The following is a 72,089-nucleotide window of genomic DNA, read 5'->3' on the forward strand; positions in this document are numbered from 1 at the left end:
CTCTCCAACTGGACTGTGGTTCCCTTGAGGAGTAATTTCTAACAAAACTTTTTAATTTGTAGAACTCATACCCATGCCTGATACAAGGTAACACTCGGTATATGAAAAAAAGAAGAATGAATGGATGAATGAATGAGCCATTAACTTAGGCCACACAGAGAAGTATGAGACCAGTTGTTTCTCGGTACTTGGCCCTAAAAATACTTACTTCTTTCACGCTATCCACTCTTCTTAATCTGTTCAGTTTTGCTTGTGTTTGTGCTACTCCAGCCTTGCAAACCTGCTACTTAGCTACATCTTCCCTTACTTCCTATTGCAAGAGATCTTGATGCTGTATGCTACCTAAGCACCTAAGCAGTGTTTCCCAAACTTACTTAACCATAAATCTCAACCAGGATGCTTATTAAAGATACAAATTCTTGAGTATAACCTCAAACCTACTGAATATGAAACTGCAGGAAATGAGCTCAGTTATCTGTGTTTTTAAACATGCTCCTCAGATAATTCTGAAGAAGGTAAGTGAGAATAACATGAATGGAGAGTAAAACAGGGATGTCTCGCCTGTTTGGTATAACTGCTTCCTCTAGTGCCCACTTGTCTTTAGCTTGGGACCTTATTAAGCAATAGTCCAGCTTCCTCAAATCTAGAAAGAACCCTCTCACTTGAATGTTTTTCCTAACGTTGGTTCTTTGGGCTTTTAGGGAAATTAAAAATCCCTCCAATGCACCTCCAGCAACCCCATACTACTTTCCCCACGCACAAGCCACTGCAGAAGCTTTATCCTGCTGACTCTACTCCTAGATGCTCTCTGAATTTCTGTTTCACAGGTACTGTAACAATGGCTGCTGCTAAATCCTAGACCAACTCTTGGTATTGGCGGTCTGCAAACCAATTCTTATGAGATGTGACAGTTCTTGCTCTGTGGGTTTATCCTCAATCAGACTAGACTCTGAGGATGTATGGATTCTCCATAGAAAGTACAGATTGGGTGTCACTCAGAGTTAAAAATGAGAATGAAGACTAAGAACTTAACATAGATTCTGGCACAGAGAAAGCACTCAATAAATATTATGAATTAGTGATATATCTATTGTTGGATGGATGACATATACTATTCTTCTTCCTTTGATTCTAGCCCAAGGAAACCCATACTATATAGATTTTTAAACTAAATTCTTAGAAATGTGAAAATAACCTAATTGTATATACTAGTTATACACTAAAATTAACTTTGATTAATTACAAATTATAGATGTATATAAAATATATATACATCTATAATTTGTAATTAATCAAAGCTAATTTTAGTATTATAACTAAAGCTCCAGGTGTTTATCTAACCGTATTAGACTTACAGGGGCCATAAACTCATTTTGATGATCCAATAGGCATATAGATGCTTTAAGAACACTTTTATGAATATGTATTAATTAGCTATTACTGTATAACAAACAATCCCAAAACTGTGTGGCTTAAAACATCTACCATTTATTATTTTTCATGAATCCGTGAATTGGCTGGGTGATCTGACTTAGGCTGAAGTTGGATGAGTTAGGCTGGGCTCACTCATATATTTGTGGCCAGCTTGGGGGTTGCTAGGGATAGTCTAGTTATTCTAGTATTATCTCAACTGAGATTGCTTATCTTATCCTATAGAAGAGTATCCCAGGTTTGTTCAAATGGTGGTCACAGGAGTCCAAGGGAGAAAAGATGCATGCAAGGTCTCTTGTTCTAGGTTTGGCCCTGATACAATGTCATTTTTTATGATATTTCATGGGTCAGAACAAGTTACAAGTTTATCCCAGACTTAAGGGGTGAGAAAGACTTCATCTTTTGATGGGAGTTGCTGAAAAGTTATTGAAAAGAATACAGTGAAACTATTATTTAAAGTTGTTAATGCAATCAATCTGCAATGTTAGTCATTGTGGCAAAATGTCTCACTGGGTTCTGGAATTATTTATATAAAAAAATTAGGTTCTGAACCCACATGTCCAACAACGATAGACTGGATTAAGAAAATGTGGCACATATACACCATGGAATACTATGCAGCCATAAAAAATGATGAGTTCATGTCCTTTGTAGGGACATGGATGAAGCTGGAAACCATCATTCTCAGCAAACTATAGCAAGGACAAAAAACCAAACACCGCATGTTCTCACTCATAGGTGGGAATTGAACAATGAGAATATGTGGACACAGGAAGGGGAACATCACACACCAGGCCTGTTGTGGGGTGGGGGGAGGGGGGAGGGATAGCATTTGAAGATATACCTAATGTTAAATGACGAGTTACTGGGTGCAGCACACCAACATGGCACATGTATACGTATGTAACTAACGTGCACGTTGTGCACATGTACCCTAAAACTTAAAGTATAATAAAAGAAAAAAAATTAGATTCTGAGCTAAGATCAAAATAATGTTTTTTGACTCTGTTATCACTCAAATATAAGAAAGCCATCAAAACCTTCAGACAATCATTGACTTATGTTTAAAATCATAATATAAATCTCATGATTTATGGGTTATCAATATTAATATAGTTATTAGTAATATTATATAAGATAAATCAGGATCAGCGGGATGGCTCACAACTATAATCCCAGCACTTTGGGAGGCCAAGGCCGGTAAATCACTTGAGTCCAGGAGTTCGAGGCCAGCCTAAGCAACATGACAAACCCTCATCTCTACAAAAAATACAAAAATTATCCCTGCTTGGTGGCACACGCCTGTCATCCCAGCTACCAGGGAGGCTGAAAAAACTGGTCCAAGGGAGAAAAGATGCATGCAAGGTCTTTTGCACGCATAAGAAGGTCATGCATTGTGGGAAGTTGGGGCTACAGTGAGCAGTGATTATGTCACTGCACTCCAGCCTGGAAGACAGAGGTACACCCTGTCTCAAAAATGAATAAATAAAAATTATATAAGATAAATCAGTGAGCAACTACCATCGTGCCTGGAAAAAGACACATCTACAGATAAATATGAGATCTGATGGAAGTGAAAATAACAGATTGTGGCTTTTATTTGGTTTCTTTATAAAATGTATTAACTAGACTCACAATTGTCTTTTCTCTAGTTTCCTCCATGTATTACCATTATACTGGTTTTTCATGATATTAAAATTATTTGGTAATCTTCAATATCATTCATCCTTCTGAAACATAAATTTTCCAACTAATTGTTTCATCTCGACTGATGAGTAAGCATCTTTGTTCTTTTTATCAATGGGGCTTTGCATTTTTAAGAAACAAAAATGGTATCTGGCTAATTTAAACAGAAAGGAAATGTGTTCAAAGAATAGTGAAACACTCATAGAATTGACAAGAGTGTTGGGAAACCAAAGTCAGAAAACGAAGGCAGAAATGTCCAGGAAAATCACATCAGAAACAGTTTTCAATAACACTGGTTAAACTCAAATGCTCTTGACTACACTGTGGGTGCTTATGGATAATTTTTGAGCCTCACGTCAAACCCTCAAGATTTAAAGCTCTTTGCAGGAATATCTGATTGACTGAGGCTGGGTCACACAGCCCCACTACGGCTATCAGAGAACTGAAAGAGGGACTGTTTGTCCGCTTCTGCTTTTCACTGTAGAAAGCCAGGCCCTGCGGTTAAGCTTTCCTAGGATCCCAATCAATAAAAACAATGTTTGGATGCTGGACAGACTTAAAATAAATGCCCACTGTAATCTACTCCTTTACATGCTCAATATCAATTCATCACATTATAGTTCAAAAAAGAATTCTATGCTCTAGCATAAAGTAAATGTATCTTATATACATTTATACTGCTCCCAAAGAGAGGCACCTGATGGTTCGTCCTGTTTAATATCCATCCCTGTCCTACACCTGCTGTGATTCCCACCTCAATATTCTGAAACCTGAGTATGGAGGGGAACTGAAACATTAACCATCCCAATGTTCTCTAGCGGTAAAGAGGAAGAGAAAAGTAAAATATCTGTATAAAAGTAAATATGCAGATTTTAGTGAGAAAGTATGAACAGAAGCTGTAGTTTTATATTATGTAAATTATTTATGTCATAGTGCAACTGACTATAAATTATAGTATTTATAATTTTCTTTTTATATTATGAATTCCATATTCACATCATCCTAGGCAAAACAACCTTCTTTTTATCTGTTTGTCCCAAGTCATATGAAACTCAAAATGGTATTTAATAAGCATTGCAATGTGCCTTCATGAAAGCATCTCTTTTGAATACTATTAATTATTTATTGATACATAAAAATTACCCTAAAACTTAGCAAATTCAAACAATAGCACTTGTTATCTCCTACCTCATAGGAATTCAGGTACAACTTAGCTGGGTCGGCTTACTAGTGTGCCTCACAAAGCTGCACTCAAGATGTTGGCTATGTTGTAGTCTCATCTGAAGGCTCTAGTAGGGGAAGACCCATTTCGAGTTAACTTATGTGATTGTGGGCAGAATTCAGTTCTTCATGGGCTGCTGGACTCAGTCCCTTTCCACATGGGCCTGTTGAGAGATGAGGAGCTTACAACATGACATCTGCCTTCCCTTAGAAGCAAGTGAGGGAACAAGAGTGGCAAGCAAGATTAAAGCCAGAGTCATTTTGTAACCTAAGCTTTAAATGGCATCCAATCACTTTTGCTGTATTCTATTCATTTGAAGTAAGTCATTAGGTCCAGAACACACTCACGGGGAAGTAATTATGCTAGGTTGTTCAATGCCAAGAGGCATAGATCACTGGAAGCAATTTTAGAGACTGACTACCACTAGTACTTAAATCTATAACCAGCAGATCACAGTCCTGGGAATAGAAAGCAAAATTTGCCCAAGTAGGTCATTAGTTATAATTATGACAAGCATCATTCCTACTTACATGCTCTGGTTCCGGATGCAGGTATTATGGCTTTGGAAGAAACAACATTTATTACTTCCTGATTAAGAACATATATCTTACTTGTCAAGACAGTAATTCAAACAGGAGTCTCAAAGCTAGTGACAGAACTGCAATAAGCTGTTCTATCATTCTGTAAGTTTAGGAAATATGATATAAGAGAAATCTAAAAAAATATGATATAAGAAAACACCAGTGGCTTCCATGAGCACCAAAACAATGCTTTATTTATTTCGTTGTTAAAATTTATTTCTCAGAAGAAATATTTTTCTATATATTGGATGATGTATAAAGACATTCAATCAGTCCACATATTGCAAGGCTGGCAGAAACCTGATGGGCAGGGAAAGTAAATCTAAATTCAGTACCTATTTCAGTGAAGAAAAAATGGTTTCCTGTGCCAAGAATCTGGTAGAACAAATGATCACATTACCATCACCAGGCTGGTCCCCATGGAAAGTGGCACTTCCCTAGAGAATCAGAATTGTTACCTGCTGCTGCCAATGAGCACTTCTTGATTGTAGCAACAATGTCATCTCTGAACTTGGCCTCAGTGTCTCTGGCCATTTGCTCATGTGCCTATTGAGTGAAGACAGGGGTTAAGCTGGAGACTGTGGAAGAAAGCCTATTGACATCCACAAACAATCGATCATTTTACTCTGACTATGAACAAGCTTTTCTGAAGTTTAGGTGTTTTGCAGTAGAATATTTTCATGGGAGCCAACTATTCTTACATTCTGGGTCTGTTCTGAAGGGTAAAGCCTTGTACCTATCTTCATACTTTTTTTGTCAATAATTTATCTATCTTACTTCTTCCAAATCCCTTGACTTTGGCTGAACCATCAGCCATTGCTTTCAAACTGTTAAGAAGCTTCAATTCAGGCAACACCTCTTTCTAGGAAAAAGCAGGTAAAAAGCCAAACCAAACAAAAAACACAAACTGGACACTTAAAAAAAAAATACTGTGAGGATTCACCTTATCCCTTCTCTTTCAGAATTACACCAAAGTGTTGTAGCACTATTCCTGGGAAGACCTATACTGAAGTGTCTAAGAAAAATACAAAATAGAGCCTAATATACAGATGGCTTTGCAAGATATATTAACACAAGTTAGGTATTTATCCTCATGCATTCAAAGCTGGGGCCTCAGTTAAAATACTACGATATCATTTCTTCTTAAAAAAAAGGTGAAAGAGATACAAAGTACATGAATTGGTCCTTCTGTTTTGAGGGAATACTCAGTCCCTGAATTTCTCCCATCTCTTCACTCTTTTGGGTGAAAGTTGTGTTTTCATCTATGAAGGCAGACGAAATATAAGTCATACAGGTCATATAAAGTCATCCAGGATGCTACTTTCATGCTTTACTGTTTCTATCAGAATTAGGACATTAATGTAGGGATCTGCATATTCTACTAGAAAATTATTAGATGATTAGGTTTTCTCCAGAGCTGGAAATTTGAAATAACATTGATGCAAGATGGTAAAGGTATAGCAAACCTCCTTTCCAGACAAAAGCACAATGGAATAGAAAACAAATTCAAATTAAAAGCTGGGCAACATTTATCTGGGGTCATATTAATTAGGAGAAAAAAACCTACAACAGCACATATAATCAGATTCATTTGCTGATTAAGTAACTATAATCAATCATGTGTTATTTTCCATGATACTCCTCCAACTTTTGTACTCAGCCCAAAGTTTAAGTGGAGTTGTGATAGAAATCACTATTTTGTATCTTCAAGTTATTAATGATGGTATTAATTACTAAAGTAATTAATGTAATGTAATGTAACCCATAGAGATGTACAAATGCTTTTGATTTACTATTTTTTGTAGAAAAGGGGCCTCCACTTGATATTTTCTGGGAAATATTCCCACATCATATTTTCTACCAAATTAACTCACTTATCACACAACTCAGGGAACCAAAGTGGGGATTTTTCTAATTCCCTAAAGTATCTCCTAAAGATATAATCTATTTTGACTAGCTATTTTGGGAAAATATGAAAAAGAATTGTTCAGGATCCCACTGAGCCACATTCCCTTCTTCATTTAATTTCTTGGGCCCCCAATATGCTGGATAATCACAGTGGAATTCTACAACTCCAGGAAACTTCTGTAATTTCACACCCAGTGATCAATAAATCCCAAAATGTTTGGATATTTTCTGTTCTCCAGTACAGAGTTTTCCTTATAGATGATTCCAGATCTTAAAGGAAAGATAAGAGAAAGATTAAGCAAGCACATATTTGATGTGATTTCAGAATATTTCCCAAATTGTTCTGGCTTCTTCGTAGCATAAAGGACTTTGGTTTGAGTACTCATTCAGATAGCGGAATTGGGATGAATGTCAGCAACAATCTAATTTTGTGACTCAAGTCAGCCTTCGCTAACTAAATCTCTCTCTTTTCCAAAAAACTGCTAGCTACTCACCAAAACAGATTTCCTTTTCTCCCTTGGCCCACAGCAAGGTGACAGTTCCAGCTTTTTCTGAAATTGCATGTGGCTACGTGACTGAATTCTAGTCAACTGAATAGTATCATAACTGATGTTTGCCACTTACTGGTTTAACCCACAAAATCCTCTTCCATGGACTCCTTCAAAGTCTTTTACCTTCCAGAGTAACCCAGGGTGCCCTGTGGAAGCTACTCATTGAAGTTGGCAGAGGCATCATCAGCCTGGGTCAGTGAATGGCTTTTGGGCACCCTCACCTTTAACTTGAAGAAATCATTTCTTTCTCTAACCTGAAGAAATCATTTCTTAAAAAAAAAAAAAAAAGAAGAAGAAAATTGTCATTCTTTCCTACCATTTACATTTTATTATCCAGATTTTTAATTTGTATCTATTTAATTTGTAAACATAATAGGGTATACGTATTCTGGAATAATTGTGCACATTCTAATTGTGCATATTTTATGTCCAGGTTGAAGGGTTCCCTGAGCCTACAGCCAGGACCACCTTGGAGTCTTATTTGGGCAAGAACTAAATTTTGTGGTGTTAAGCCATTATCTATATTTACATTATACATATTCATATATATATATATATGGTATATTTTTAGTATGTTTACAGGGTGCGTGTGTGTATTTGGCATCTACCTACATGACTAATATAAGTTTTAGTGTATTTCTCACATGTAGGGATTCTAAGAATCTCCATGACCAATTAGGAACCACCGAAGATCTCAGACCATTCCAATTATCACAGATATTTTCCTCCTCTCATGGTAACCATGACCACTTTGTCTTTGAATCATATCAGGGAGCTCATTTCAGCTGCATTTTCTCCCACTAATATATGGTGATTATTAAACAAAAAAAAATTTTTTAAAGCACTTTTCAAAAATTCTTATATGCACCTCATTGTCTTTTCTGGGTCATTTGGGAAACACAATAAAAGAGCAGGTCACAAATGATAAATGTTTTCTAGCATTTCTGACCACTAAATCTTTGAATTCCGTGATACCAAGAAAAATATCTCATTTCAACTTCATTTATTATGTATTCTTACTGAGTTCAGGTTTTGGTAAGCTGTATAATTAAAATATGTCCAGGTGTTAGAATGTGCACAATATATCCTATTATGTCTACAAATTAAATAGATATGAATTAAAAATCTGAATAATGAAATGTAAGAGGTAGGAAATAAAGGCAATTTTCTTTCTTTTATTTAAAGAAATTATTTCTTCAGGTTAGAGGAAAAACAGCTGCACCAGGCATGGGAGGGAAGAAGAACTGCTTCAAATAGCAAGGATCGTTGTGTGGAGTTTGGGATTCGGGTTATACAACATACTCTACAACGTTGCATATAGGCCCAACGCCAGTTCTCGGACTCATACTACATTCTAATCAAAGCTCTAACTTTCCCAGAAAAGAACTGGTGATTAATTGAATTCAACTAGTATTATAATTTGGCAGACTATAGATTCAACTGTTGCATCTGATTCTTGGTTCCTGTAGTCCTACAAATATAGCTATAGCATGATCACAGAAAATTTGTGTACTTTCATGCTGTGAATTGAGAATTTAGGATTTTGAGCTTGTCATTCTCATTTTTAAGCTGTCCATTGTCCTAAAAAAATAGCCAACGAACTCCATTGTTCCAGAAGTCCTCTTTTCTTTCTCATTATTTTAAAGTAGAGGCAACTCAGTTTTATAAAGCCTTGCTTTCAAAGGACATTTGATTCCAGAGGAACACCATTGATAATTCAATTAGAAAATTTATTGTTGCAAGTTCCAGGCCAGTAGAATCATATTCCTGAACACCAGCAGGATTTTCTTTAGCTTCAGGCCCAAAGAGGCAAGATAACTGTTTCAGTTTGTGTGTGTTGCTATAAAAGAATATCTGAGGCTGGGTATTTTATAAAGAAAATAGGTTTATTTGGCTTGTACTTATTTAGGCTGTGCAAGAAGCATGGCACCATCTTCTTCTGGTGAAGAACTCAGGCCACTTCCATGCACAGAAGGAAAGTGAAAAGGAGCTGGCATGTGCAGATTACATAGAAAGAAAGGAAGAGGAGAGAAAGAGGAGGAGATACCAGGCTCTTTTCAACAACCAGATCCCATGGGACTAAGAGTGAGAACTCACTCACTCCCAGGAGAATGGCATGGAAAACATTTATGAGTAACCTGCCCCTGTAATCCAAACACCTCCCACCATGTCCCACCTCCAACATTGAAGATCAAAATTCAACATGAGACTTGGTGGGGCCAAATAAACCATATTCACATGATAGCAATAATCAATTCCAGATCCTTTGACAGTTTATTACCTGTCATGTCAGTATTCTTGTCAGTATTCTTGATTATGAACAACAGAAAACCACTCTGGTAAACCTAAGTAAAAATTAAACACATTTAAAGACTATGGGATAGTAAAAATATCCTATAGTAGGAAGTATGGGCAGAGACAAAAGGAAACAAGCCCAGCAAAGATTATGTCTCAGGCATGTCTCTTTAGGACACCACCTGTCTCTGGCATCCCTGTCACTAAACATTTTCTGAGTTCCTGAACTGCTCCATCTCTGAATTCCTGCCACTGCACTGTTGTACTCTGCTTTATGGGGCAGATGCTTTAAGTATAGGGCAAGCAGGGATTAATCTCTGCATGCTATATAACTCCCAGATGACAAGACATTTGAATAAGGAAGATCCCAAAGTTACAAGTATCCACTACAGTTAATTGGGTAATGTATGAGCAAGTAGGCTTTAAATGTCTATTTTTCCATTATCCCTTTGAATAATTGATGCAAAATGCTCTGACTATAAGTAAAAATTCCAGCCAAATCATCCAAAATGTAATTGTTGGGAACCAAGCAACTTATATACACACACTCACTTAACCTAATTTCTAGCTGCTTCTTCGTGGAAAAGTGATTATTTAGATGAAAGAACCAGAGATTAGCTATGATTACCGAAAGCAGGATCACGGCTCATGTGGAGGTCATATGCACACAGCATTCTTCTCCATGCCTCCTCGCTTTAGGGGTTCATGCATCCATAGGTGTGTTCATCATTGCTTTGGGGATTACACAAAGTGACATAACCTCCAAATCCAATTTCAGGATTAAAGGAGACAGGTCTGATTTGGCCACTTGCTAATTCAAATACCCCTATTCCCAGATATACCTGAGCACTGAATTTGGACATAGCAAGCACTTTGCTTCTGGATAAAATGGTAACTTTGCCGTTTTGATATATGTGGTTAGTTCCTTTGGGGAATTTGTGGGAATGAAGAGTGATTGTCTAAATAGAATTTGAGTATTCCTGGGTCTTCTAATTAAATAACAAAACATATCATCAAAACATAACTCACCACTGAAAATCTGCTTTACTAAATTAACAAATGACTTTTATCTGAAATGTTGGCATTTTGCAGAGAGAACTTACTCATTCTACTTTGATGAATTACTCTTTTGATTCCTTTAATGTCTGTCACTGTTTGAAATAACGAACTCAGCATAGTTCCTCTTTAAATAACATGATAGGTTGAGATAATTATAAATTCACATGCAGTTACAGGAAATAACACAGACAGATCCCATCTACCTTTTACCCACTTTCCCCCAGTATTAACACTGCAAAACTCTAAAAAAAATCACACCCAGAATATTGACATTGAACCACCATGTTGAAGAGTATTCCATTACTACAAGGATCTCTCATGTTGCTTTCCTTATTTCTTTAATTTTGCCATTTAAAGAGTGTTATATAAATTGGCTCATGTAGTATTTAACATATTTGGATTAATATTTTACACTTAGTCTATTGCTATGGAGATTCATTCAAGTCATTACATGTTTCAATAGTTAATTTCCTTCTATTTCTCAGTATTCTATGATATGGATGTACCACAATCTGTATAACTGTTCACCAATTGCAGTACATCTGTGTTTTTCTAACTTGAAGCTATAACAAATAAGGCTGCTATAAATATGCATGTACAAATTTTTGTGTGAATATAAATTTTCATATACCTGGAGTAAATGTGCAGGAGAGAAATTACTGGGTTGTATGGTAGTTGAAAATTTAGGTTACCAAGAAATTTCCGAATTGTTTTCCAGAGTTTCTGTAATATTTTGCATTCCTACCAGCAGTGTATTAATGATCCAGTTTCTCTGTATCCTTGCTTTGGATTTCTTTTGCCTTTCTTCTAGATTTCTTTTTTGAGATGAGAAATTAGATTATTGATTTGGGAACTTTTCATTTTTTACTGGTATATGCACTTGATATTATAAATTTCCCTCTCACACTGCTTTGGCTTTATTGCACAGGTATTTATATGATCTATTTTATTTTAATTTAGTTCATTTTATTTAGAAATCAGTTGTTTAGTTTTCAGTGTTTGGAGATTTTCCTGTTATCTTTCTATTATTGATTTCTGCTATGATTTTATGATGGTGATGCACACTGTCTCTATGATTTCTTTTTTTCAATTTATTGAGGTTTGTTTTGTGGTTCAGGATACGTGCTATCTTGGTATATATTCCAAGCATACGTGAGAAGAATATATAGCCTGCTGTTGGGTGGAGTGTTCTAAAAATATCAATTGATCTTGGTTGATAGTGTTGAATTATTTTGAATCCTCGCATTTTTTTCTGTCTAATTTTTTGCCCCTTGTTGAAAAAGGGTGTTGAAATATTCAGCTAGAATCGATTTTGTTGCTTTATTTTTTAATTTTAAAAATTAAAAAAATAAAGATATTGGTCTCACTATTTTGACTAGGCTGGTTTGGAACTTTTGGCCTCAAACAACCCTCCCATCTAAGCCTCCCAAACTGCTGGGATTACAGGCATGAGCCATCATGCATGGTCTCAAATAGAATTGAAAATTTGTCTATTTCTCGTTTCATTTCTATTGATATTTTGCAGCTCTGTTGTTTGGTGAATACACATTTAGGATTTCTACATCTATTTGGTGAATTAACCTTTTTATCATTATATAATGTAGCTTTCTGTCTCTATTTTATTTGTTCTAAAATCTACCAAATCTAACATTAATACAACCATTCATGCTTTCTTTTGATTTAATATTTGTGTGGTATATCTTTTTTCTATCCTTTTAATTTAAAGTTGCCTCTACCATAGCTGAACTGAGTTTCTTGTAGATAGGATATAATTTGAGACTGAGTCTCTGAGTCTTGTTACCCAGGCTGGCAGGCAATGGTGTGATCTCAGTTCACTGCAACCTCCATCTCCTGGGTTCAAGTGATTCTCCTACCTCAGCCTCCCGAGTAGCTGGGACTATAGGCTAATTTTTATACTTTTAGTAGAGACAGGGTTTCACCATTTGTGTACTTTTAGTAGAGACAGGGTTTCACCACAGCTGGTCTTGAACTCCAGAACTCAAGTGATTCTCCAGCCTCGGCATCTCAAAATGCTGAGATTACCGGTGCGAGCCACTGTGCCTGGCGAAGTTGGATCATAGTTTTTAATTCACTTTGCCAATCTCTATCTTTAATTTAATAGGCCATATATATTTAATACATTTATTGATATGATAAAGCTTAAACCTGCCATTTTTTTTTAAATTTGTTCTTTCTGTTTTTTATTTTTCTATTGCCTTTCTCTGCTTTCAATTTTAATTCAACAGTAAAGCTACAGTAGTTTCAATGTATCTTTTCATATAGCTTTTTTAGTGTTGCCCTGGTTATTACATTATGTATACATGTTAACTATCAAATCCTACTGGTGTTGCCAGTTAGGAGAAGTGTAGACATCTTACCTCTCCTCATATTCCCTTATCCTACATTCATAATATATTTACCTTATAGACATTTAGAACCATGTTAGATTGTGTTATAATTTTGTCTTATGAACCAAATATAATTTAGAAATTCAAGGCAAGTAGAAAAATGTCTTTACCCATGTTTTTACTCGTTATATTGTTCTTTCTGCTTCCCTGATTTCCAAGATTCTTACTATTTTTCTAGTTTAGTGAATTCCCTTTAGCCCTTTTCCAGGGTCAGCTTTCTAGTGCCAAATAGTCTTTGTTTTTCCTTCAACTGAGAAGGCCTTGATTTTCTCTTCATTCTTCAGCATATTTTCACCGGATATAAGATTCTGAGTTTAAAGTTCGTTTCTTTTGGCACTTGAAAAATGTATGCCTTTCTTTCTGATCTTTATGGTTTCTGAAGAGAAACTGGCTGGCATCAATCTGTTTTCCCCCTATAGATAAGGTGTCATTCCTCTTTTATTACTTTCAAGATTTCACTTTGTTTGGTTTTTAGCTTTCAGAAATTTGGCTATGATGTGTCTTGGTATAGATTTCTTTTGGTTTATGCTGTCTGGGATTCACTCCACTTCATTAACTTTAAATCTGCAGGTTTATGTTTTTTGTCAACTTTGGAAAGTTTGTAATTTATTTCTTCAAGTATGTTTTTAGCTTTACCCTTTTTCTCCTGTTCTTCAAGACTGATGATACAAGTCTTAGAACTTTTCTTACAGTACTACAGGTCTGTGAGAATCTGTTTTTTTTAATTCCACAGTGTACATTTTCTCTGTTTTTCAGATTGTATACTTTTTATTCAAGCTCTAAGTTTATTGATGATTTCCTCTGTTGCTTTCTTTCTATTACTGATCCCATCCATTGAGTTTAAATTTATCTTTGTACCTTATAGTCCTAAAATTTCAGTTTGTTTCTTCATATCTTCTCCTTATTGACTGTGGCTTTATATTTTTTGCTGAGACTTTCTATATTTTCAGTTATTCATATAATGTTTATAATTGCTCATTCAAGCATTTTTACGATAGTTATTAAGATTTTTATAATTCTGACATTTTTGTCACCTTGCTCACTGTTGATGTCTATTTTTTTGTTTGGACATCTTCCTGATTTTAGGTATGATGAGTAATTTTTTATTAGAATATAGACTTTTAAAATTAAATTATGAGACCAAATGTTATTTAAAATTTCTGTTTTAGCTGGCTTCCTTTCACATTTCTCTGACGGGACAACAGGGTAGAGGTTTGTTATTCCCACTAGACATAGAAATCCACATTTCCCATTTGGTCTCCATTTACACTAATTTGGAAAATTATTACAGCTGAGAGGAGTGAAGGAGGGCATTCCGCCTCCCCACTACTAGGCATCCGCTGATAGCTCCCTGGATGAGAGAGTTAAGATTGCCTTGTTACTGCTCCTTATGTCGCCTCTGCTGATATTTCTGTGGTGCCGGGCAGGGTGACCTAGTTATCAGTGGGCAGGTGTGAAAGTACTGATTTTCCAAGAGGCTCCCTTTGATATCACCCAAGTGGGGACGAGGGAGAGTTCATTACCACCAAGTGGGAGTGGAAGCTCAGGCTTCCCATGTGGTCTCCTCTGACACCTCAGGGAAGAAGAGATTTATTACCACCTGATGGAAATTAAATCCCCAAATCCCCATTTAGTCTTATTTGACATCATTTCAGTGGGGGAGTTGGGTGTCTCTTTATGGCCAGGAAAGAGTGTAAGTGTGGACTCCCAACTAAACCCTTGCTGTTATAGATGTGGCGGGGGTCCCCATAGTTTCTACTGTGGTTTTCGGCCAGAGTAGAAAATTTGTTGTCTAAAGTTTTCCTTCTTGTTATGCTGGACCTTTCCAAATCTTTTGTCTACTGACAGCAGGACTTTGTTGGGGCTTATTTTTTTTTTTCCTCACTCCCAATGAGATGTCTAGATTGCCAGTTTCTTGGGTTCCAAGTCTGGTGTATATATAAGTCCAAAAGAAAACCTAAGCAGTGCACTCTGGTGTCATCTCTGGGTTCCTGTGGTCCCTAGCCTGTTTTCCCTCCATTTTTCAGGATTTTTGTTTGTTTGTTTGTCCAACGATTTTAATGGCTCTCTGTGGGAGACAGAGGGAAAAGTGTTCCAATTTCCTGGAAGCAGTTCAGTATGCTTTTTAAATAATAAATTCATATTTTAAATACACTTTAAATACATATTTTTTACAAAAAGTAACTATTCACTGCATTTTTTCCTTAAAAGGAATGATATCACAAAGTGCCTTTTAAGTCTCATTTTGTCTCTTTTTGGCTTCTGTCAGCACTTAGAAGAAAAACATATACTTAATAGTACTATTGCCTACAGCATTAGTATTACTGAAAATGCATACGCACATCATGTTTCATTTGACACTGAGATCTTCCATTTTCTTTCATTTTTAAAGAAAATCCAAATTTATCAGATCTTAAGAGTCTATCACTTCTTCTTTAGTAATAATATTTAAAACAACAATTTCGCAATGTGTCAATGCAGATACCTTTCATTGAATCACTCCCAAACTATCATTCCAAATGCCGGCATTTACAATGGTATAAATTTGAAAATACTTCTTATGTTACAGTCATGCTAACAGTCAATATGTATTGTTCCATTATACTAAATTTATCTGTAAATTCTTCTTTCAATATTTAAAGTGGACAATCACATAATCACTTATTAGTATTAACATAACGGCCTATCATCTGAGCTTGCAATATTTATAGAAAGTCTGAAGAATCAAGATTAATCACATCAAGTGTTGTATTAATATTAAGTAGCATTATTGCTACCTGATGGCAGTGTTTGTTTAAACAGAGGCTTCTGTCTGTCTACTTCAAAAGTTTTATTTTAAGGGACAAAAGGCTCAATATTCACTTAATTTTATTAAGGTCTTTTTTCACCTTTTAGAGTGGCAGTTGAGTTAGAGAGTAATGCATTGGCTTTGAAATTTGAAGGGTCAATATACAAATCCTTTTCTGTTACTAACATATGGCTTTGTACTTCTATTTATAAATTAAAAAATAATAAGATCCATGTTGTTGCATGAGTAGAGAAGCAAGTTACAAGGCACATAATAAGAATCAATCAATGATTTTTATATACTAGCACTGAAGAAATAATTTATTGAATCTATTTTGTGTCACTTCACAGAAATGTGAGTTCCAAAAGATAGAATCCCTGACCTTAAAAAAACTTTCTATTCAATAAGAAAGTTAAGAAATGTATAAAAACCTATGGTACATGATAGCAAATAATAGGTACCACAAGAAAGTTGAAAATAGTGTGTTTTAAAAGAAAAAAGAACAAAATTACATTTCTTCTTATTAAGTTCAAGAAGACTTCAGAAAAAATATGACACATGAGCTAGGTCTCAATGCAATCCCTATCAAAATACCAATGTCATTCTTCACAGAAATAGAAAAAAAATCCCTAAAATTTATATTGAACCATAAAAGATCCAGAAAAGCCAAAGCAATCTTGAGCAGGAAGAACAAACCTGGAGGCATCACATTACCTGACTTCCAATTATACTACAAAGCTATAGTAACCAAAATAGCATGTTACTAACATTAAAAGTAGACACATAAACCACTGGAACAGAGTAGAGAACCCAAAAATAAATCCACTCATTTACAGTCAATCATTTTTTGACAAGGTATTTGGGGACCGGGTAATCTCCTCAATCAATGGTGCTAAGAAAACTGGATATCCGTAAGCAAAAGAATGAAATTAGACCCCTATCTCTTGCTGTATTAAAAAAATCCAATAAGGCCGGGCGCGGTGGCTCACGCTTGTAATCCCAGCACTTTGGGAGGCCGAGGCGGGCGGATCACGAGGTCAGGAGATCGAGACCACGGTGAAACCCCGTCTCTACTAAAAATACAAAAAATTAGCCGGGCGTGGTGGCAGGCGCCTGTAATCCCAGCTACTTGGAGAGGCTGAGGCAGGAGAATGGCATGAACCCGGGAGGCAGAGCTTGCAGTGAACCACTGCACTCCAGCCTGGGTGACAGAGCGAGACTCCGTCTCAAAAAAAAAAAAAAATCCAATAAAAATAGGTTAAAGGTTTAAATGTAGAATCTTAGACTATGAAACTACTAGAAAAGAATATTGCAGAAATGCTCCAGGATATTGTCTGCACAAAGATTTCTTAAATGAGACCTCAAAAGGACAGGCAACCAAAGCAAAAATAGACAAATGAGATCATATCAAGCTAAAAAGCTTTCACACAACAAAGAAAACAATTAACAAAGTAAAGAGACAACTTACAGAGCGGGAAAAAATATTTGCAAATGATCCAACTGACAACGGATTAATAACCAGAACATATAAGGAGCTCAAACAACTCAATAGCAAAACCACAAATAATCCAACTTAAAAATGGGCAAAATATCTAAACAGACATTTCTCAAAAGAAGACATACACATGGCCAACGGGTATATGAGAAAATGCTCAACATTACTAATCATCAGAGATATGCAAATCAAAACCACAATGAGATATTATCTCACCTCAGTTAAAATGGCTTGTATCGAAAAGTAAAAAAACAATAATGAACACTGGCAAGAATGCAGAGGAAGGGGAATGCTTATACACTGTTGGTGGGAATGTAAATTCATACAGCCACCATGGAGAACAGTATGGAGGTTCCTTTCTAGACATTAACAATAGAACTATTATATGATCCAGCAATTCCACTGCTGGGTATATTCAAAAGGAAGGAAATCAATATATGAAAGATGTATCTGCACTTCCTTGTTTATTGCAGCACTATTTATGATAGCTAAGATATGGAATCAACCTGTGTCCATCAATGGATGAACGGATAAAGAAAATGTGGTGCATATTCCACACACAATGGAATATTATTCAGCCATAAAAATGAATAAAATCCTGCCATTTGCAACAACATGGATAGAATGAGAGGACATTAAGTGAAATAATCAAGGCACAGAAAAATAATATCACATATTCTTACTCATATGTGGGAGGTAAAAAAAAAAATGATTTTCATAGAGATAAATATTAGAATGATGTTTTCCAGAGGCTGGTAAGGGTAGTGGGAAGGAAGAGATAAAGAGGGGTTCATTAATGGGTGCAAAAATGCAGTTAGAAAAAATAAGATCTAGTGTTCAGAAGCATGATAGTGTGACTGTAGTTAACAATAATTGATTGTATACTGCATATTTCAAAATACCCAAAACAGTGGAACTGGAATGTTCTTAAAACAATGAAATGATGAAGGCTTGAGGTGATGGATGTCCAAATTACTGATTTGATCATTACACATTGTATGCTTGTATTACAATATCATATGTATCCCATAAATATGTACAACTACTATGTATTTATAAAAGTTAAATATTTTTTGAAAATTTAAAGTTCAGTGATGTGAAGTCATTTCCAGTTGAAGAATATATATTAAAGGATTATATACACAGGTATTTTTAGTGATGCTCAGTAAAGAGTGAAGGCACTGACGTGATGAGAACACAAGAAACGTGGATTGTTATGGTGATCTAAAACACAAAACGGAAGCACATTATTACATTCTTTATGTGTTAGTTAAAGGGCGGGCTTATGGTACTTTATGTCTTTTAAAGTGAGTTTATGTCCCGATGATTTATGATATTTCATCTATATTGACATGTATTATACATTAAAAGGATGAGAAAATGGAGACAGAGAGGAAAGTTAAAACAAAAAGATCCAATATAGAAATATGTATGATATTTCATAAACTCTAAAGAGGACTTGGGGTAAAAATGGTCAAAATTAATAATAATAAAAGCACTAGGTCGAGGTGCGGTGTCTCATGCTTGTACGCCTGTAATCTCAGCACTTTCAGAGGCCAAGGCGGGCAGATCACCTGAGGTCACGAGTTCGAGACCAGCCTGGCCAACATTGCAAAACCACGTTTCTGCTAAAAATACAAAAAATAGCTAGATGTGGCAGCCAGTGCCTGAAATCCCAGCTACTCAGGAGGCTGAGTCAGGAGAATCGTTTGAACCCAGAAAGTGGAGGTTGCAGTGAGCGCCACTAACCACACTCCAGCCTGGGCAACAGAGAAGATTCCATCTCAAAAAAAAAAAAAAAAGAAAAAGAAAAAGAAAATGAAATAAAAGCACTAGTATATAAAAATAAAACAAAACTGTCTTTATAGCTATATCTCAAATCTGTAACTTCTGCACTTACCTCTTTTTGGAACTCTATTCCTACATTTCTAAATGATGACTTAAAAATAGTACCTTATCTTTGCAAGCTTTTAAAAGTGTACTGTACATCAAATTATTCATTCATTAGTTAATTTATTATTTTATTCAATAAATAATTGGTAATTTACATTTTCTAGATATTTTATTTTGTGGTAAAAAGACAAAGATAAGTAAGACATGGAACCTGCTCCTAAGAATAGAGTCTAGGAGTGCATATATATATATATATATATATATATATGTATATGTGTGTATATATATACATATAATCAAACTAAAAAATATAAAACGGTGTAAGGGGATTTAAAAATCTTTATAGATTTATTGACATATTATACTACTTCTCTTACACTGTAATAAGTACGTAAATAATTTATAAATAGTAACTCCTCTTCTCTGATGATTATTTTACAATGGTATCTAAGATTTTCATGTTCAGATTCTTTAATCTAAGTACATACTAACTTAAAATAGTAAAATTCACCTTAAAGGCTATGATTTCTATTTTATTATTTCAAGAGGTATTTCTTTTAGTAAAGATGTGTAATCATATAGTTATTTAATATTACAATTGGACAAGACTTTGAAGAAAAAGTCCAGAGGACTAATCAGACCTGGCTTTTCTGAATCATAATACAATGTTCATCCCCTTAATAATGCATTAATCAAATGTTTAATTAGTCTATAGGCATACCAATTTTATTTTGAATAAGGTAGGCTACAATACATTTCTGGACATCATGCCTTTGAAGTACCTCTGGTTACACTGTTGTGTGTTTTGCAGCCACACGGGGGTAGGCAGAACTCTAAGATAAGGCTCAGGTTCCCTATCCCCTGATGAGCATGTCCTGTAAATTCCTGTCCTCTTTAGTGTGGGCAGAACAGTGGATATGACAAGATATCACCCCTCCTCCAGATTAAGTTGCTGATCAATTTACTTTTGAGTTCAACAGAAAGGAATTTATACTGCGTGGGCCTGACCTAATCAGAACAACGCTTTGAAAGAAGATGAAGGAGCAAACAATGATCTGCTAGTCTCAAAGATGAGCTAAACTTCCATGTTTTGAGAGGAAGAAGCCACATAGCTAGGACCCGAGGGAGGCCTCTGGGTGCTGAGAGCAATCCCTAGCTGATAGGCAGCAGGAAAACAGAAACCTCAGTCAGACAAGAGGAAAATGAATTCTGCCAGTAACTTGTGAGGTTGGAAGAAGGCCCTAAGCCTTAGATGAGATTGCAGTCCTGGCTGATACCTTAATTGCAGCCTGGTAAGATCCTGAACAGAGGAGTCAGCTAATGCATAATCTTGAAGTCACACATGATGACGGCAGGAGTGAGGTAAAAATAACTATTAAGATCTAGATGACAACGTCTTTGATAGAGGTAGGGGATGTAAGCAAAAGGTTTGTAGAGGTCTGTAAATAGGGAGTATATGGGCTAAACTGGGTCTCTCCTACCCTCCTGAAAATTCATATGTTGATGTCCTAACCTCCAGTACCTCCAAATGTGATTGCATTTGGAGATAGGGTCATTAAAGAGACAATTACATTCAAGCAAGGCAATTAGGGTGGGCCTTAACCCATATGACTAATGTCCTTATAAGAAGAGGACATTAGGACACAAACAGAGGACAGACCACAGAAAGACTCAAAGAGAAGATGGCTATCTGCAAGCCAAGGAGTGAGGACTCAGAAGAAACCAACGCTGCCAATACCTTAATCTGACTTCTAGCTTCCAAGATTGTGAGAAAATAAATTTCTGTAGTTTAAGCCACCCAGTTGGGTACTTGTCATGCCAGCCTTAAAAAACTAATACAGGGAGTAAGATACCTATTGATCAAATAAATATATTAGAATGCAAGTTTTGACCTTCAGTAGACCCTGGGTAAAATGTCAATTCTGTTTGCCCATGCTTGCCTGTAAGCAGAATCAGTTGAAGGGATACTCATGAAGTAAGAATAGTGGTTTGGTGGGTCCCAGTTTCCTCACTTCTCAATTGTTTTGGCTATTGCAGGTGAGTCTTATCTTTCTACTGACCTTCATGGGCCATTTATTCTAGTACATTGTTGAATATAGGAGACCTTGCCCTGCTCCCCAGAGAACATTATCATCCCATATCATCAAAATACTTAAGCAGAACTTAGATGATTGTATAGAGAAGACAGAATAATTCTTTTAAACTTAGATGTTTAAAATATACTGCACATATTGTTTTGGGCTAACAAATACAATGTAATGGCTTAAATTGGAGATACTATCATTTTAAAGTTTCTCATATGCTTACGAAAAATGCCTCCCAGTATCCAGTCTTCTAAATGCTGTTTCAGTCTGGCATCTGGGATCTGGGATACAAGGACTTGCATAACTCTAAAAGGAAAGATTAGTTCCTCCAAATATATCTTCTACGTAGGTCTTAGATATGTAAGCGTGGTTTCGTCCAAGATGGGAAGATGTTTTCCTGATTAATTTTGTTCTCTGTGGTTTGAAGCCAAAACAATGGCTCAATAAAAAAGAAACTAAAAGAAGGAAATTCATACAGGGAAAAAGTATTGAAAAATGAAAAAATCACAATAAGCCTTAAGAAAACATATGATAGGCCAGGTGCAGTGGCTCACGCCTGTAATCTCCGCACTTTGGGAGGCCGAGGCGGGCAGATCATGAGGTCAGGAGATCGAGACCATCCTGGCTAACACGGTGAAACCCCATCTCTACTAAAAAAAAAAAAATACAAAAAATTAGCCAGGCATGGTGGCAGGCACCTGTCGTCCCAGCTACTTGGGAGGCTGAGGCAGGAGAATGGCGTGAATCCAGGAGGCAGAGCTTGCAGTGAGCCAAGCCTGGGTGACAGAGCGAGACTCCATCTCAAAAAAAAAAAAAAAAAAAAAAAGAAAATATATGATAAGAATACATTCTGACAGGACTAGAAGATTTTAAAAGCCTTTGTGTGTGTGTGTGTGTGTGTGTTATTTCACACATATTTATGCTTATGTGTGCACTGGTCATAATGTTGAATAGTTCTTATATTCAATGCCATGAGACATTTAATGTTAAAGGCTCTTTCATGGTGCAAACGAAAGCAAATTTCTTCAATTAAAGGAAGTTCATTGTCAGGGTGTGCAATAGGACCTTAAATTGGAAAGTTTAGATTAAGGCATGTATAATCTATAATATACATATAACATATTATGTATAATCTATAATATAAAATATAATATATAATATATAGTTTATTCCAATGGTACACTCATAAAAATAGTAAAATTTTGACATAGATAACCAGAAACTAGTTATATGACCTTAAACCCTGTTACTGTTAGCAGCAATACAGAAAGGTTAACTGAGTAGGGAAGATTTTTTTGGTAGGAGCCACTACAATTTAACCCTCCCCTTCCCCCCAACATATCTGAAGACTTCCGTGATCACAGAGTAGAGAGTTGCATCTTAATTTATACCTGCACTTTGATGACAGTCAAAAGTATATGAATTCTGGAGAAGTAGTATGGAAGCTGTGGTAGAAATTGTAGTTTGAGTCACTTTTTCTATGGGGTGACTCCTGGAAGCAGAGGTTGAGAAGGTATTGGTAGTAGCCAGTTTAAGATGTCCTGTCCACATGAAGAGATTTTCAATTAAAGAGAGTCAGTCAGAAAATCATGAGCAGATCCACAAAAGCGCCCCCACGTGAAAGTCAACTGTGAATATTTGTGAGGCCCAGAGAAAATAAAATGCCCTGCCCTGACATCGAAATCTCTGTTGCAACAATGGAGGGATCAGAAAAAAATAAAAAAGGATTTACAAGCTAGGCAAGGAGAAACAATGACAGGTACGTAAAGAAAGAAAGACATGAACCTTTGCTGCACTGCAAGAAGCTAGTTCCAACCAGGTCTCAAATTGGGATGCAACTAAGGGAGTAGATTTAATTTCAAATCTAGTTGGAGTCCTGGTTATTACATGTAACTAGACTTTTTGTTTTTCAATACTTCATTGAGACTACATTTGCAGTTTAAAGTGATTATAAGAATTTTTCTTATTTAAAAAGAATGAGAAAATTTACAGGACAGCCTGAGTTTGTATGCAGGGGCAGAGGAGTAGTTGCTCCCACCAAGCAGGGATGGAAACACAGTGGGACACAAAATAAAGTGACTTTTATGATTGGCTCTCCTTGAGTTCTGCTTGTTATAGTTACATAAGAGAATAAAGGGGAGCAGGGCACAGTCTTAGTGGCGACACACTCAGGCTGCACTGAAAATGGATTGTCCTGGAGGGAACACAGCAGCTGATTTTCAGTGACTGGGAGGTCAGATCATCAGAAGGATGTGGCCACTGCTCACTGACACAGTGGCTGTTTCTGTACAGTTGCCGATTCTGAGCTTTCTCTCATATATAGCAGAATGCAATATATTCTGATAATTAAAGAATATATATTATATGTATTTATAAAAGACCCCAAAGCATATTATATTGATACAGTAATTATATATAATACATATAATTGCATGGAATTATAATATGTATCTATATACCTATATACATTTGTAAACTTAAAAAAATAGATTGATAAAATATGTTATATAAACTGTAGGCAACATTTCACTGTACACTAGATTGCTAGAATAGGAAACAGTTTTGGAAGGCTAAAGTGTAAAATTTGACTACAGGCAGGGCAGTCGCAGTGGACACTATCCTTAGGTCAGGAATTTAAGCTTGTTTCTTGCCCTGTCTCTACAAGTCTAGTTCTCAATTTCCTCATCAAAAAAAGAAAAAATATACAGGACTGGAGTCCACAGTCCCTCAGGCCCCCAACTGTTCTAACATTTAATCATTCTCATAGATCAAGTAAATGAAGCTTGTACCACACAAAACTGACAATCTGGTTTTAGGTTAATTTCACAGCTTTAAGTCTCCTTCCTCAGATTCCTACTCTAGTGATCCTGAATGATAATGGATTAACCCAATAAAGCTCTGAAGGTTAAGGCTTATATAATACATATAAACCTGTTAAGGTAATATCTCTGGAAAAACTAAAAGTCTTTTCAAGGTTAAGGTATTTTATGATTCTTAACTCTTCTAAAATTTCATCTTGTATGTTCTTTCCTAGTCTGGCCATAACACGGATCTTTTAAATCAGCATGACATGGGCTTATCTTGCCTGATGTGCAGGTAATTCCAGTTTGCAGGTGAAGACAGCTCACCTGCCTATAGCCGTGAGTCTTATTTTCAAGCAGTGATTTCTTGGTTCTATAAAATACTTCTTTGGGTTCTGTTTGTACTTGACAGCTTTGCTTCCTCGTGCCGTAGAACTATTAAAGTACTTTTTTTCTTTCCTGTCTTTAGCAAATGACCCAGGCAGCAGAGCTGCCAGTCCATGCTGAAAGTTTACGGCACTGAAGCCTGATCCTGTCTGGCCTCCGGGATCTTGCAGGTAACTGTGGTATTAAGTACCCTTCCCACTTTACTTTCAGAAACTGACAGCCAATAAGGAAAGGCTTGAGGAAGTATGCTGACATTTTGGAAATAACCAATTGAAGAGTCACGAAAGGGAGAATTTAAAAATAATTCCCAGCACAACCTTCTTTGACAGACAACTTTGGGGAACTTTTCTTACCAGATGCCAGGAGTGAAGTTTGAGTTTGGTGTCTTCCACATTCCTCATAGGATCCAGTACTGAGAAAAAAACCAGATGTCCTAGAAGAGAGAGAAAAAAGTGCTTGAAACAAGACATATGTAAATCAGTACTTGGAAAATAAACCCAGAATATGCTGCTCAGTGATACTCTTGGCAAACAGAGAGAAAAACAGAAGGACAAGTAGCAAACTAACTCTAAATCATTATACCAATGATGATTTAATTAGGTCAAGGGCATTTCTGCTTATTTCCAGCCTGGATTTTTTCTTATATAATTGGACTTCATAACTGATTTTCAGCTTAATGCATTTGCAAAAATGTACTTCATACTGCCTTCATTATTTTCTTGACACTCGAAAAATTAGAGGCATTGCATCATTTTAAATCAAAAGCACATTTGACTCTTAGACTATGCAGATTTCCCTTGTACATTCTGAACCTGTGTTATGTATAAGATTTTAGTTGACATGCATGAAAGATCCACACTCAGTATATGCAATATAGGTCAGCGTGGCTTATAAGCCCCTCAAGTTGCAGATCAGACAATTGTACTCCTTGGGAGTACATCTGAAATGAATTTTGAAAGGTCTAGAGGTTTTGTTTGGCAAAGAATTGAGCAAGAAATCTCTTGGGCTTCCTTAGAGAAGTTTTCTTGAAGGAAATCTTTTTCGTGTGTGTATATGACATTTAGAAATGAAAGTCCAACATTAAACCTTTGGTAAGGCCTACATTCTTCTTTTGCTGTATTAGTTCATATTGAGAACATCTGAAGAACAATGTGGGCATAAATATATTTTAGGAAAAGATGCAAACTAGGAGGATATTTTCATTTTTTTTTTTTGAGACGGAGTCTTGCTCTGTCGCCCAGGCTGGAGTGCAGGGGCGCAATCTCGGCTCACTGCAAGCTCCGCCTCCCGGGTTCACGCCGTTCTCCTGCCTCAGCCTCTCCGAGTAGCTGGGACTACAGGCGCCCGCCAGCACGCCCGGCTAATTTTTTGTATTTTTAGTAGAGACGGGGTTTCACCGTGGTCTTGATCTCCTGACCTCGGGATCCGCCCGCCTCGGCCTCCGAAAGTGCTGGGATTACAAGCGTGAGCCACCGCGCCCGGCCGATATTTTCTTAATATAATAAAATGATTTTTGGCAACATGATGGTCAAACTTTTTGTTTATTATTAACAAAAATAATAACTATCATTTATACTCCAAGAGTTCTTTAATCTCCATAACAAATCTGAGGTCCCTTTTTTACAGCTCTGAATCTGAGACATTAACAACAACATCAATATAAGTCCCTTTACTTTTATGGACAACCATATTAAATTGCTATTTTCATAAGTCAAAAATGACTAAGTATCACAATCTCATATGACTCAACCTAAATGATAAAGTGAGACTACCGACAATAAATACAATCATGGAATTTCCCTATATTTATTTTTTTAATAGACTAAATCTATCATCATTTAACTGTAGTCTCATTAAGGTCACATATCACATTGAAATAGCAATTTTAATAATTTTTATAAAGAAATAAATTACCTCTGTATTTCTATATTTCTTTCTTAGTTTAATTTTTCAATAATTTAAATACCCCTTAGGTGTGGTAGCCACCTTATATGAAGATCTTATTATCTGATTATCTGAATAAATTATGATGTAGTGAATAGAAGTATAAATAGAGACAAGATACATAATTTTATTATCTACTAATAGACAGTAACCAGCCCATCACTTTTGCATATGCTTATTAGTGATTGTTAATATACAGTTACATTAAGTATTTTTTGAGTTATAAGTAGAAATATATACTGCACATTTGCATCCAACAAATATTTATACAGTGTCCCAAATAAAGAGTACATGATTATGCAGACTTAACTTCATATTGGAGTCACAGTATGAATTTATTCATCAATTTAGGAAATATGTATTGAAATTCCAGCTACTATGGTTGGAGAAACAAAACAAAATAAGACTTAGTTTGCACCCTCAGGGAGCTAAAGATAAACTTCCTAGTAGAGATTTAATTTTGTGAATTATCACGACAGAAAATTTTGAACATTTAGAATTTTATAAACGTGAAATTAAATGCCTTTTGAGAGAGTGAGCTTTTTGCCTTTGATAATTTTCTTTCTTTCATTCATGTCATTCTTTCAACAAAATTCCAAATGAGTACCTGTAATTTGTTAAAGCACAATCCTAAATGCCAGTGAAATAACGAAAAATGCAAATTGAGCTGTATTTGTCCAGATGGGGCTCACTTTCTGGGAAAGGCAGTATAATGCTGTGGCAAGAATGACTTCGGAATCAAACAGATTTAAATTCGAATCCTGGTTCCTCCATATATTTCCCATGTGTACTTCTTGAGCCTTTATGTCCTTTCCAGCGAGATAGAAATACTACTTTATAGAGTTCGCAATTTTGAAAGAAAATTTGGATGCCTTGTTTCAACCAGTAAAACAAACAAACAAATAAGCAGAATCATATTGTGATGTCCAGAATATATTTTGTTGATAGGCTACCTACCCATAACAATACAAGTAACTAGGACTAGCTGCATGCACTCTCTCTTATCTTCAACTCCTCTCGCTGTATTCTGCTTAATCTCCTGTTTCTCATATGCACAAATTTGAATATATAATTTATTCAAAATATTATTTTAAATGATATAATACAATTGACTAAATTTTCCCTTTTGCATTTTACTTTTTACATTTTTTTAATCTTCCCTTTTGCATCAATATAGATATAACGTCTATGTGTTATATATCAGGCAACCTGTATTTGATGATATCCTTTTGATTTAATGTATTTTAGATTATACATACTTGATGTTTCTTATTCTGCTCTTTCTTGGATATAAACCCTTTGGTGAACTGAATACAGCAACTGACAACAATTATAAATTTCAAATTAAATTTGTATGGAATCTTGTAATTATAAGGAAAATTAGAGGTCACTTTTACTATCATGTCTGTAAACATGCTTTTCTGCTTATCTGCACAAAATCCATATTGTAAAATACAGGTGCTAAAAGCATGAAATAATGAGATGGTGCATATAAACTACATAGCTATTCAAACAATAATTTGTACATAGTAAGTACCTTTAAAAACTACCAATAACTAAAGAACAAGACCAATGAAGAATTTACCATGTGCTAGGCAACGCATCTCTCCTGCTTTACATGTACTATCTTATTAATCAGCTTTTATTCCTTTTTTTCGATCATTGCAGCAATTACATGAGACAAGCCTCATTAAAAAACCCATTATAGAGACTAGGAAGCTGAAGCTCACAAAGGTTAAGATAATAGAACTAGGAAGCATTTTATGTAGGATACAATTAAATGCAGAATCCATCTTAAAAATAGTGCAATTTTTCTGCTTGGATCAGCTGCTTCTAGGCCTTTTGAAAAGCTTGATATCAATCTTCTGGCTTCAATTATTGAAAAACGAGATGCAGTCCTGAAGTTCTAAAAAAGTCTTTTCTGAATAGACATGCATTGTGTTTGAGGGTGCTCATGAAGGCTCAGAAAGTTTTTCACAGCCCCTATTCCATCTAAAGTTAGGACATTGGGGAACTTATTCAAAAACCTGTTTCATATATGAAATCTACAGCCCAGTGAGAGCATTCCTGCCCCCCACACCACAGCAACTCTTTGTGTGTCTTTACAGTATCTGGTGAGAATGTAAAATATTCTTGTATGCAGCTTTATGATAAACCTCTCTGCAAGGCCTCTGAACTTACAAAATCTGGAAAAGCTTGTAGACAGTAGATCTTCATTATACATTTTGAAAGGGTAGGCTCTGTGGGAGAATGCTCTTCATAAAACAATAAAAGCTTTTCCAGGAAAATAAAAACACATTCAGAAATTAGATATTTCACTTCCTAGTATTTTTCATAATACCAAAACTCTCCATATAAAATCTTGCATACAATAGGACAATTATTAAAGCAGATTAAAGGAATTGGATCAAGTTGCAATCTATAACCATTATATTAATATCTTTCTAGTTCAAATGCTTTATAATGACAAAAATATATGTGTATGTGCATGTATGTCTGTGTATTTATATACATACAGGCATGCCTCATTTTATTGCACTTTGCTTTATTGTGCTTCACAGATATTTTACTGTTTTAGAAATTGAGGGTATGTGGCAATCCGCCATCAAGTAAATCTATCAATGCCATTTTTCCAATGGCATGTGCTCTCTTCATGGCTTGGCATTACATTTTAGTAATCCTCAAAAGATTTCCAGCTTTTTCATTATTATTATATCTGTTATACTGATTGGTGATCAGTAATCTTTGATGTTACTATTGGAACTGTTTTGGGGTGGCACAAACTGCACCCATACATGATGATGGACTTAATCAATAAATGTGTTTGTTCTACAGAGTGCTTCACCAACTGGCCATGCCTCGTCTCTCTTCCTCTCCTCAGGCTTCCCTATATCCTGGGACACAACAATATTTAAATTAGGCCCGGTTAGTAACCTTACAATGGCCTCTAAGTGAAGTGAAAGGAAGAGCTGCAAGTCTCGCTTTAAATGAAAAGCAAGAAATGACTAAGCTTAGAGAGGAAGGGACGTTGAAAGCTGAGAAAGGCCAAAAGCTAGAACTCTTTCACCATTTAGCCAAGTTGTAAATGCAAAGGAAAAACTCTTGAAGAAAATTAAATATGCCACTCCAGAAAACACATAATAATAAAGCAAAACAGCATTAATGTTGATATAGAGGAAATTATACTGGGCTGGATAGAAGAGCAAAGGAACCACAACATTCCACTAAGCCAAAGCCTAATCCAGAGCAAAGCCCAAAGTTTCTTCAATTTTACGAAGGCTGAGAGAGCTGAGGAAGTTGCAGCAGAAAAGACTGAAGTGAACAGAGGTTGGTTTATGAAGGTTAAGGAAAGAAACCATCTCCATAACAGAGAAGTGCAAGGTAAAGCTGTAAGTTCTAACTAGAAGCTACAGCAGGTTTTTCAGAAGATCTAGCTAAGATAATTTATGAACACTAAACAAAAGATTTTCAGTGTAGACAAAAGTCTTCTATTGGTAGAAGATACCATCTAGAAACTTCATAGTTAGAAAGAAGGCAATGCTGGCCGGGCGCGGTGGCTCACGCTTGTAATCCCAGCACTTTGGGAGGCCGAGGCGGGCGGATCACAAGGTCAGGAGATCGAGACCACGGTGAAACCCCGTCTCTACTAAAAATACAAAAAAATTAGCCAGGCGTGGTGGCGGGCGCCTGTAGTCCCAGCTACTCAGAGAGGCTGAGGCAGGAGAATGGCGTGAACCCGGGAGGCGGAGCTTGCAGTGAGCCGAGATTGCGCCACTGCACTCCAGCCTGGGCGACAGAGCGAGACTCCGTCTCAAAAAAAAAAAAAAAAAAAAAAAAAAGAAAGAAGGCAATGCCTTGCTTCAAACTTCAAAGGATAGACTTACTCTCTTACTAGAGGCTAATAAGAACTGCAGCTGGTGACTTGAACTTGAGGTCAATGCTCATTTACCATTCTTCAGGTGGTAGGGACCTTCAGAATTATGCTAAATCTACTCTGTACTCTATAAATGGAACTTAGCCTACATACACCTATATGTAGTATGGTTTACTGTATTTTTTTATTATGCTTTAAGTTCTGGGGTACATGTGCAGAATGTGCAGGCTTGTTACATAGGTATACATGTGCCATGGTGGTTTGTTGCACCCATCAACCCATCATCTACATTAGATATTTCTCCTAATGCTATCCTTCCCCTAGCCTCTCACCTCCAGACAGGCCCTGGTGTGTGATGTTCCCCTCCGTGTGTCCATGTGTTCTCATTGTTCAACTCCCACATATGAGTGAGAACATGCGGTGTTTGGTTTTCTGTTCTTGTGTTAGTTTGCTGAGAATGATAGTTTCCAGCTTCATTCATGTCCCTACAAAAGACATGAACTCATCCTTTTTTATGGCTCCATAGTATTCTACGATGTATTTGTGCCACATTTTCTTTATCCAGTCTATCACTGACGGGAATTTGGCTTGGTTCCAAGTCATTGCTATTGTGAACAGTGCCGCAATAAACATATGTGTGCATGTGTCTTTATAGTAGAATGATTTATAATCTTTTGGGTATGTACCCAGCAATGGGATTGCTGGGTCAAATGGTATTTCTGGTTCTAAATCCTTGAGGAATCGCCATGCTGCCTTCCAGAATGGTTGAACTAATTTACACTCTTATCAACAGTGTAAAAGCGTCCTTATTTCTCCACATCCTCTCCAGCATCTGTTGTTTCCTGACTTTTTAACGATCGCCATTCTAACTGGCATGAGATGGTATCTCATCGCGGTTTTGATTTGCATTTCTCTAATAACCAGTGATGATGAGCTTTTTTTCATATATTTGTTGGCTGCATAAATGTCTTCTTTTGAGAAGTGTCTGTTCATATCCTTCACCCACTTTTTGATGCAGTTGTTTGTTTTTTCTTCTACATTTGTTTAAGTTCTTTGTAGATTCTGGATATTAGCCCTTTGTCAGATGGATAGATTGCAAAAATGTTCTCCAATTCTTTAGGTTGCCTATTCACTCTGATGATAGTTTATTTTGCTGTGCGGAAGCTCTTTAGTTTAATTAGATCCCATTTGTCAATTTTGGCTTTTGTTGCCATTGCTTTTGGTGTTTTAGTCAGGAAGTCTTTGCCCATGCCTATGCCCTGAATGGTATTGCCTAGGTTTTCTTCTAGGGCTTTTATGGTTTTAGGTCTTATGTTTAAGTCTTTAATCCATCTTGAGTTACTTTTTCAATAAGGTGTAAGAAAGGGGTCCAGTTTCAGTTTTCTGCATATGACTAGCCAGTTTTCCTAACACAATTTATTAAATAGGGAATCATTTCCCCCTTGCTTGTTTTTGTCAGATTTGTCAAAGATCAGATGGTTGTAGATGTGTAGTGTTATTTCTGAGGCCTCTGTTCTGTTCCATTGGTCTATATCTCTGTTTTGGTACCAATACCATGCTGTTTTGGCTACTGTAACCTTGTGGTATAGTTTGAAGTCAGGTAGCATGATGCCTCCAGCTTTGTTCTTTTTGCTTAGGATTGTCTTGGCTATGCAGGTTCGTTTTTGGTTCCATATGAAATTTAAAGTAGTTTCTTTTAATTATCTGAAGAAAGTCAATGGTGGCTTGATGAGGATAGCATTGAATCTATAAATTACTTTGGGCATTATGGCAATTTTCACGATATTGGTTCTTCCTAACCATGAGCATGAAATGTTTTTCCATTTTTTGTGCCTTCTCATATTTCCTTGAGCAGTGGTTTGTAGTTCTCCTTGAAGAAGTCCTTCACATCCCTTGTAAGTTGGATTCCTAGGTATTTTATTCTCTTTGTAGCAATTGTGAATGGGAGTTCACTCATGATTTGGCTCTCTGTTTGTCTGTCATTGGTGAATAGGAATGCTTGTGTTTTTTGCACACTGATTTTGTATCCTGAGAATTTGCTGAAGTTGCTTATTAGCTTAAGGAGATTTTGGGCTGAGATGATGGGATTTTCTAAATATACAATCGTGTCATCTGCAAACATAGACAATTTGACTTTCTCTCTTCATATCTTTATTTCTTTCTCTTGCCTGGTTGCCCTGGCCAGAATTTCCAATACTATGCTGAATAGGAGTGGTGAAAGAGGGCATCTTTGTCTTGTGCCGGTTTTCAAAGGGAATGCTTCCAGTTTTTGCCCATTCAGTATGATATTGGCTGTGGGTTTGTCAAAAATAGCTCTTATTATTTTGAGATATGTTCCATCAATACCTAGTTTATTGAGAGTTTTTAGCATGAAGGGGTGTTGAATTTTGTCAAAGGCCTTTTCTGCATCTATCGAGATAATCATGTGGTGTTTGTCATTGGTTCTATTTATGTGATGGATTATGTTTATTGATTTGTGTATATTGAACCAGCGTTGTATCCCAGGGATGAAGCTGACTTGATCATGGTGGATAAGGTTTTTGATGTGCTGCTGGATTCGGATTTGCCAGCATTTTATTGAGGATTTTCACATTGATATTCATCAAGTATATTGGCCTGAAATTTTTTTTTGTTATGTCTCTGCCAGGTTTTGGTGTTTGGTATCAGGATGATGCTGGCCTCATAAAATGAGTTAGGGAGAAGTCGCTCTATTTCTATCATTTGGAACAGTTTCAGAAGGAATGGTACCAGCTCTTCTTTATACCTCTGGTAGAATTCAGCTGTGAATACACCTGGTCCTGGACTTTTTTTGGTTGGTAAGCTATTAATTACTGCCTCAATTTCAGAACTTGTTGTTGGTCTATTCAGGGATTCGACTTCTTCCTGGTTTAGACTTGGGGGGGTGTATGTGTCAAGGAATTTATCCATTTCTTCTAGATTTTCTAGTTTATTTGTGTAGAGGTGTTTATAGTATTCTCTGATGGTAGTTTGTATTTCTGTGAGATCAGTGGTGATATCCCCTTTATCATTTTTTATTGCTTCTATTTGATTCTTCTCTCTTTTCTTATTAGTCTGGCTAGTGGTCTATCAATTTCGTTGATCTTTTCAAAAAACCAGCTCCTGGATTCATTGATTTTTTGAAGGTTTTATTTGTGTCTCTATCTCCCTTAGTTCTGCTCTGATCTTAGTTATTTCTTGTCTTCTACTAGCTTTAAGCCCACTACTGAGACGTGATGCTCAGGAAAAAAAAAAAAATAAGATTTATTTTAAAGTATTATTTCTCATTGACAGCATACATGGTCACCCAAGAGCTCTCACGGAGATGTACGAGGAGATTAATGTTGTTTCCATGCCTGCCAACAGAGCATCCATTTTATAGCCCGTGTACCAAGGAGTAATTTCGGCTTTTAAGTCTTATTATTTAAGAAGTACATTTTGTAAGGTTATAGATGCCATAGATAGTGATTTCTTTGATGGGTTTGGGCAAATTAAATTGAAAAACTGGGGTAAGCGCCCTAGTTGGTAAGGTCTAAGTCTAGTATTGCTTTCAGGGAAGTCTTAAAACCTTACTTTATCTTGTACAGACCTTGGAGTAAACATTGAGAGCTCTGAACTCATAATTTATCATTTTCTTCTCCACATTCCTCTGAAAAAAAAAAAAAACAACCACACCCATTTTTTATATAAATACCTGTATCAATCAGGGAATTAGAGCCCCTGTATTACAGGAATCAGGTCCTTATTACAGAATTAAACCTTACAGAAATATAAGAGGAGCAGGGCAAATAATGGTCTGGAATAAGGATTAGAAGGAGAAGAGAAATAGTTGCTGATGCATCTTCCAGAAGCACTAGCATAGGTGGAAGATCAGAACTTTCAGGAGAAGCTAATAAGCCAAGAATAGCCTGTTACAACAGGTCATGAAGGATGAACACTGAAGAAGTCTATGGTAATCTGTTATCTCTGCATAGCCACCACCTCTGAGGGTCTGCGTCCAAGCATCTGGTAGCGTGCTTAGGGCTCCTATTAGCAGGGCTACCAGCTAAAAAACTAGCTGGACATAGTAGAAAGATGGGAATGACTGGATTCCCGTGAGGCTGTCCAGCATTGTATTTGACTACAGCGGACTTCTAAGAGTAAAGTTGTGGCTTCACCATTAACTTCCAAATGAAGTGGAAGTTCCTCTTTGACCAACTCTAACCAAAAAACATGTATTAAAAAATAATATCTTGGAAACTGTAGTGACGGTCTTAATGAAATTAACATAGCAGTATCCAACATACTTGCTTCAGGCCTAAAGCGATGCATTTATGATATATTTTCTCACTCCATTTCCTCTAAATCTAAATGTAACATTTTGCTGACTGTTTTTGTAAAACTTTTGATAACTTTAAATTTATAACTTATACTCCAATAAGAAATGAGAGAGTCGATCTCCTTCAAAATCTTCAAGAAAAATTTTTATCCTATCTTATTGTTTTGATTGGCTTGCAAGTATATGTCTAAACCAGTCACCATCTCTGGTGGAATGAAATGTTTTGTTTGGCTTAGGGTAGTTAGTACCCACTGTTAAAATTGATGATGAGATCAATCCTATTCAAATATCAGGACCACCTGTATGTTTATGCAGACAGCTGCATATTGTCAATGTAATGATGTCTTTCCAAAATTCGATAAGAACAGAAGAGAAATAGTACTGGCTCTCTTACACTAAATGAAAAAAATTCTCAATGCTGATGAAAGATATATCTTCACAATCAAAGAGTGAATTTAGTAGCATGCAATATTAATGTAAACAAGCAAAGTATACATGGATATATCTTCATGAAATTTTTGGATTCCAAGCATAGAATTAAAACATTAAAAACTTCCACACAGCATAAAATAAATTGTCTGGTCAGAGAAGAGGATTAGGTTGTCATCAGAAGTCCAAATGACTATATTAAATGTTAAAAAATAATAGAAAACAATCTTTAAAGTTTTAAGAATTTTAAACACACGCTCCCAACTATAGTTCAAATATATAGAGAATATAAAGATATATTTGGATGTCCAAGGGCTGACAAAAGTATCGTCCACCATTCCGTCCAAAATTGATTACTCCAGGATGTACTGCAGCAAAATAAAAAGGATTTAAACAAGAAGATATGGGATAAATAATAATGCTAAAAAATCAGTTAAAATAGGTAATTATGGATACAAAATGTAAAGAATTTTTAAAAATTACTATCTATGTCCAAAATCTCAGAGCCTGTGCTAGGCAAGATGCAAAGAAAGATGGTCTACTGTGGCAATCTTATTTGATTCAAAGTAAATGTGCTACTTCCAGTGTGGCTTGATAAAGCAGCATAGCAGGGACATCTAGAGTAGGCATTGGCTGTTTTTCAGCTGCAACTTTTACAGATCCATCTATTTTCCCTGACCACCCCCCCCTAAAAAAAAAATGACTAAAATGGAATCCTTTATTCTAGATGTATTATGTAGTGGCTAACCACTTTCTGGTTAAAAGATTTTGTCAAGTGTGAAGCCACAGAGTGGATATGTGTGAGACAGAGCTTTATTGTTTACTATTAATGCTTTATTCCTTCTTAATTCATTAGTAATTAGACAGCATTTTACCAGGTAGTGAATGCTCCTTTGATTTCTTATCATTTAATACTGCTAAGATTTAGAGTGGAAGTAATTTGGATTGTTTTGTTCCAATGAAAGATTGTCCTTTTCCCCCTTTTTCTTGTTATTATTATCCAGTAGAATGGGTTTATAATCAAGTGGGAAAATGTGGAATATGTACATAAAATAAGAAATAAAAATAAGCAAATAGGAATGGAAATGGTTAAGAGAATGTTATAGAACATGCTACAGAGATGAGCACTTCCTAGTTGTAGTTTCAGCTCTTCTTTTATTCTCAATATTAACATTCATAATTTGTGAGACTCAGCATGTGTTGACTTTAAATGTGCAATCAGAACTGGGATGGAATAGATATTATACACTTCACTATTCTCCTGCCTCCTGTGAATACTTAAGACACTTTTCTTGCATCTGAAATGGATAGCATTGACTTATTTCTGTATTGGTAGGTTTCACATCTCCTGTATCTTTTGTCTTCATTAAGTCACAATAACTTTCTAGTTGTCTCTAATAAAGCCTTTGCCTTAATACATTGTAGCTTCAATAAAAGTAGGAAAGTCTATGTCTAATTTAAAAACACATATTTTATGTTTGTAGTTAATGTTCCCTATGGCATATTTAATGAAACTAGCCAAGTAACCATATACTTGGAAAAAAAAGAAAATGCACACAAGCAAAAATCCATTCATTCATATGATTTCTTCTATAAAAATCTTTCACATGAAGGGAGAAAGAAGAATAACAATTAAATAGCAGAAATCTCTAAATATTTATAGTTAAATCTGTATCTTGGGGGATAGTATGTAGGTTATGTTCTTTATTCTGTTGAAAGATTAGTACTTTGCCAACTATTTTTAATAATTGTTTTTGAAATGTGTCATTATTTATAGCTGATTCACTCCACTTTGAGTAAAGTATATCTCATCTGTTCTTTAGCTTACGATGGCAGCATGTAGGTGGGATTTAAAAAAATTCTGTATACAGAAATATATGCAGTGCCATGGTCTCCCCACTGTTTTGTACTTTTGATTATTAAAATTATGTTAAAAGAAAATTGTGTTATATCACAAGTAACTTGGCATAAAAATGAAATAGTGAGTTTTATTATTTTATACATAGCACACTACACATAAACTAATTTTAGGCCAGGCACAGTGGCTCACGCCTGTAATCCCAGCACTTTGGGAGGCTGAGGCGGGTGGATCACGAGGTCAGGAGATAGAGACCATCCTGGCTAACACGGTGAAACCCCGTCTCTACTACAAATACAAAAAAAATTAGCCGGGCATGGTGGCGGGCGCCTGTAGTCCCAGCTACTCGGGAGGCTGAGGCAGAAGAATGGCGTGAACCTGGGAGGCGGAGCTTGCAGTGAGCTGAGATTGCGCCACTGCACTCCAGCATGGGTGACAGAGTGAGACTCCATCTCAAAAAAAAAAAAACTAATTTTCATAAACAATCATAGTTTCTACTTTATTTTTTATTTTTTGAGACGGAGTCTTGCTCTGTCGCCCAGGCTGGAGTGCAATGGCGTAATCTCGGCTCACTGCAAGCTCTGCCTCCCGGGTTCACGCCATTCTCCTGCCTCAGCCTCTCTGAGTAGCTGTGACTACAGGCGCCCGCCACCACGCCCGGCTAATTTTTTGTATTTTTAGTAGAGACGGGGTTTCACTGTGGTCTCGATCTCCTGACCTCGTGATCCGCTTGCCTCGGCCTCCCAAATTGCTGGGATTACAAGCTATAAACCAGAAATATTTTATGAAGTAGCATATTCAGGAATTTGGTGAACTCCTCAAAAAACAAATGCCAAACTTAAAATTGAGGAGAGAGAGAAATTGAAACCTGCATCTCCATGAGGAACAGCAAACACTAGTGGAGACCTGGAAAGGTATCCCTGGGAATCTCAGAAGCACAAAGCAGCTACCTAGTGCCTTTCACACTAAGACAATTTCCTAAAGAAATGTATTTATACAGTTTTGGTGTTTCTCTGTTTCAGTTATCTATCACTGTGAAACAACTCAAAACTTGGTGACTTCAGGCAATGATGATTTATTATTTCTCATAAGTCTGCGGGTTGGGTGGGTGCTCAGCTGGTTGGTTCTTCTGATGACCTCCTCTGGAGCATTTCTTCATCTAAAGACATTCAGAAGGTTGGCAAGGGCTGAAGCATCTGAGACAGCCTTATTCAGATATGCAGGGCCTTGCTGCTAATTGGCTAGCCCCTCTTTCTCTCTCTCCACATGGAATCTCATCATACCGGGGCCCAGTCCAGCCACTGCAAATGGAACATTCTTACAGGGCATGGGAAGAAACTGGGGAGCTTTTTGAAGCCTAGAATTTTGAATTCATACAACATCGCCTGCCGCATTTTCTTACTCAAAACAAGATGCGAGTTCAGTCCAGATTCAAGTATGGTAAAGTAAATTCCCTCTCTTGACGGAAGGAGCTACAAAATATCATGGCAATGTGTTTCAAGTCAATTCCTTTCTCTCTCCCTTTGTCTCTGTCTCTCTCTCTCTGTTTTACGTTTCTTTGCATGTTATCTTAAAGAAGGCTGACTTTTGTCTAATGCAAGAGTCAGGAAACATTGTGTACAAGTTTAGACAGTAAATATTTGACATTTTAAGAAATTTTAAGTTCTCTATCACAACTACTCACCTCTACAGTTGTAGCATGAAAGTGGCCATAGACAATTCATAATATAATTCATTGGCTATATTACAATAAAACTTTGTTTACAAAAATAGTGACTAGACTTGGTTCATGGGTCATTTGCTGAATGCTGGTGTTACAAGTTGAATTATATCCCTCTGCCAAAAAGAGGTTCTAAACTTGGGTACTTCACAGTGTGACCTTGTTTTGAAAATAAGGTGGTGGCAAATATAATTAGCTAAAATAAGATCATACTGAAATAGGGAAGGTTACTAATCTAGTATGACAGGTGTCATTATAAGGGCAGAAATTGGAATGATTGCAGCTGCAAGACAAAAAATGCCAAAGTTTGCCAGCAAACCAGCAGAAACTGAGAAGAATTAGGAAAAGACTTTCCTACAGATATTGGTGTGGTCTTGTTGACACTTTGACTTCAGATATCCAGCCTGCATAAGTGTGACACAACAAATTTCTGTTGTTTTAAGCCACTCAGTGTGTGGTACTTTGTTACCATTGGCCCAGGAAACCAATACACCTGATGTTATGTGTAATGCTGATAAATTTCATGTTATTCTTTTTTTATACTTTTCTCTATTTTATTTCCTGATGGCTTTTGAATCCTAGGCAATATCCACCTTCCTGAAAATAGAGTGAATGAAGAGCTTTGAACTTTACCTTCCCTGACATCAAAAATGACAATTTGCATCTGACCTTTGCTTGTTAATGGTAGCCAGTCTGATCAGATTATTTCTACTAAGGGATTCGTAAGTGGTGTTTAATAGGATATTTTGCCTTTCTTCCCTAACATTTGCATTTCAATAGAACCCTGAATGCATTTATTTAAAACAATATTTCTCAAGTTATTTGAAATTTAGCAGTAGTTTTCTGTTTTTCATCCAGAACAAAATTTTATCTGGAAATTCAACACATAAAAAGTTATCCCGGCATGGATGAAGCTGATATGGGAAGCCTGAAGCTTTTCCTCTTCATTTTCTTCCTGATTTGTGTCTCCTCATCTCTTAAGACTCACTGATGAATTCCAGCACCTTATAGAAAACAGATGAAAACTGGTACTGTAAAGGAGTACTATTGTTGAGATTTCTGGCAATGAAGACAGGAATTAGGGAGAATAAAGACAATTTCAGGTGGCTAGATCTCATTAGATGCATGGTTATCAAACTCAAGCATAAGATAACAAAGATAAGAAAGATAAGAAATTTTGACTAGTGTTTAACTGAATATCAGATTAAATAAGAAGAATAAATAGAGGTTTATTTCATAATTAACTAGATGTCATATATATCCATCCTTTTCTCTAATGAGAGATGCTAATTTCAACAATGGCTGTTAAAGTGCCAAGAGGCAGAATTGGGAAAGGTTCTCCGGGCAGTGGGCATGTTGCTGGAAGCAGTTGCATAGCAATGTACGTGGTTGAAAACACAATTCATTGTTTCAAAGGCTGGCAATATGATCCCTTGGAATGTGCTCACTTGATAATCTTTTAACGTGTGTGTGTGTGTGCGCGTTTGTGTGTCATGCTATTTTTAATCAAGATTCTAGACAACACCATACAGAGCCATTACTATTGTGCATTCAGAATAAATAAATTTATTCTGCTTAATTATATTAGAATAAGTTTAGCCAGATAAGCTAATATTAATTATATCACATATTGTTGTCTAAAAATAAAGAGAATTTTAAAGAAATACAAATGAATTTATATGATCACCATTATTATTTGCCCCAAGCAAGAAGAGAAGAAATGCAGGTAATTTCAAAACTGACTGATACTTTAAAAAAATTACTTCATGTTTACTTTTAGATTGAGATACTGGTTTACTTCACAGACAACATTGCTTTCACATAGTTGAGTTACTCTCTGACTACCAACCTCACTATGATTTCTTTTTTCTTACTTTGCTAGCTTATTTATATCTCACTTTCCAGGCTTTCTCCTTCTTCTGCAATGTTTTGTTTTGCACATTTATTTACCACTCTTTTATTGAGCAGGAACTTAAGAAACCATGAAAAGAGATGTTAGTAAGAGATGAGTTAGGGATGAACCATGCATGCAAACATACAAACACCTGCAACATGTCTTCTAAAGTATATTAATTAGCTGAAATCAACTCTATTTTAAGCAGGATAATCAAGGAGAAGGGTAAGTGAAGAAGGGGGTTGTAGATTAATCCAATCCTTCTTATAACAAAAGAAGTCAAATTCTATAAATTGAATAATATTAAAATCATTATACGAACATCAAATAAAAGCACAAAAATGCTTTTATAAATGCTTTTTGTTTAGGAATACAAAAGTAATGTAAGTTGATCTCTGCTATAATAGTCTGATTTTGCTATTTCTTTTTCTTTTCTTTTTTCTTTTTTTTTTTTTTTTTGAGACAGAGTTTCATTCTGTCACCCAGGCTGGAATGTAATGGTATGGTCTTGGCTCACTGCAAACTCCTCCTCCTGGGTTCAAGCGATTTTCCTGCCTCAGCTTCCTGAGTAGCTGGGATTACAGGCATGCGCCACCACGCCCGGCTAATTTTGTATTTTTAGTAGAGATAAGAGTTCACCATGTTGGTCCGGCTGGTCTCGAACTCCTGACCTCAGATGATCCACCCACCTCGACTTCCCAAAGTGCTGGGATTACAGGCATGAGCCAACATACCCAGCCACTATTTCTTAAGTGGGTTCTTTTCTCTTAGAAAAATTAGAAAAATCCCACAAAATTCTGTACTAGCTGCTAGCTCATTGCCCTCAAAGTTGTAAGCATTTCTGGCCCTCCACCTAGGAAGCCCACCATGCTCTTAAGATTCACTGTGCCTAATCAGAGTGTGAGAGGTAGTTGGGATAATGAATCATCTATAAATTTTATCACTCTACCCAAATTATAGTCTGCCCATTCCTCAGTGTACACTTAGCTCCCTACAAGGCAACCATTTGTATTGGTCTACAGCCAAAGATATTTTAGTGAGAGCTGACTGCTCCAGATTTAGTAGACTTTGACAGCAAGGCTTAATACTGAAGTGGTCTATCCATAGCCCTGTTTTTTCTCCTTTTCCTGTTTCTGCTAATAAAACAACTTGGAGCAGCTACAGCAAAGGATTCTCTTATTTTCTGACTGCCCTTGTAACATTTCCACTGTCCTCCTTCTGCATAGGGATAAGGTTACTACTATCCAGGACTCTGAGAAAATTAACATATAGATTTCTAGAAATCCAGGACTTGGGATAACTAAGGTATGATTTTTTTTCTATAGTAATTATCATAGCACAGTATTATTATTGAATATCGAGGTTCTGGAGTCCATATTCATTTTTTTCTGATATCTTTTAAAAGTCTTCTGATATGACTCTCCCTTCTAATAATATGATAAATGAAACCCCCTACTCTTTCCCTCTGTCAGTTCGGGCAATTGACAGATGGCTGTAAGTACTCAGTTTTATTTAGGACTGAAGAAAGAAATCCCATATTGATAGGTATAATCTGGCATCTTTTGTTCCTATACTTTCAACAACATTATAAATATTTAAAGTTAAACTTTTATAAAATCTTCATAATGTATATCATTAGTGTCATTATTCACAAATCTTATAGCATTCTCTATTATGTAATGCTCAATAAAATGGAAATATTATGCTTGCATTGTTAAATGGCAACTAAACATTCCTGAAAGGTTATAAACTATTTAACTTGTTTGTCTTCATTTATTCAAAGTATGAACATGTGTATTACTTTTTGAAATTAAGAATAGCTTATTCTCGGGAACACACAAAATCCAAATCAAGTTGAAATTGACTTTTCCTCCTTTTTTCGAATTAACAGCTGTAAAGAAGAACATTGTCGAAACTAATTTGCAGTAATGCAGCTCTTTGATGCCATAAATGCATGAAATACATTAAAGAAAGCTAATTGAATTTTTAAAGACTACTTGCAATGCTCAGATCAGGTATTTTTATATCAAATATACAGGAAGCATTTAATTAGGATGAGACATAACAATACAAATCTTACAGATTTAAAGGGCATACCTTCTTCTACAGATGACAGAAAATGATTTTAAACACAATTAGTTAATTAGAATGTATACAAATCCTATCAAAAGGAATACTAAAAACTTTCAGAGTTAAGGCACTCCTGGAACTCAAGGAAATAGGAGCACTAGAGAATAAATGCTTTATACAGATTATTGTAGCATGAGTATTATTCTCCAGTGTGTGCTGGCAGTACTCTTTTATCTTCTTAAACTTCCCTAAGTGACTTCCCTTTCTAGAAGTATTGCACACTTGATATCCTATATAGCTGTCCCATTGAACATAAACAGCAAAACTAAATTAAAAACAAACAAACAAACAAAAATCCTTGTACTAAGTCCTCTAAAATAAATACTCTGAAGCCATAAACTGAAGAAGTTGAACTTTAGATTTTCTAGTGTATGTGTATAGAGGTGTTTATAGTATTCTCTGATGGTTGTTTGTATTTCTGTGGGGTCAGTTGTGATATCCCCTTTATCATTTTTTGTTGTGTGTATTTGATTCTTCTCTCTTCTCTTCTTTATTAGTCTAGCTAGCAGTCTATCTATTTTATTAATGTTTTCAAAAAAGCAGCCCTGTATTCATTGATTTTTTTTGAAGGATTTTTTTCTCTCTCTCCTTCAGTTTTATCCTGAGCTTGGTTATTTCTTGTCTTCTGCTAGCTTTGAGGTTTGTTTGCTCTTGGTTCTCCAGTTCTTTTAGTTGTGATGTTAGGGTGTCGATTTGAGATCTTTGTAGCTTTTTGATGTGGGCATTTAGGGCTATAAATTTCCCTCTTAACACTGTTTTACCTGTGTCCCAGAGATTCTGGTATGTTATCTCTTTGTTCTCATTGGTTGTAAAAACTTCTTGATTTCTGCCTTAATTTAATTATTTACCCAGCAGTCATTCAGGAGATGGTTGTTCAATTTCCAAGTAGTTGTGTGGTTTTGAGTGAGTTTTTAAATCTTGAGTTCTAATTTGATTCCTCTGTGGTCTGAGACACTATTTGTTATGGCTTCAGTTCTTTTGCACTTGCTGAGAAGTGATTTACTTCCAATTATGTGATCAATTTTAGAGTAAATACCATGAGGCACCAAGAAGAATGTATATTCTGTTGTTTTGGGGTGGAGAGTTCTATAGCTATCTATCAGGTCTACTTGGTCCAGAACTGAGATCAAATCCTGAATATCTTTGTAATTTTCTGTCTTGATGATCTACCTAATATTGACAGTGGGGTGCTTCCTACTAATACTGTGTAGGAGTCTAAGTCTCTTTGGAGGTGTTGAATAACTCGTTTTATGAATATGGGTGCTCCTCTTCTTTGTCTTTTTTGATTTTTGTTGGTTTAAAGTCTGTTTTGTCAGCAACTGGGCTTGTAGCTCCTGCTTTTTTGTTTTCCATTTGCCTGGTAAATTTTCCTTCTTCGTTTTATTTTGAGTCTATGTGTGTCTTTGCATGTGAGATAGGTCTCTTGTATACAGCACACTGATGGATCTTGACTCTATCCAGCTTGCCATTCTGTGTCTTTTAATTTGCGCATTTAGCCCATTTACATTTAAGGTTAATCTTGTTATGTGTGAATTTGATACTGTCATCATGATGTTACCTGGTTATTTTGTAGACTGCTTTATGTAGTTGCTTCATAGTGTCATTAGTCTGTGTACTTCAGTGTGTTTTTGTAGTGGCTGGTAATGATTTTTCCTTTCCATATTTAGTGCTTCCTTCAGGAGTCTTGCAAGGCAGGCCTGGTAGTGATGAATTTCCTCAGCATTCTCTTGTCTGAATAAGAGTGTTTTTCTCCTTAGCTTATGAAACTTAGTTTGGCCACATATGAAATTCTAGGTTGGAAAATTTTTGCTTTGAGAATGTTGAATCTCCTATCTCTTCTGGCCTGTAGGATTTCTGCTGAGAGGTCTGCTGTTAGTCTGATGGGCTTCCCTTTATGGGTAATCTGGCCTTTCTTTCTGGCCACCCTTAACATTTTTTCCTTTATTTTGACCTTGGAGAATCTGATGTTTATGTGTCTTGAGGTTGATCATCTCATGGAGTATCTTACTGGGGTTTTCTGGATGTCCAAAATTTGACTGTTGGCCTGTCTTGCGAGGTTGGATAAGTTCTCCTGGATAATATCCTGAAGTGTGTTTTCCAGCTTGGTTTCATTCTCCCTGTCTCTTTCAGGTGCCCCAATCAGTCATAGGTTCAGTCTTTTTACATAATATCTAGTTCTCGGAGGTTTTGTTTGTTACTTTTCATTATTTTATCCCTAGTCTTGTCTGCCTGCCTTATTTCAGCAAGATAGTCTTGAGGCCCTGATATCCTTTCTTCTGCTTGGTCTATTCAGCTATTGATATATGTGTTTGCATCATGAAGTTCTCGTGTTGTGTTTTTCAACTCCATCAGGTCATTTATATTCATCTCTAAACTGGTTATCCTGGTTAACAGCTCCTGTAATGTTTTATCATGGTTCTTAGCTTCTTTGCAATGAGTTAGAAAATAATCCTTTAGCTCAGCAACATTCATTACTATCCATCTTCCGAAGCCTACCTCCCTCAATTCGTCCATCTCAGCCTCAGCCCAGTTCTGTGCCCTTGCTGGAGATGTGTTGCAATCATTTGGAGAAGAAGAGGTACTCTGACTTTTTGAGTTTTTAGCATTTTTTAGTTGATTCTTTCTCATCATCATCGGCTTATCTACCTTTGATCTTTGAGGCTGCTCACTTTTGGATGTGGTTTTTGTGGGGTCTTTTTCGTTGATGTTGTTGTTTTTCTTGCTTTCTGTTGGTTTTTGTCTTAACAGTCAGGCCCCTCTTCCATAGGGCTGCTGCACTTTGCTAGGGGTCCACTCCAGACCCTATTCTCCTGGGTCCTTCCTGCCCCTGGAAGTATCGCCAATGGAGCTGCAGAACACCAGCAATGGTAGCCTGCTCCTTTCTGTGGGAATGGGAGCTCTATCCCAAAGGGGCACTGACCTGATGGAAATGGGAGTGCTCCGGTATGAGGTCTCTGGAGACCCCTGTTGGGAGGTCTCACCGAGTCAGGAGGTGCAGGATCAGGGACCCATTTAAATAAGCAGTTTGGCTACCCCTTTGCAGAGCAGGTGTTCTGTGCCAGGGGGAATCTTCCTCATCTGGGCTGCCCTGACTCTCCAGAGATAGCAGGCTGAAAAGACTAAGACTGCTGATCCATGATACCATAGCTGCCCCTCCTCCTAGGGGCTCCTCTCAGGGATATCAGCATTCTGTCCATAAGCCCCTGGCTGCAGATGCTGAAATTCCCGCAGGAAGTTCCTGTCCAGTGAGGCCCCCACTTAAAGAAGCATTCTGGACTTGAACTGTCCCAGCTGTGGTGCTGTGCAGTCTCACTGGCACCGGCAGCATGGGAAAATGGCCAACTGGTGCTGCAGTGATGGCAGCTGCTCCTCCTCTGCCGGAACTCAATCTTCTTAGGCAGTCTCCAGCCTGTTGCTCTGGCCAGTGGGGATTCCAAGCCAGTGGGTTTTTGCTTATGGGGTTCCATGGGAGTGGGACCCGCTTAACGAGACTGCTTGGCTCCTTGGCTTCAGCCCCCCTCTCAAAGGAATGGATGGCTCTGCTGCCTCACTGGAGTTCCCAGAGCCAGATTATGCAAAAACTCCTGTCTCAATACTTGCTCCAGCAGTCGCCCATCCAAGGAACCACCTCGAGTCTGCACAGCCCTGTGCCTAGGACCCAAATTGGTGGTTGTGTGGGCTCATGAAGGGATCTCCTGATCTGCTTGTTGCAAGGATCCATGGGAAGAGTGAGGTTTTCAGGGATGGATAGCACAATCCCTCATTGTCTCCCTTGGCTGGGGGAGAGAGCTTCCTTCGCCCCACGGAGCTCCTTGGTGATCCCTCCTTCTACCTTGCTTTTTCTAACTCTCCATGGGTCACAGCAACCATCTAGTCAGTCCCAGTGAAAAAACATGGGTACCTGAATTGAAGATGCAGAATTCACCCACCGATTTCATTCTTCTTGGTGGGAGCTACAGGGTGGAGCTGTTTCTATTTGGCCATCTAAGCTGCTCCCTCCAGTCTTCTCTTTTTAATCAGATTTTCATAAAGCATTAATAAGAGTCAAAAGATTTTTGTTCACCTTTTGATTAAATACAAACATCCCCCCCCAATTTCTTTGTCAGATATGTCTTTAACCATGGCCATTTTAAGTCTTGTCCACAATTAATTTCTTTATTCTGATGCTTCTTCTAAAAAATCTTTGCAAGCAATTTTAATTCTAAAATGTTATGTCTTCAAAAAAGTTAATCCGTTTATGCCTAGTGTTCCATTATTGGAACACTAAACATGTGGGAGTTATTTATATCCTGCTGCTCAAGGTCATCGCCAAGGTCTGATTGCAAAAATTTAAAAAAATTGCAACCTCAGGAATAAATGGGTTTTAATGGAAAGGATGAAAAGGACCCTTACATGAACTCTTTGGAATCAGGGTTCTAATAACTTTAGGATAACATCATTTGGATTGGGTAAGAATTCTCAGCACTCTATGAAGAGACTGACTTATAAAACTGCTAATCCGAGCAGGATAATAATTATTTTAAAAACTAAGAAAATACTTTGGCAGATTTTAATCCTAAATCAACCAATACTGAAATTGTTAAGATATGTAATTTGAATGAATTCCATGATCCAAGTCAAATTGCCTATAATAAGCCATTTATTAAACAGTGCTATGCACCTGAATTGGAGACACAAAATTGGTATTGAAGATTATATAAATCCAGCATTAAGCATGGATTCATGGACAGCCTGGACAGCCACTTGGTCCTTCCTCAGTCCTGAAAGCTTTCATTATTAAAATCTATGCATTCTATGACTCATCATAAAACAGATAAAATGATCTAAATTATGAAAAAAAATATTGGTGTGGTCACTGTTTTAAGGTGCTAAAATGGTTTATGACCAATGTTTGGTTTGCCAAACCCATATTCCTAAAAACATAATCAAAACTTTAGGTACATTTCTGCTACCTGCTCATCCATTTGAATATTTATAAAGTAATCTCAGTAAATTTTTATTTTCAGTGCATGTTTTCTGGTTGCACAGAAGGTTTCCCATGCAGAAAGTCTGATGTTATAACAATAGCTAAAAGATTCTTAGGAAATGCTTATTTTATGGGATATTACTGGAGAAATCTCCAGTGATTGAGGTACTTGTTTCAATACACAAGTTTTAAGACATTTAAATAAAGTATTATGGATATGATAGCACTAAGTAAAGCTAGCTGAATTGACTGGATTGCCTTGGTCAAACATACTGAAGATTGATGACAATAAGATCCACATCCAGTAGAAAAAACACAAGTTGACGCTTTGTTAAATAGTCACTGAAACAATAGAACGTTTTCTATCTTCCTCTGCTAAACTCTGAAAAGACCAAATCCTGCAAGGGTTTAATGTGTTATGCCAAAGTGTATTTTCACAGGTAAAGGAAGCTTTTCATGATCTACTGATTGAGGACAATCAAACTCTTTACAATTTAGTTTGGTCTTCTGGAAACTACACCAGAGAAGGCTTGCCCTTGTCGCCCATAATGCAGTAATAATTTGGGATCCAGAATCTTAGTTTCTATTAGAAAGGCCCCTCTAGACCCTTGGAACTGTACCACCTGTTGGAGACCTTAAGGTAAAGCTAATTAGGGAAGTTTCTTCCCATAAGCAGATGATATCCTAGACATGGATAGTTCTCCCAAGATTACAGATCATGACTTCTCTGCCATCATGAAACTCTTACTTTTCTACTTTTTTCCTTTTGCTTATGATGCTATGAACAATACAACAAGAGAATGGGATTTGTGTGCACCCATGAGGTATACTTTCATTTTTGAAGAATTTTGTAGCCAACATTATGCATGGGCAGCCTTATGCCTCGATGGATGGAAAATGAAGGGCCAATGTGAGCCAGGAATTTTAATGTTATCTTTGTTGCTCCATAATCACCAAAGAACAGAACATCGGTCTACTTCTCTTAACCTGCATCATAGGTTAAAGAGAACATTGCCAAGAAGACATCACCTTTCTAGATGGGCATCATTTATCAAGTCCCTTTTTCCATGCCTTGCAATACATATAAATGAGGCAATAATTAGAAATTTCTCTGTCTCGTAATAGACTATATGAGAGATCCTACTGCAATGACTATGATTGCACAACAGACTTCTTTAAATTATTTTGCTAATGTTGTATTAGATAATAGAATTGTTCTAGATTACCTACTGGCTGAACAGAGAGGAATCTATGCAGTTGCTGATACTTCTTTTTGCATATGGATGACATATCAGGTTACAGAGACACAGTTACAGGGGATTAACCAATAAGCAGTTTGGTTAAAACAGAGAGACTCCTCATCTGACCCATTATTTGATCTATTTGATTTTGGTTGGTTTCGTTCATGGGGACCCTGGCTAGGGAAAATACTTCAAACTCTTGGTAGTATCCTCCTTATAACCATAATAGAAATCTCCCTGGTGCACTGTATTATCTCAAAAGTTTTAAACATTTACAGGCAGCCATCCATAGAATGTCAAATGGTTGCATTGACTGGAATGACAAAAACTCAAATAAATGTATGATCATGAGGACACAATAACCTATGAATGACATGTTGAGACCAGAAACTCAAAATGATGGTAACTGAGAGTAATGCCAAAGCCCTAAGTTTTGTTCACATTCTCACCTATCTGACAAGTTCACCAATAGGAGGAAATTGATAACCAAAATCATGGGAGGTCCTTATTTTAGACTGAGCTCTTGTACTAGGCCCCAGCAGACCACAGCAAACTGACATAGAGTCACTCTGAACCTATTCTAGGTCTGTGGGCTGTCTGATTCACAAATCATTTTTTGCTTAATTAAACTCCATTAAATTACATTCAGCTAAAGTTTTTCTTTTAACAAAGAAATGAGAAGTACAATTACATAATAAAAAAAGTTTCAGATCATTATGAATATTTAACTACCTAATCTAAGTGACCTTTATAATGTAGCCTGAGTAGAAAAACATTAACAAGACAATAAGCAAAAAAAAAAATTGAGAAATCTCCCATCAAGTAACAGATTTTATTCAATATATATGTATAAATATATAAATATATGAATATATATGATCATATATATAATAATTATTGTATGTATTACATATACAACTATATATATAATTTAAAATAATTATCATTAAATTTTTAGAATTGGTATCACTGAAATACTCTTTGATCAGAGTGCAATTAGTTTATAAATGAATAATATAAACAAAAACAGAAAAGACATTCACTCAGCTGGAACAAAAGGCCTTTAGACAATTTACAAGTCAAAGAAGAAATCATAATCAAAATTTAAAATGTATTTACAACTGGACCATAAAAGTATTATTACACTGCAAAGTGCCTGCTTCAAGTCTTCAGTCATTGTTTTTCCAGTTGTATTTCATACAATAGTCAGTCATTTCTTCCAGGCTGCAATAATTTCAGCATATTTCCTAATCTCTACATGTCCTTTGTTTTTGCTACCATTTTTTCAAATACACTTTCAGTGGCCATTAAAAATAATTTACACACTACACATAGACAACAAACAGACACGAACACAGACATAGACAAAGTGCACATTAGTAAAGAAATATTTTATATTTCACTTTTTTATATTGTATATTATGGATTGTATTATAAATTTTGTATTATATATAATTATATATTATAAAGTATACAATATATACTTCACATACAATATTATATATCATATAGTCTATTTTCTATATTATATATCATAAGTTACATAAGTTATATTGTATCATAAGTTAAATTGTTTTTCCTAGAGAATGTCGAGACAAATAGCATTTTTAATAAAAAAAACTGAGGTGTGACATTGAAGAACTCACCTCAGTTATTACAGTGGTAATCATGTGTCCCGTACTTGTCTGTAATTATGGCAATCATCTCTCTCACACACTCCCTGTTCCTGTCATCCATAAAATGTTTGAGATTGCTCATAAAAATAAGTGCAACATTAAAACATAAACTAAACAAAGGATTTGAGTAAGGGATGGAACATAGCTAAGCCAATGATGAACTGAATGTGCAGAAATGTTTTTATAACGCTTAACACATTGCTAGAGTTTGACCAAACATTTGTATCTTTGCTTATCCAAAGCACAGAATCTGGAGAAGCTCAGATTTTCCCTGATTTGGAGAATAGAGAAAAATATCTAAAAATCTTATTGAAGTATGCACAAAATATATTAAATTATATTCCTTTTTTTTTTGAGACAGAATCTCACTCTGTCACTCAGGCTGGAGTGCCATGGGGCGATCTCGGCTCACTACAACTCTGCCTCTCTGGTTCAAGTGATTCTTGTGCCTCAGCCTCCCGAGTAGCTGGGACCACAAGAGTGCACCACCATGCCTGGCTAATTTTTGTATTTTTAGTAGAGATGGGGTTTCATCATGTTGGCCAGGCTGGTCTCAAACTACTGGCCTCAGGTGTACTGCCTGCCTCAGCCTCCCAAAGTGCTGGGACTACAGGCGTGAGCCACCATGCCTGGCCCTTTATTCTCAATTCTTAATGTGACATCACTCAATTACTTTTTGCTTCTGAGCAGAGGATAAGCTGTAAGAGTGGCTCTCATAGATTCACAGATATCCCTAATAGTAATATCTCAAAGCACCTACAGCTGTGATATGGAAAGAGAGAAATGATCTGCTTTCTCCTGGGTTCTCTGGAGGGCACTGGTCTGCACAGTGTGGAATGGTGGAGCAAAATGTTATTTATATAAATATTTTAAAAATATAACTGTAGATAAATGTTTAACTTTATTAATATTTAGAGTAAGGATAGTCAGAGGCACCTTCACACTAATCATAGTTCAGATGGTCACATGTAAATGTATTTTGAGGGAAGAGCATATGTACTTAATATGGACAGAACTCACAGTGCTGCATTCACATATTATCCACTTTTAGCAAATAGTGAAATGACACATTTTTACATGGATGATGCTGTTTACATGGATTTATAAATTATATACTTTTAATTGAAACCAGTTAGGTATATCTTACTGCATTTTAAGATAGTCCCATCATGAATAGTTGGGAAAATATTATATATCATAACCTAGTACATAATGTTCAAAAGTGGTTAGAGAAGTAGCTTAATATGTTGGGGATAAACATTAAAAAAGCAAATATAATGATTACATATCTAGATTGTGAAACCTCAGATATCATTAAATGTATGCTATTATTCATGAAACATGCAATGAATGAAGCTAGTTCCAGTTGCTGGAAGGTTGCTATAATGTCCAAGTGTTCACTTTCCTCATTACTCAAAAGGATTCATTCTACAAATACAGTGGATCTCTTAAAAAAAAAAACAACTTGACCGGGTGCAGTGGCTCACGTCTGTAACCCCAGCACTTTGGGAGGCCGAGGCAGGTGGATCAAGAGGTCAGGAGATCGAGACCATCCTGGCTAACACGGTGAAACCCTGTCTCTACTAAAAATACAAAAAATTAGCCGGTCATGGTGGCGGGCGTCTGTAGTCCCAGCTATTTGGGAGGCTGAGGCAGGAGAATGGGGTGAACCCAGGAGGCGGAGCTGGCAGTGAGCCCAGATCACGCCACTGCACTCCAACCTGGGCGACAGAACAAGACTCTGCCTACAAAAAAAAAAAAAAAAAAAAAAAAAAAAAAAAAAAAAAAAACTTGCTGTGTTTTCATGGTGCCACCTCTACTTTCAGTTTGACTCACTACTCATTTTCTTCTGCCTCAGTTTTTTTTTCTCCCTGAAGTGGGGTTCCACCTTGCATGACAGCCTTTGTTATATGTAATATGTCCTGCTTCTGTGCATGTAGACACTGCCATAATGTAAATTGACAAAATCACTTAACCAGTAAAATAACCATACAACTAAAATAGTGAAAGGTTTGCATCTTATGAAGATAGTTGGCATGACAACAGAAACTCCCAGATGGATCCTCTGGCAAATTGGAGGAAAGCCAGATGATTTCCTAGATTAAAGTAATTTACAGCTTTCTGTAATACACTGTTATCAAATTCTGCAATTGATTTTAACAGCTTCCATGGTAAATTTAATTAATTATTTAATATCTATTCCTATCTCCAATAAATGCAGACATGCATGTCTGTCTTGCTCATTATCAGATTGATGTGGATATAGAATAGGTACTTTGCTAAATTAGTGTTGGTTGAATATATTAATCACTTAATATTGTTATCCTCTAGAAATGCCTTAAATCTGAGAGCAGTTCTTTAGAATTTTGATTTCTAGTGTTTAATATAATAATTCAGATATTTATGTAGTATATAGAGGGTAGTAATATAGCCTAACTTGAACTTACGATCCACTGAAGCCAATACTTTTTTTGTTTTTTTCTCACAAACTGTTGAGTCATATTTTTCTCCTTAGACTCATGTATTTTTTGAAATATAAATTATTACCGTTATTATTATATTTTAAATATTATAATATTTGATCCATTTGGAGCCCAATACTATCATTCAAAATATAAACCGTCTTTCTCAGTTTTGTGATATCTGAAACACCCATTATCAAAGTCAACATCTAAATCTAAAATACGTGTCGAACAGGTCAGAACTGAGGGCAAATTCTACAATATGCAGAAAAAGTCACTTTCCAGTTAGCCATCTGTTGCTTTCTTAATACTACCTGAACACAAGATTAGGCCAGTGCAAATTTGCCTAGTGGCATACTCATTCAATGTACATTTACCCATGTTATCTATAAGCATTTCGTGAGATTACTTGATAACTATGTTTCTAGATTCTAGATTTGGAATCTTAAACACTAGTTACTGAAGTTAGGTAGGAGAGTGAAGCCTGATTAGAATATCGAGAAATTTTAAACAAATAACTTGAAAAATTACTGATGACAGTGGTGTAAAGAGAATCATCTTGTATCAGATCAGTGATCAAGAGATGGGATAGTGTTTCCTATTAAGGCATTAACTCTCTTGTCCTGTCTAAAACCTCAATAGTATAATAAATATTTCTCTGCTTATGTCTGATTAGCACCTCATACACATATTTTTTCAACAAACATTTGATCTGTATATCTCCCTACATAATACTGTAAAAAAATTCTTTCATAAAAAGGAACTGTTTTTGGTTGACTAATCAATAGACAGAATTACATTGTGTTTACACTATTAAATGTACTCTATGTAACCCTTGCCATATTAAAGAAAATACTTTTTAAATGGTTGACTAATCAATAGACAGAATTACATTTTCTTTACATTATTAAATGTACTCTATGTAAACCTTGCCATATTAAAGAAAATGCTTTTTAAAAGTCTGAGGTCCCCAGACCAGAGCCCCTGACCTGCCAGCTTGTGGGCCAGAATCAGCATGCCCAAGATAAGCAAAAGGGCCATTGGTAATGAGAATGTCCTACTTGTCCCTGGTGAGAGACAAAGAGAAGTAAAAACTCACTATCAATTCTAGAGATAACCGTCTTCCATTAGCCCCAATGAGTTGCCTTAGCCAATTAAGTTTACTGGGAGTCTCAGACCCTTGACCCAGCAGACAGCTTCCTGCAGTGGCAGAGAGGCGTCTCAACTTCTGGATGAGCTCTCTGGTGGCTCACGGACTCCAGAGTTTCCCCTTGGGCAATGCAATTCACCCCTTCCTTATTTGATGCTATGGAATTCCTTCCCTGCCTCTTCCTGTTGTCTATACCCGTCGGGGCAAACAAAATTTGGCCAGGTACTTGGGAGTCAATTTTGAATTGGTTTAATTGAATTGAATTGAATTAAGTTGTACTGTATAGGTGATTTGATGTATTAAAACACATTAATTACTTAATATGTTAGTTTAGGCATATATACAGGTATTGTGATATGTGTTGTGTCTAACATGCTATCAAATTGGCTTGTAAATAAAAGAGTGATCAAAAATTAAATAAGACTAGTCAAAGCTTATCAGTTTGAAGTGAATGTAATGACTTCTAAAATTTAACTTTAAAATTTTTACCTGGGTATGGTTAAAATGGCTTTAAATGATGACTAGCTTTACATGGTATCTTGGTACTTGGAGGTGGTTCACTGTTAAAAGTGGAAGAGTTAAATACATGTGAATGGACTAGATGCTTAAATAGTGAACTTATTGTGTTTAAATCTTAAAATGGTAGAATGTTTTTTATCTATAGAATGCCAATGTCTGGCAGGCAGTTCAGGACTTTCTCCTTCTTATGCTTATATAAAATGTACCAAAGAAATGTAGCCTTTATTGGGAAAAACACTTTTGTCTAATTTGGAAATTATTAAAAGGGAGGCTCAAAGTATGAGGGAACTCGTAAGTAGAAAAGAGAGATGTAAAGAATGTTATGAATAGAAAATGTATTTTTCTGTTTTGCAAGGAAGGAATAAAGAAACAGTAATTTGGCCTGGCGCGGTGGCTCACGCCTGTAATCCCAGCACTTTGGGAGGCCGAGGTGGATGGATCACGAGGTCAGAAGATCGAGACCATCCTGGCTAACATGGTGAAACGCCATCTCTACTAAAAATACAAAAATAAGCCGGGTGTGGTGGCGGGTGCCTGTAGTCCCAGCTACTCGGAGAGGCTAAGGCAGGAGAATGGCGTGAACCTGGGAGGCGGAGCTTGCAGTGAGCCGAGATCGCCCCACTGCACTCCAGCCTGGGGGACAGAGCGAGACTCCGTCTCAAAAACAAACAAACAAACAAAACCCAGTAATTTTATATGAGGAGATATCTTGTATAATAAATTCTTGTCCTAGAGTTAAATGACTGGTTATTTAAGAAAGATAGTATAGGACAACTCAGAAAGTTCGAGCACGTTGTAGGTGGTCTGCCTAGTCTGGGAAGGTGAGAGTACTGCCCCCTTCCAGAAAACAAAGACCGTTCAACCATCCTCATTGGAACAGAGGAAAAATATCTCTATAGACCCAATAAGGCAACAAAGATAAACTTCATACCCTGTAGGCTCTCTGTGTGTTCTAGCTGGGCTCATTTTTGTTTGTGGCCGTAAATAGGAAAAACTCACATCCTGTAACCACTCCCAACTTCCTAGAGACTCAAGTGTTCTTTTAAGAGTAGCTTTCCCTTATAAATGAAAAACTTAGACCTGAGGTGAATGTACATTGGCCATCCTTGTCCCTCAGGGGTCACTGTCTATAACCCCATAAGACTCAAGAATAACAGAGGTAAGCGAGCAGATTAATTCTGGCAGGAATCAGGGAAGTGGTAAGACTAGTAGCACCCTGTGATGGCTTTGCTCATCACTGGTCAACCCTAAAGAATTTGACTCAAACCCTAGAATCCTTAGCCATCAACACAGCTCAGACAGTAAAGGAATTCAAGAGTCCCCAGATTCTTTGGCAAATGTAATTCTCAATAACAGACTAGTGTTGGGTCATCTACTAGCTGAACAAAGTGGAGTCTGTGAAGTTATTAATAAAACCTGCTGCACATATATTAACAACTCTGGACAAGTTGAGATTAACATTCAAAAGCTCTCTGAGCAAGCTACCTGCCTTCATAGATATAACCAGGGCACTGACCCCAACTATGTCTGGTCAACTATGAAAAATACCTTTCCAAGTCTCACCTGTTTTTTTACCTACCTCTTTTAGGACCTTTGATAGCTGCCTTGTTGTTACTAATTTTTGGCCCTTGCTTGTATAAACTTAGTAAAGTTTGTGTCTTCTAGATTACAACAGCTCCAGGTAAATACAATGCTGGCAAAGGCTTCTGACCCATCCCACCTGCTGACCTGGAGAATAAAAGCCTCCTGTCAGTGGGCCTCTTAGATGAGGTATCCAGAGATTTTTACTCCTTTGGTGCTAGGAAGGGCCTATGCTCATAAACTCAGCAGGAAGCAGTTACAGACGAGGGACTTCTGCCTTTCTGCAATCCCGTAAGATTAAGGAGTTTCTCATCTCTGAGTGTGGAGTGAGCTAGGAGGCGGGCCTTGACTCTGGTGGTGGGGCTTGGACACTGGACCAAATTGAGGACCAGCTAAAACAGATCCGGGGCAGAAGTTGCTTTTCTTAATACATGCCCACCAGTGTGCAATGTTAGTTTACTATTGCCATGGCAACAAGGAAGTTACTGCTCCTTTCCATGGCAATAACCTGACAACCTGGAAGCTACCACCCTCATTGTAGAAATTTCTGTATAAATTGCCCCTTAATTCGCATATAATTTAAAGTGGGCCCAAAAATGACTGCAAAACTGCCTCTGAACTGCTATTCTGGACACACTGTCTATGGAGAGGCCCTGCTCCACAAGGAGCAGTACCTAGATGCTGTACACTGCCACTTCAATAAAAGTTGCTATTTAACACCACCAGCTTGCCTTTGAATTATTTCCTAGGCAAAGCCAATAACCCGAACAGGCTAAGCCCCAGTTTTGGAACGTATCTGCCCTGCATCATTATTGCATTATCATGTCTCCTTTATGGGATAGTTAACAGCGTTTTTCAGCTAGTTTCAGCAACCCACAAAACCAGATTGCCAGCATATGAGCCTCTGCCACAGGGAAAGATATTGCTGGAACAAATATGGGTGGTTGAATGCTATTTTCAAAACTGGTATTTTTGACATACATACAATTTCAGTTTCTGTACTGCCCCATTCTTCAATCTCATTTTAGAGCTTGATGCTACTATGGTTTCAGTTAAAGAAAGTACATCATTCATAAAATCTGTAATTTGCTGGACAAATTGTTATGTTATATTGTGGTGAATGAAGAAAGCTTAGGTAAATGTATCTCTGGCATAAGCTTGGTCTCATTTAAACAGGAAGTGATCAATGCAATAAAGTCATTATCCTTTTCAAGTTCAGGAGCTCTTAAGGCTGAAGTCTATTTATACACCAGTTCACTTGGTAGTATGTTTGTCTTCTGCTACATGTATATTCAGTATCAGAAAATGCCAGAAACCCATACGATATATACCAAATAATGAAAATAATAAAAGTAACAGACAATAAGACTCTTAGTTTGCAGTGATAAGGGGGGAAATGGCAATCAAGGTAGATTAATGAGATGAATGATAATTCTCATATGGAAAAGAATGAATTTTCATTTCCAGCAAGGGAAGAGGATAAGCCAACTGAGAACATGAATAAGAAAAATCAGCTGTTGAAAATAGAATGTGAGGAATATTTGTTCTTATCAGATAATGAATTAGATTTTAGTGATGAGAATAATAATGATTCATTACTGATGCAAAAGAAAACCAAAAGTAGACTTGAAAATAGGCCCATCAAATGTCTTCCTTGTGAAAAATGGAATCTATAAATTCTTAAGGAGAAAAATAGGAAAATCTAAGGATAAAAGGGATAAATGAAACGTATAAAATGTCATAAGAAAAATATTTTTTAAGCTTTTATTATTATTGGCATCAGTTATAGAACTAGTATGATTGAGAAATTCATTTATAATTTTAGTTCAAATCTGTACTACTAATCTCGAGTACACACTATAATAATAAATCATGAAAGTTTCAGAAAAAAGCTTGTTAAATGAAACAACTACTAATATTTTATTCTTCAATGCATCTGCTAATCTTTTTGAAAAATTTGTTGGATATATGTCTAATTTACCTAAACTGAGATTTTTTAAATCTAAGAAAGTGTTCTAAGTTAGCATACTTGTAAAAGTGAACACATTATTTAAAAAGTAGGCACACATTCAAGAATGTAAGGTATAAATAAATATGAATATAAATAAATGACATTTATAAATATTTCTCAACTGTGTGTAGAAATAGAAAAGTGACAATACTTTTCCTTCTCTTCTGGAGGTAGATAGGAGAAAGGATTTGATTCATATGCACTGAAATTGTATAGTGTTATTGTTACTTGACACTTTATGAAAGACATCTAGTGAAAAAATTCTGAGAAAATAAATTAAACATTTTTCTAAATTTTAAGAAGGTGGATATCAAGAAGCTCAGCAGAAAGATAGCTAAGTTTTCAAAGCCGATGTAATATTCAGATGCTGAAGAGTATAGGAAGATTAAAACCAGTCTTGGTAAGGCTGAGTTTTGAGGTCTGGAGCAGCTTTCAGTTCCAGGACACATTTCAGCCTATGTTTAGTTTTGAACAAAAATTTTTTTAAAATTCTTTAAATTTTTGAGGAAAGATGAGGATTTGGCATGGTATTTGGGGAGTGTGGCCCAACCAGCTCTCCTGCTCCCTTACTCCAAGTGCAAAGTTAACACATAAATCCTCACATTGAAGAAGAATTCTGGCCAGGCATGGTGGCTCATGCCTATAATCCCAGCAATTTGGGAGGCTGAGGTGGGAAGATCACGAGGTCAGGAGAGTGAGCCATCTTGGCCAACCAAGCCATCTTGAAACCCCGTCTCTACTAAAAATACAAAAATTACCTGGGCATGGTGGTGCGTGCCTGTAATCCTGGCTAATCAGGAGGCTGAGACAGGAGAATCACTTGAACCAGGGAGTTGGAGGTTGCATTGGAGGAAATAAACAAACTTACCTACACAACAGAATAGAAAATCCACCGTAGCTACCAATATTAATCAGCTTAGATCTTTCTTTTAAAAAAATACATGGGCAAAGCTTTGCTAATTGAAGAAAACCCACAGTACATATGAGAAGGATCATAATAACCAAAAGATCAAACACAGGAAAGAGTGAAATCACTGATTAAAGGGAATTTAAAAGAAAATATCTAAATTTCTGCTATTAGCAAGATAATACTTTTAGAAATTAAAATATTGATGAAATAAAAAATGAGGGCTACAAGATCAAATGAGAAAACTTGTCAGATTATAGATCAAAGAGAAAAGGAACTGAGACTAAAGTTTAGATGCATAGAGGATAAATTCAGAAGATTCAATATCTTCTCAAAGAGTGTGAAAAGATGACAACAAGTAAAATTTAGATTTAGCAATAATCTAATATTTCCTGAAAGAAAATATTTTAGGTCTGAGCAGAAAGACTAGTATTCAAATTTCATGGGTCCTCAAACTCTAAATAGAGTTCATTATAAATTTATTCAACAAAATTTGTGTATGTCAGCCACGTCATGCTCTTCTAAGAGCTGAGGATATAACTATACATAAAACAGATCCTTACCTAATGAAAGTCCTTTTGAAATTTAAGAACAAAAAAGGAAAGAAAGAAAAAAACCCTTAAAGCATCTTATGGAGAAAAAGCAAGCTACCCACAAAGATACAAGCATCAATCATTCGTACTGGCATTAGCTTTCTCATCAGCACACTGGATGTCAGAAAGAGTGCAGTGAAGATTTTAGAGTTCCGAGGCCAGAGGAGATTCTGCAGATCCAGACAGAGGAGATTCTGCAGATGCCAGAAGCCATAGCTGACAGTAAGGGCTCATATTACCTATTTACGGATAAAACTGAAGCAAGTAAAAGCCAAGCATTTGTCATACTGGTTTGGTGGATTCTGCCAAGTTGTGCATGAGCTTCTCTTGGGCTAAGTGCATAAAGACTCTCACTGTGCTTCACTTCAAAATGTGCTAACAAGTAAGCCTTTCAAAACACATGAAAGCTTTTCATCAATATATTAGAGGTAATGAGAATCTTTAGTATGAGATTCAAGGTGTGTATTAGTCTGTTCTCCCACTGCTAATAAAAACATATCTGAGACTGGGTAATTTATAAAGGAAAGAGGTTTAATTGACTCACAGTTCCACATGGTTGGAGAGGTCTCACAATCATGGCAGCAGGCAAGAGAGATTATGCAGGGGAACTCCCATTTATAAAACCATCAGTTCACATGAGATTTATTCACTATCATGAGAACAGTATGGGGGAACCTGCCCCCATGATTCAATTATCTCTACCTGAGCCCGCCCTTGACATGTGGGCACTATTACAATTCAAGGTGAGATTTGAGTGGGGACACAGAGCCAAACCATATCAAGCTCCTTCAAGATTTGGCATCTGTTTATCATTTCAACTGATACGTTTTTAAAACAATATTTATCTTCCAAATTGCCTCATTCTCTGTCTACTCAATGTCCTTGTGCATAGTATCCCTTTTCTTTTCTACCCCTAGAACACTTCTTATCATTAACCCTCATTTAAAATGTCATTGTTCCTGAGAAGATTCCTGCAATAGTGCTGGTTTTAGTCAGGTGCCCTCCTTCACGCTTCCAGGACACCTGGTGCAAATTTCTCTTTCAGGATGGGAGACACTATTTTTGGTCATTTGACGGCAAGCATGTACCTTGTACATTTCTACAATTATAGTAACTAGAAAGGTTCTTGAACCTTGGAGGTTCCAAATAAATGCTTAGTAATTAAATGAAAAAGGAAGTGGCTGGCCTGTTATTTGGGGCTGAGGGATACTTAAGAAAATGTAATACAAACCGCAATAGCTTTGAAATTTGAGGTAGACCATAGTCTATGATATTCAAAAGAAGTTTTAAACTTGAAGAGTATAAAAATAAAAACAGACCTTTAAAAATAATGATTGAATCCACATCACATAACATTTAACTTTAGCATAAAAGTATATGCCTAGCAATAAATCCTGTTCTTTGGATTCAGATACCAACGTCCAGTTTTGCCTCAACCAGGAACTATAGAGAACACTGAACTGGTGTTTCTGTTCTGATCTGATATGGATTCGCCTTTCAGGCTTGATTGATCTTGTACTATGTGAACTGCATTGCTATTGTTCCACCAGGTAAGCTTTGGTAGTTTCAAGGCTCTTATTTTTATTTGGAGACCATTATCCTCCTTTAAAAATGCGGTTGCTTGAAGTTTGCTTTAGTTACCTTAGCCTAACATTGATTTTTACAATAATGCAAATTTTTGAGCTACTAGGCTCAATGAAGCAATTTGCATGTGGGCTTAATGTAGCAATTTGCATCTCTGTGTTTTCTGTGTTCTGTTAAGGATCTTTCCTGCATAGGAGAGGCATTTGGTCCACGTCTAAAATTCACAGGCCTCAAATTTTGATTTTGCCTTTGATACAAACCTTCTAGTGGATAACAAAATTTCATTGCATTTTGCTCTGTTTCTGTATATTATATGCATGATTATGAAAATGTTAACATTTAAAATATCTCATGAATTTTAGATCTCTGTTTTATTATTTAGACCTCTATTATTTAGATCTCTTATTATTTATTTTTAAGCTATCAGAAAATCCTGAAGATTAGGCACGTTTTCTCAATTGCAGAGAGGCCCTCTGGCCCTTCAGTTGTGTTATGAGATCTGCTATGTTGAAAAAATAAAATAAAATGTTGTGTTCTACCCATTTAAATGGGAAATATGACTTCCTATTTGGATTCAACTTTCCTAAAAAAGCTTTACCATTAGACAGTGTGGGTTTTTTTATAGTTTGGCAGTGGTGAATTTTATCAATTTAGATTTTAATAAGGAGGTAACTTTCTAAATTAGTGAAAGTTATGAAAAACTTACAAATGAAATTTAAAACCATCATTTGGGATATTTGATGGGGCATATTGAGATGCAGGAAAACTAGAGGTATTCAAAGTATATTCCAAGTTCTAGAATGCATTAAGAGCTAGGAGAAGCAAACAAAGCAGTAATTTATTAGAACTAGCATGGGTTCACCAAGAACAATTTGTATCAGGCTCTTATTATTTAGTATCTCAAACTCTGTGCCTTTTCAAATAAATCACAAATATCTTGAGACTTTATCACTCAACTTATAGCTCTTCAAGACTGTAGATGCTAGTTTACATATTATTGAACTTCAATAAAGAAATAATTGAGTTTTGAAAAAATGTAGTAGATAAATCATACCATATTTAGTCACATAAATCATCATGACATGTAAAATAATATTCCGGACAAGATAAACATATTTCATCAACTTACATGATGATGACTTAGAGATTTTTCTTACTAGCATGTTTAATTTGAATTGACAATGTTGTTTCAAGGGATAGAGGATGTGCTGGGAGATAGAGTTGCCCAAGCCATCCCCAAGTTCAATGATTTGCCAGAAGAACTCACAGGACTCAGCATAGAGTTGTACTCATGGCTATTATTTATTACAGCAAAATGATACAAAGCATGATCAGCCAATGGAAAGTGTACATAGAATGAATCTGGATGAAATCAGGCTGAGATTCAAAAAGTCCTCTTCCAGTAAAGTTACAGGACATATGCTTAATTTTCCCAGAAATTAATGTGACAACATGCAAGAAATATTGTCTACTGGAGAATCTCATTATAAGAGGTCAATTGAATTTTTTTTGGAGACTGGCCACATAAGCATCTTTGACTTAGTATGTACCAAGACTCCAGATTCTCAGAAGAAACGCACATGATCTGAACAAATCATATTGTTTGTACAAACACTTTAGGTACAGTGAGCTACTACAGAATTCTGAGAATGGTGGGAATACTCACAAAATCCAGATGACAGCCAAGAGCTTACCACATAATCAGGGCATTCTAAAAATAGCATTTTCATGCCTGCTATATTCACCTTTTCTTTACAGAAATAAATAGCAAATGGGAGGAGGTTCCAAGATGGCCAAATAGGAGCAGCTCCAGTCTACAGCTCCCAGCGTGAGTGACATGGAAGATGGGTGATTTCTGCATTACCAACTGAGCCTCCGCTGGTGATACCCAGGCAAACAGGGTCTGGAGTGGACCTCTAGCAAACTCCAACAGACCTGAAGCTGAGGGTCCTGACTGTTAGAAGGAAAACTAACAAACAGAAAGGACATCCACATCAAAACCCCATCTGTACATCACCATCATCAAAGACCAAAGGTACATAAAACCATGAAGATGGGGAGAAACCAGAGGAGAAAAGCTGAAAATTCTAAAAGTCAGAGTGCTGCTTCTCCTCCAAAGGAATGCAGTTCCTCACCAGCAATGGAACAAAGCTGGACAGAGAATGATTTGATGAGTTGAGAAAAGAAGGCTTCAGACGATTGGTAATAACAAACTTCTCTGAGCTAAAGGAGGATGTTCAAATGCATTGCAAAGAAGCTAAAAGCCTTGAAAAAAGATTAGAGTATTGGCTAACTAGAATTAACAGCATAGAGAAAAACCTAAGTGACCTGATGGAGCTGAAAACCATGGCATGAGAACTACGTGAGGAATGCACAAGCTTCAGTAGCTGATTCGATCAAGTGGAAGAAAGGGTATCAGAGATTGAAGATCAAATGAATGAAATGAAGCGAGAAGAGAAGTTTAGAGAAAAAAGAATAAAAAGAAATGAACAAAGTCTCCAAAAAATATGGGACTGTGTGAAAAGACCAAATCTACGTCTGATTGGTGTACCTGAAACTGACAGGGAGAATGGAACCAAGTTGGAAAACACTCTTCAGAATATTATCCAGGAGAACTTCCCCAACCTAGCAAGGCAAGCCAACATTCAAATTCAGGAAGTACAGAGAACATAACAAAGATACTCCTCAAGAAGAGCAACTCCAAGACACATAATTGTCAGATTCACCAGAGTTGAAATGAAGGAAAAAATGTTAAGGGCAGTCAGAGAGAAAGGTGGGTTACCCACAAAGGGAAGCCCATCAGACTAACAGTGGATCCCTCAGCAGAAACTCTACAAGCCAGAAGGGGGGGGGGCAATATTCAACATTCTTAAAGAAAAGAATTTTCAAACCAGAATTTCATATCCAGCCAAACTAAGTTACATAAGTGAAGGAAAAATAAAATCCTTTACAGACAAGCAAATGCTGAGAAATTTTGTCACCACCAGGCTGCCTTACAAGAGCTCATGAAAGAAGCACTAAACATGGAAAGGAACAAGCAGTACCAACCACTGCAAAAACATGCCAAATTGTAAAGACCATCAATGCTAGGAAGAAACTACATCAACTAAAGAGCAAAATAACCAGCTAACATCAGAATGACAGGATCAAATTCACACATATTACAGCTAACATCAGAATGACAGGATCAAATTCACAACAATATTAACCTTAAATGTTAATTGGCTAAGTGCTCCAATTAAAAGACACAGACTGGCAAATTGGATAAAGAGTCAAGACCCATTGGCATGCTGTATTCAAGAGACCCATTTCATGTTCAGAGACACACATAGGCTCAAAATAAAGGGATGGAGGAAGTCTAGCAAGCAAATGGAAAACAAAAAAAGCAGAGATTGCAATCCTAGTCTCTGATAAAACAGACTTTAAACCAACAAAGATCAGAAGAGACAAAGAAGGCCATTACATAATGGTAAAAGCATCAATTAAACAAGAAGAGCTAACTATCCTAAATATATATGCACCCAATACAGGAGCACCCAGATTCATAAAGCAAGTCCTTAGAGACCTACAAAGAGACTTAGACTCACACACAATAATAATGGAAGACTTTAACACCCCACTGTCAACATTAAACAGATCAAAGAGACAGAAAGTTAACAAGGATATCCAGGAATTGAACTCAGCTCTGCACCAAGTGGACCTAATACACATCTACAGAACTCTCCACCCCAAATCAACAGAATATACATTCTTCTCAGCACCACATCACAATTATTCCAAAATTGACCCCATCACACTTATTCCAAAATAGTTGGAAGTAAAGCACTCCTCAGCAAATGTAAAAGAATAGAAATTATAACAAACTGTCCCTCACACCACACTGCAATCAAACTAGAACTCAGGATTAAGAAACTCACTCAAAACCATTCAACTACAAGGAAACTGAACAACCTGCTCCTGAATGACTACTGGGTATATAACGAAATGAAGGCAGAAATAAGGATGTTCTTTGAAACCAATGAGAACAAAGACACAACATAACAGAATGTCTGGGACACATTTAAAGCAGTGTGTAGAGGGAAATTTATAGCACTAAATGCTCATAGGAGAAAGCAGGAAAGATCTAAAATTGACATCCTGACCTCACAATTAAAAAAACTAGAGAAGCAAGAGCAAACACATTCAAAAGCTAGCAGAAGGTAAGAAATAACTAAGATCAGAGCAGAAATGAAGGAGATAGAGACACAAGAAAACCCTCCAAAAATCAATGAATCCAGGAGCTTGTTTTTTGAAAAGATCAACAAAATTGATAGACTGCTAGCAAGACTAATAAAGAAGAAAACAGAGAAGAATCAAATAAACGCAATAAAAAATGATAAAGGGGATATCACCACCAATCCCACAGAAATACAAACTACCATCAGAGAATACTATAAACACCTCTATGCAAATAAACTAGAAAATCTTGAAGAAATGGATAAATTCCTCGACACATACATCCTCCCAAGACTAAACCAGGAAGAAGTTGAATCTCTGAATAGACCAATAACAGGCTCTGAAATTGTGGCAATAATTAATAGCTTACCAACCAAAAAGAGTCCAGGACCAGATGGATTCACAGCCGAATTCTACCAGAGGTACAAGGAGGAACTGGTACCATTCCTTCTGAAACTATTCCAATCAATAGAAAAAGAGAGAATCCTCCCTAACTCATTTTATGAGGCCAGCATAATCCTGATACCAAAGCCTGGCAGAGACACAACAAAAAAAAGAATTTTAGACCAATATCCCTGATGAACATTGGTGCAAAAATCCTCAATAAACTACTGGCAAACTGAATCCAGCAGCACATCAAAAAGCTTATCCACCATGATCAAGTGGGCTTCATCCCTGGGATGCAAGGCTGGTTCCACATACACAAATCAATAAACGTAATCCATCATATAAACAGAACCAAAGACAAAAACCACATGATTATCTCAATAGATGTAGAAAAGGCCCTCTACAAAATTCAACAGCCTTCATGCTAAAAACTCTTAATAAGTTAGGTATAGATGGGATGTATTTCAAAATAATAAGAGCTATTTATGACAAACCCACAGCCGATATATACTGAATGGGCAAAAACTGGAAGCATTTCCTTTGAAAACTGGCACAAGACAGGGATGCCCTCTCTCAACACTCCTATTCAACATAGTGTTAGAAGTTCTGGCCAGGGCAATCAGGCAGGTGAAAGAAATAAAGGGTATTCAATTAGAAAATGGGGAAGTCAAATTGTCTCTGTTTGCAGATGACATGATTTTATATCTAGAAAACCCCACTGTCACAGCCCAAAATCTCCTTAAGCTGATTAGCAACTTCAGCAAAGTCTCAGGATAGAAAATGAATGTACAAAAATCACAAGCATTCCTATACACCAATAACAGACAGAGAGCCAAATCATGAGTGAACTCCCATTCACAATTGCTTCAAAGAGAATAAAATACCTAGGAATCCAACTTACAAGGGATGTGAAGGACCTCTTTGAGGAGAACTACAAACCACTGCTCAATGAAATAAAAGAGGATACAAACAAATGGAAGAACATTCGATGCTCATGGGTTGGAAGAATCAATATCGTGAAAATCGCCATACTGCCCAAGGTAATTTATAGATTCAATGCTGCCATCCCCATCAAGCTACCAATGACTTTCTTCACAGAATTCAAAAAAACTACTTTAAAGTTCATATGGAACCAAAAAAGAGCCCACATTGCCAAGTCAATCCTAAACAAAAAGAACAAAGCTGGAGGCATCATGCTACCTGACTTCAAACTATACTACAAGACTACAGTAACCAAAACAGCATGGTACTTGTACCAAAACAGAGATATAGACCAATGGAACAGAACAGAGCCCTCAGAAATAATACGACATATCTACAACCATCTGATCTTTGACAAACCTGACAAAAAAAAGAAATGGCAAAAGGATTCCCTTTTTAATAAATGGTGCTGGGAAAACTGGCTAGCCACATGTAGAAAGCTGAAACTGGATCCCTTCCTCACACCTTATACAAAAATTAATTCAAGATGGATTCAAGACTTACATGTTAGACCTAAAACCATAAAAACCCTAGAATAAAACCTAGGCAATACCATTCAGGCCATAGGCGTGGGCAAGGACTTCATTTCTAAAACACCAAAAGCAATAGCAACAAAAGCCAAAACTGGCAAATGGAATCTAAATAAACTAAAGAGCTTCTGCACAGCAAAAGAAACTACCATCAGAGTGAACAGGCAGCCTACAGAATGGGAGAAAATTTTTTCAATCTACCCATCTGACAAAGGGCTAATATCCAGAATCTACAAAGAACTTAAACAAATTTAGAAGAAAAAATCAAACAACACCATCAAAAATTAGGCGAAGGATATGAACAGACACTTCTCAAAAGAAGACATTTATGCGGCTGATAGATACATGAAAAAATGCTCATCATCACTGGCCATCAGAGAAATGCAAATCAAAACCACAGTGAGATACCATCTCAAACCAGTTAGAATGGCAATCATTAAAAAGTCAGGAAACAACAGGTGCTGGAGAGGATGTGGAGAAATAAGAACACTTTTACACTGTTGGTGGGACTGTAAACTAGTTCAACCATTGTGGAAGACAATGTGGTGATTCCTTAAGGATCTAGAATTAGAAATACCATTTGACCCAGCCATCCCATTACTGGGTATATACCCAAAGGATTATAAGTCATGCTGCTATAAAGACACATGCACACGTATGTTTATTGTGGCACTATTCACAATAGCAAAGACTTGGAACCAACCCGAATGTCCAACAACGATAGACTGGATTAAGAAAATGTGGCACATATACACCATGGAATACTATGCAGCCATAAAAAAGGATGAGTTCATGTCCTTTATAGGGACATGGATGAAGCTGGAAACCATCATTCTCAGCAAACTATCACAAGAAGAGAAAACCAAACACCACATGTTCTCACTCATAGGTGGGGATTGAACAATGAGAACACTTGGACACAGGATGGGGAACATCACACACCGGGGCCTGTCGTGGAGTGTGGGACAGGCCCACAGTGGGGAGGGATAGCATTAGGAGATGTACCTAATGTAAATGATGATTTAATGGGTGCAGCACACTAACATGGCACATGTATGTATACATATGTAAGAAACCTGCACATTGTGCACAGGTACCCTAGAACTTAAAGTATAATAATAATAATAATAAAAGAAATAAATAGCAAATGACCATGTGTTTTGATTTAGCTTTTGCAATGAACATTTACATTTGAATTACATATAGCACTTCCTTTATTTGACCAACTTGTACATTGTTGAATCCTGGACAACGATAGTGACTTATATTTAATAGGGGCTCAGTAAGATTTTGTTAAGCAAGTGAATGAATAAATAAATAAATAAATAAATAAATAAATAAATAAATAAATAAGAAAAGAAATTTGCTGGCCGGGCATGGTGGCTCATACCTGTAATCCCAGCACTTTGGGAGGCTGAGGCGGGTGGATCACGAGGTCAGGAGATCTAGACCACCCTGACTAACATGGTGAAACCCCGTCTCTACTAAAAATACAAAAAAATTAGCCAGTGGTGGTGACGGGCACCTGTAATCCCAGCTACTCGGGAGACTGAGGCAGGAGAATGGCATGAACCCAGGAAGTGGAGCTTGCAGTGAGGTGAGATGGCACCACTGCACTCCAGCCTGGGTGACAGAGTGAGACTCCGTCTCAAAAACAAAAGAAAAAAGAAAAGAAAAGAAATTTGCCTAATGCTTGTGTTAAAACAGATTTTCATTCTTGAGTTTTAAAGGAAAGAACCATTTGGTGGAAAGGAATTAGACTTGTCCTGTATGGCTGTGCTCAAATTTAAACTAGTTTCAAAGGGTCAAAACTATCAATGTAAAAGAAGACTTTCTAAGACCAAGAGCTCTCTGGAAACAGAAGACTAGTACTTAGATATTGTGAGTTCAAACACAGATAATGAGTGTTGGAATGAATGTTCTAGTTCATCTGTTGGATTTGTTGATTGATGGGTTGAAGTAGATTCCCTCACAGTTTATTCTGATGCCAAAACTTGAGGATACCTTGCTGTGTTTTCTCTAGTGTGTGAGCAGTGCAGATAAGTTTGAAGGCAGGACAAGGAAGGGTGGAGACACAGTAGGTGTGTGCAAGCCAAATCAGCTAGTGATTTTCTTACTATACAGAGCTTAGAAAATAATTTTGAAAAAGTATTTTGAGAAGCATTTGGTCAGCTAGTTTATTAAAATTCAGGCTGAGTAAAGAGCGGTTGAAATCAGTGCGTGGGAAGAATTCTTAAAGATGGTATTAGTTATTCATTACTATGAAATAAATTATGTGGTTTAAATTAATAAATATTTAGTATCTCACAGTTTCTGTCATTAAAAAAATTGTGGTTGTTAGCTAGGAGTCTCTCATGAGCTTGCTGTTAAGAGGTCAGCTGGGCTGTAGTCATCTGAAGGCTTAACTGAGGCTGGGCCACTCACTTCTAGAATGCCTCACTCATGTTGCTGTTAGAGGCCTCCACTCACTGCTGACTCTAGCAGGAGGCCTCAGTTCCTTATTCAGTGGCTACCTCCGTAGACTTGATTGTCTTTAATATCTTTAGGGCAAGGCAGCCAGCTTTTCCCAGTAAGAGTAACCTAAGAAAGGCAGCAGGGAGGACGCTAAAATGCTTTTTATGACTTAATCTCAGAAGTTACACAAATTACTTTTGCCACATTAGATCTTTGAGAATTGAGTCACTAAGTCCAACCCATCCTCAAAGGGAGGGAATTCCTCACTAATTCTCATAAAAGGTGGCAATATTCCTATTTATAACTTTTATGAGACTACCATAGTTCAATAGCAGGCATTTAGTCTATAATTAAATTGTCCACTAGTTTTTAAATCATCAGATTCTTGATTACTTTAAAATAGGGGGAATTATATCTTCTTAAAAGAGTTAAAAGGCTTTAATATTTAAAAATATTTTCTAAATCAAATTCTGATGAAATCTAACAAAAAGTACCTATTAGAAGGAGTAAAATGTATGGGTACATTTATTTTGACTCAAACGATGCTGTCATTCTTATGAAATCTATGGAGTGCAAATGTGAAGAATAAGTGGATCAATTTACCTGAATTGCCGAATCCCTGATTCCTGAGTTTCAAATGTAGGGACTCATCCTAGGTAAATAGCATAGCCTGACCAGGACCCTTAAAATAATTCCATGAAGAGAAGATACTTTAAACTAGAGGTTCAGGCTAATGCATTACCCTAACAGCTTGTTGGGAGAGCTCAGTTCTGCCTTGTCATGAATCTGAGACTAGAAGTCCTTTAGAGCTCTGTCTAATACTGTGTTCTGCTTTGGGGAGCAGCGAGAAGACTGTAAACTAAGAGAATTGTAAACTTAATTTCAAACTGGGGAAATTCTTAAGTCCAGCTATTGATATAGATCACCAAGGGCTCATTGTAGATTATAAAAATGCCCATGGGACTAGGCAGTTCCAACTATCTACACTCAATCATGTGGTCATGAGAAATGATCTGGCTTTTAGAAGTGGGTCTCTGCCTTCACCTTTGGATTGCTCAAATCCCACATTCTTAAACAATGGTCTGTGAGTGGTGGATGAAGAGAGATATAAGACTTTGTTCACCTTATGTCAGTGGACTCTTAAGTAATTGGAAATATAAAAGGGATACGAGCATATTTGTGATATAAATTGATGAAGTACTTGGTTATAGTATTACATTATAACACATGCTATGTAAACTCTAAGGTGAATGTGTTTTAAGGGGTGAAAGTGTCTTTCGAGTTAGAAATAAAAATGTACACAAAGTGTTAGAAAAACATGTGTGTGTGTGAATGTAGCTGACATTTTTGTGCTAAATGTGTGTTGTCTTTATTTGTATTATAGATGAGGAAGAGATTTAACATCTGTTTTCTTCTTTATGTATACTTAAAGGCCTGCATGAGGCCTGTCATAAGGAACTCAAAGAAGGTAGTTATAATTTAAGGCTCAAGTATAATGAAAAAGGGAGAAACTACAATTAAGAAAATCACTTCAAGTCACTATGGAGCCTATTCCTAATGACTATATAACTGGTGGAACCATTGAATTTCTTACTTATTTTTCCAGATTATTGAAGGAGGTTTACAGCAGTAGGTGAACCTGCACCTGAATGAAATAGCTGAATCAGTTGTGCTGTTTTAATAGCAAATCTAGTGAGTTGAATAACTGCCAAAATACTTTAGTTCCCAAGGAGAACCATAAATATTCATCTTAGACTGAGTCTTTCTACACAAACTAAATTGAAGGATTTAGGATTATTACTAGATATTTCAGGCCAGAAAAGAAAATAAAAATAGAAATTTCACCTAAGATGTCAGATAACATAGACGAAGGGAAATGTTTTCTCTTGAATTATGCTGGTATTTTCTTTCATCTTCTATTTCAGGTTCAGATAAATTCAACAAACATCTTTCTATTATACAAAGCATTTAAGTAGACACTGTGGAGAATGTGGAGATAAATGATTTCATCTTTGCTCAGGATAAGATAGGAGCAGTAATGGAGTGGAAATGGCTACCACTCAGTTTGTTGAGAACACA

The sequence above is a fragment of the Hylobates moloch genome, unplaced genomic scaffold, assembly GCF_009828535.3.
Source record: "Hylobates moloch isolate HMO894 unplaced genomic scaffold, HMol_V3 SCAFFOLD_13, whole genome shotgun sequence".
NCBI lineage: Eukaryota > Metazoa > Chordata > Mammalia > Primates > Hylobatidae > Hylobates > Hylobates moloch.